The sequence below is a fragment of the Oncorhynchus kisutch genome, linkage group LG2 (assembly GCF_002021735.2).
Source record: "Oncorhynchus kisutch isolate 150728-3 linkage group LG2, Okis_V2, whole genome shotgun sequence".
Classification (NCBI taxonomy): Eukaryota; Metazoa; Chordata; class Actinopteri; order Salmoniformes; family Salmonidae; genus Oncorhynchus; species Oncorhynchus kisutch.
Window position 1 is genome coordinate 69,157,383 of NC_034175.2, and position 72,089 is coordinate 69,229,471.

The 72,089-nt window shown below is 43.4% G+C and overlaps 1 pseudogene; it reads right to left on the reverse strand.

Moving 5' to 3' along the window:
• Positions 1–15,791: 15,791 nt before the first annotated feature.
• On the reverse strand, positions 15,792–40,543 carry LOC116356538 (proline-rich extensin-like protein EPR1; annotated as a pseudogene).
• Between the last annotated feature and the right edge of the window lie 31,546 nt (positions 40,544–72,089).

A 72,089-nucleotide genomic window follows, 5' to 3' on the forward strand; every position in this document is an offset into this window, starting at 1 on the left:
AACCAAAGGCCAGGGTAACGCAACCAAATGCCAGGGTAACCCAACCAAAGGCCAGGGTAACGCAACCAAAGGCCAGGGTAACCCAACCAAAGGCCAGGGTAACCCAACCAAAGGCCAGGGTAACGCAACCAAAGGCCAGGGTAACGCAAGCAAAGGCCAGGGTAACGCAAGCAAAGGCCAGGGTAACGCAACCAAAGGCCAGGATAACCCAACCAAAGGCAAGGGTAATGCAACCAAAGGCCAGGGTAATGCAACCAAAGGCCAGGGTAATGCAACCAAAGGCCAGGGTAACGCAACCAAAGGCCAGGGTAATGCAACCAAAGGCCAGGGTAATGCAACCAAAGGCCAGGGTAACGCAACCAACATATGAAGTTCAGAGTGTGCAGTGACATTCTATTTCTTAATTTTGACTCATTTGGCTGAACAGCCGTTCGACCTCTGCTTTTGAGTGTGGCAAGGAGAGGGCAGTGAGTGTAGCTTTGCACAGTTCTTCAAATGGATTTGACCCAGAAGAGTCAGTGTAGTTATTGACTTCACTCCAAAACTCGACTGTATTTTCAGTTGAGTCCCACCTAAACAGATGGATGTTTCTCCATTGGGATTTTTTTTTCAATTGTTTGGGGCTGGTACTTCAGTAGCTCAGCTACTTTAATAATTTCAGTGGTGCCTTTATTGTGCTTCAGTGTTTCCTTAACACTGACCAAGGCCATGTTTCGCAAGGCTTCAAGGTTGTCTGGGAGCCTTGCTTGCAGCTCCTTGCTTAAAGCAACAATGCAGTTGATGCACCGTCTCTGAATTTCCTTTTTGTCCTCTGGCATAAGACTGAGGTGGTACACCGTGCTCTCGAAAAGGTACTCAAGGTATGGTGATGGACTGAGATGTCCATCAATGGCATCCTTCAGGACATAAATTTTTGCCATAGGGTTGACTACTCTGCAGCAAATTGATGTTAAGAGATGTACCAGATTGTCCAAAAGCTTGACAGGATCTGTTTTGCTCTCCCTCAAATGACTTCACTGCAACTTGTACATCGGACAGGATTGATTTCAAGAATGTCAGGTAGACATAGTTGGTCTTGTCCATGTACGTGGCGTGGAGCACATCCACCATGTAGCAATGCTCACTGGCCTTGGTCAACTCAAGGTGGAGTTTCAGTTCTTCCCACTGGCTCAATATACAAGTTATCGCAGGCTCAATCGATAGCCAATGTGTGGCACACACTTTGGTGATCTGCAGGGGTTTCTGGCCACAATTAATGGTGGCATACACTGCTTTGTACTCCTCGTACCGTTTTGGGGAAATCGAAAACCAGTTGTAGGTTTCCCTGATTAACCTTAACTCAACACTCATAGGGATGGTTTCTTTGGATGCTGCACTGACAGCCAATTGTAAAGAATGGCACACACAGAGGATGAATACCAAATTGGGCAATGCACATTCTTCCTTTAAAATCTTGTGCATGCTATTGTGCACCTCAGTCATCACAGACACATTGTCAGTGCCAATACCCTGAAGATGCTCTTTTTTAAGGTTACACTTCTCAAGAAACTCAACTACCGCCTTAGCTATTGATCTGGCACCCCCCCCTCCAATTCAACCAGACCAAGAAATGTGGACACAACGGTTAGTTTTTTAGCACTGAAATATCGAATCACCACATCCAGGTATTTTGAGACACTGACATCAGTGGACTCATCCAAAAGGAGACTGAACTTCACACCCCCCACATCTGATGTTAGTCTTTTGAGAAAATAAGGAGCCGGTACTCCCCTAATCATTTCTGTGCACTTGGTGCGGTGCATTTGGAAGTTTGTTGCTGCCACAGAATCTGAAAAGGCAGCTTTGCAAGCCATACGTAAATGGTCGCATGCTAGCAGCGAACAATGCTAGGCCGTAGTAGCTTCTGCTCTTTTGCAGTTATCCACTTTCGTAACCAACTGTGGTAATGTAGACTGTGGTAATGTAGACTGTGGTAATGTAGACTGTGGTAATGTAGACTGTGGTAATGTAGACTGTGGTAATGTAGACTGTGGTAATGTAGACTGTGGTAATGTAGACTGTGGTAATGTAGACTGGGTTGTAAGGTTTTGATTTATTTATATGCTTTGCTGTAAAAACAATGTTTTTTGATGTCATACATGTTTTAAAGTATGTCTGATTTGCAGTATGCACAGTATACCCAACAATCTTCCCCAATTTCTGGCTTCAGCCACCCTTTAAATTAGGTACAGACTCCCACTCTCAATTTTGATTGAGACATGTTGATTGATGTTGTAAGTTCTGTTCAAGATCAAACATTTGTGACCAACTATATTCATTTGGTTTGTCTTGTCGAACGCATACTACTGCTGCTGCAGTCAGCCAACAATGATTTGCAATTTGCTGAAATTGCTGCTGGCCTGCTGCTGCCTGTGCACGAGCTGAGCGCCTGCTGCTGACGTCACTCACAATGTACTTTTGCAGCCAGGCACGTGTGTTGTGACTGAGTGTGTGACAGAGAAAAATCGTTTTTGTTTCATTTGGAGGGAAAATGCATTTTAGCGTTTGAGTCACTTTTCAAAAGTTGCTAAATGTTCCAAATACATTTTTTAAAAGTAGCTAAATTTGTGCTATTTGAAAAATAAAAAACTGCTATTTGAAAATAAAGTTGTCAGGGTACTCTGAAAAGTTGCTAAAGCTAGCAACAAAATTGCTAAGTTGGCATCACTGACTGGGACTGGACTGTTACCAAGCACCACATATACATTTTCCTACAGACTAGCTTGCTACTTTGTGTAGGTCTGCATGTTACCATCCTCTCCTGACGACCATTCATAATTGAACTCATATGTTATTTGTGGAAATATGTTCATCTTTGCGGTGCGAAGTTTGTTGCAATCTAAGATAGATAACGATCGTTAATGTAATTAACGGTTATTAGAACACCTGTAAAGCAGAGTGATACATGTATAGTTAAAAGTCCCAGTGCTGTTATACTCTAATCCAATCAAATTACTTGGTCGTATTATAAATACGTGTCAACATCATTTTCGGTTCTTTCCGCCCTTTTCATCAAAAGCAGTGGGAACATTTTACTTGCCTTTGCTTTCAGTAACGTTCAAAATGCTTTGGCATCTGCTGAGGTTTTATGACTTTTTCATTGAAACTGTTATTGAGCCATATCAATATATTGAACAGTCGCAGCCCCGACTTCTGCTTGCTCTGTGGTATTGACCGATTCACTGAGGAATATAGAGTGTACAATTCCTTCTATCATCATGTGAAGAGAAGGCACCTTCAACACCTACTACGATACACGGACCAAAGTCATACTGTCCATAGGCTATTCGATCATTTTAGCTATAATGACTCTCATGGCTTAAGCTGGGTTAATGTGAAAACAATCAATGATAAATAGGAACAAAACACATAAATAGCTCTATTGGTGAAACTAAATAAAATTTGAATAATAATCTGTTTCTTTGATGTGTTGTAAACAGGACAACATTCAACCCGATCAGCTTCTAGCTAACTCCAGCATCACTGATCAGCAACTCCAAAGTCCAAAGTCATACTGTCCATAGGCTATTCGATCATTTTAGCTGTAATGACTCTCATGGCTTCGGATGGGCTCACAGAGGCATGGAAAGAACGAGCAGAAGTCATACTGGCTCACCTGGAAGAAGACAAGCAAGATGAGCTGAAGCAGCTGTTTGGCAAGTATCCGGCCCTCTTCAGTCAGAGACCAGGAAGAACCAAAGTCCTGGAACACGTCATTCGTTTGAAACCTGGCCAGAACCCTTTCCGCCAGCATCCTTACCGTGTGCCTGAGAGGCTGGTGGTAGCCCTCAAGGAAGAGGTCCACACCATGATAGAGATGGATGTTGTCGAGCCATCTTCAAGTGAATGGAGCAGCCCTATTGTCATTGTCCCAAAGAAGGATGGCTCTTTGCGCGTCTGCATGGACTTCCGTAAGGTGAATGCCATCTCCCAGTTTGATGCCTATCCCATGCCCCGCATTGATGACTTACTGGAGAGAATAGGTAGAGCTCATTACATCACCACATTGGATCTCTGCAAAGGGTACTGGCAGGTGCCCCTGGATGAACAATCCAAGGCCTACACTGCATTCCGGACGACAATGGGCCTGTTCCAGTTCAAGGTCATGCCGTTTGGCCTTCATGGGGCCCCTGCGACTTTCCAGAGGCTGATGGACAAGGTCCTCCAGGACTGTGACAATTACTGTGCTGCTTACTTGGACGACGTGGTGATCTACAGCCACTCCTGGGAGGAGCACATACAGCATCTTAGCAGCGTCCTGGGGAAGATCCATGAAGCAGGCCTCACGCTTAACCTCCTGAAGTGTGAGTGGGCGAAACAGGAGACAAAGTACCTGGGTTACCAGCTGGGTAAGGGTGAAGTTCGGCCTCAGGTGGAGAAAGTGGAGTCCATCAGGAATAGCCCTCAACCCAGAACCAAGACACAGGTGAAGTCCTTCCTAGGTCTGGCAGGGTGGTACCGGAGATTCATTCCACAGTTTTCGACCATCGCTGTCCCTCTGACCAACCTCACTTCGAAGGGGGCCAGCAACCCTGTGAAGTGGACTGAGGAGTGTGAGGAAGCCTTCATGACACTAAAAAAACGACTGTGCTCATTCCCTGTTCTCCAGACCCCTGATTTTAAGAAGAGATTTCTCGTGCAGGTGGACGCTTCGATTGTAGAATACCTGGTTTCCCTGGGCAACAGCTTCCGACTCAGGTACAGCACAGGAAGCTCTTCTCCTGGCTCCCCTTGGGCCAGTACAGCTCCAATTCCTACAGCCGAAGCGTCCACCTGCACGAGAAATCTCTTCTTAAAATCAGGGGTCTGGAGAACAGGGAATGAGCACAGTCGTTTTTTTAGTGTCATGAAGGCTTTCTCACACTCCTCAGTGTCACACAAGTCAGGCAGAGGTTGTAAAACAGCTTTGGCCTGGGCACGAGTGACAACTGAACATGCCATCTGAACATCAGACTGGCAAACTGACTGCTCATATAGCTGACCCCCCACACTTCCCAACAGATCAGAGAGTACAGGCACATCATCTCAAAAGGTAGCTTCTCCATTACCCCAACTTTGAGGAGGTATTTCTGACCCTGAATCTCAACTGTGAGCTCAGCTGTGGGCTGCTGTGACTGGTCACCATGGACACATTGGATCAGTGTCTGATGACCATAATCAATGTCATTAACAGGTACATTACCTTTTCTGATCAATGACAGGGAACTGCCGGTGTCAATCATTGCAGTAAGACTTTTACCATTCACTTTTACAGGTACCAAGCATGACCCTTCCCGAGTCTGTCTATTCTGAACACCATCCCCCTCTCTGGGTACATAACAGTAACCTGAGAGCTTGGATTTACGTAGCGGACACATTGAAGCTTTGTGCCCCTGCTGCCGGCAGTAAAAACAGGTCAGACCCCTCCCATCAGAGCGAACTGCATGATCCCTTACCTCCCTCCCAGACACATAACCCCCAGAGTTACCTCCACCATCTCTGGCGTTTCTGATGTCCCTTGTGTCTCTGAGACTCCTTGGAGCGGGTGCTGCAGGTTGTGGTGGTCCCCCTTTACGTGCATTAAGATACTGCAGTGCAAGCTTGGCCGCCATAAGCCCGTCCTTGGGCTCGTGCTCTCGGACCCAGGTTCGAATGTCGTGTGGTAGAACTTGTAGAAGTTGCTCGAGGATGATGACCTCCCCGATTTCGTCCTGTGTCTTCTCCCCCGGTCGAACCCATCGTCGGTAGAGACCCTTGAGGCGGTGGTACGTCTCTGTCGGCGACTCACCCGATGGCGTTGATGCAGCTCTGAAGCGTTGACGGTAGGTTTCCGGTGAGATGTCAAACTTCACCAGCAGCGCTTCCTTCAAGCCCTTGTAGACATTGGCCAGCCCCTCATCCATTGCTGTGTAAGCCTCTAAGGCCTTGCCCGTGAGCAATGGGACAAGCCTGCAGGCCCACTCTACCTCAGGCCACTGCCACGTCTTAGCCATGCGCTCAAACCTCAGCAGGTAGTTTTCAATGTCCTCCCCCTGCTGGTATGAGGGCATCTTTGGCTCCTTCCTCAGGAATGCTGGAAGATGGACGTTAACACTGCTGGACTGGTCTCCTGGTGCTGGCCTCATTACTGCTTGGGGTGCCTGCTGTGGAGTTGAAGTCCCTGCTGCATCGAGCCTTTGTCGTCCTGGTGTTGGAAGACCCAATCTTGGGCTCTCACTGACGAGTTCCGCCTGGTGGGGAGCTGTGAGGATAGATTGGTGTAGGCCACGTAACTCCTGCTTGAGGTCTTCGTCCCTCCTCTCAAGGCAGGTGAAAAGTTGCTGAAAAAGGGTTACCATGGTTGGGTGTGGTTCTGGTCCCCCAACTGCTCCTTCAGTCAGCAGCTCACCCAGTTCTGGTTGTCTTTGGCCCCGCGGTCGGGCTCCTAGTTTCTCATACTTGACCTCTTCTTCACCAGACGATTCCATGGTATTCCACCCCGGTTCAACTTCAGGTACCTTTTCTGACAGTTGATGCTGTTGCTGAGAACGCAATCCTGTACGCATTCCTTTACCTCTCTTGTTGGAATTCACTGATTTGCGGTACGCCATCCCACCACTGCCACCATATGTCACGTAGAGTAGGCCAGATGGCTAAACTGGATATCCTAACCTCTATAAAAATAAAAAGATGGCGGAACCGCAAAAGTTCTTCTGTGCAAAGGTGTTTATTTACAAGTGATTCCGGAACAGAACAAACAAACAATGCTCTCATCCACAACATTGATAAGTATAATAATTATTGTATCTCTCAAATATGAACATTGACAAGTGTGAAATGCATGCACCAAGACAGAAGTTAAATTGTGTGTCGACCCACATTGTTAACTTATGGTATAATGGCGCAGGGAGGAGTGATGAATATGTGTATATATAAGAACCAAATGCTGCCCGCGGCCAGTGACGGACTTCTACGTCACAGTCCCAGTGCTGTTATACTCTAATCCAATCAAATTACTTGGTCGTATTATAAATACGTGTCAACATCATTTTCGGTTCTTTCCGCCCTTTTCATCAAAAGCAGTGGGAACATTTTACTTGCCTTTGCTTTCAGTAACGTTCAAAATGCTTTGGCATCTGCTGAGGTTTTATGACTTTTTCATTGAAACTGTTATTGAGCCATATCAATATATTGAACAGTCGCAGCCCCGACTTCTGCTTGCTCTGTGGTATTGACCGATTCACTGAGGAATATAGAGTGTACAATTCCTTCTATCATCATGTGAAGAGAAGGCACCTTCAACACCTACTACGATACACGGACCAAAGTCATACTGTCCATAGGCTATTCGATCATTTTAGCTATAATGACTCTCATGGCTTAAGCTGGGTTAATGTGAAAACAATCAATGATAAATAGGAACAAAACACATAAATAGCTCTATTGGTGAAACTAAATCAAATTTGAATAATAATCTGTTTCTTTGATGTGTTGTAAACAGGACAACATTCAACCCGATCAGCTTCTAGCTAACTCCAGCATCACTGATCAGCAACTCCATACATCTGACTCAGATGAAGGGCAAAGGGGCATTGACCAACATGTAGCTGTCATAGCGCAACAAGTAAATGACTCGGTTGGTGGCAATCTTACCATATTTTCTTAAGTACTTGGATTTACAAATCGCATTCATAGCCAGTCTACGCAACCACTTCTCCTGTCACAAACATTATACTTGTCATGAATTGTAATGTCCAGCCTGCACATGTCAGGATACTACAGTCGTGGCCAAAAGTTTTGAGAATGACACAAATATTATTTTCTACAAAGTTTGCTGCTTCAGTGTCTTGTGTCAGATGTTACTATGGAATACTGAAGTATAATTACAAGCATTTCATAAGTGTCAAAGGCTTTATTGACAATTACATGAAGTTGATGCAAAGAGTCAATATTTGCAGTGCTGTCAATTAACTACTGGGCCACACTGATGGCAGCCCATTTTTGCATAATCAATGCTTGGAGTTTGTCAGAACTTGTGGGTTTTTGTTTGTCCATCTGCCTCTTGAGGCTTGACCACAAGTTCTCAATGGGATTTAGGTCTGGGGAGTTTCCTGGCCATGGACCCAAAATATCGATGTTTTGTTCCCCGAGCCACTTAGTTATCACTTTTGCCTTATGGAAAGGTGCTCCATCATGCTGGAAAAGTTATTGTGCATTACCAAACTGTTCCTGGATGGTTGGGAAAAGTTGCTATCGGAGGATGTGTTGGTACCATTCTTTATTCATAGCTGTGTTCTTAGGCAAAATTGTGTGAGCCCACTCCCTTGTCTATGAAGCAACCCCACATATGAATGGTCTCAGGATGCTTTACTGTTGCCATGACACAGGACTGATGGTAGCGCTCACCTTGTCTTCTCCAGACAAGCTTTTTTCCGGATGCCCCAAACAATCAGAAAGGGGATTCATCAGAGAAAATGACTTTACCCCAGTCCTCAGCAGTCCAATTCACAGAATATCAGTCTGTCCCCAATGTTTTTCCTGGAGAGAAGTGGCTTCTTGACACCAAGCCATCCTCCAAAAGTCTTCTCCTCACTGTGCGTGCAGCACTGCCTGCTGCCATTACTGAGCAAGTTCTGTACTGGTGGTGCCACGATCCCACAGCTGAATCAACATTAGGAGACGGTCCTGGCGCTTGCTGGACTTTCTTGGGCACCCTGAAGCCTTCTTCACAACAATTGAACCGCTCTCCTTGAAGTTCTTGATGATCCAATAAATGGTTGATTTAGGTGCAATCTTACTGGCAGCAATATCCTTGCCTGTGAAGCCCTTTTTGTGCAAAGCAATGATGATGGTACGTGTTTCCTTGCAGGTAACCATGATTGACAGAGGAAGAACAATGATTTCAAGCACCACCCTCCTTTTGAAGCTTCAGGTATGTTATTCAAACTCAATCAGCATGACAGAGTGATCGCCAGCCTTGTCCTCGTCAACACTCACACCTGTGTTAACGAGAGAATCACTGACATGGTGTCAGCTGGTCCTTTTGTGGCAGGGCTGAAATGCAGTGGAAATGTTTTGGGGGGATTCAGCTCATTTGCATGGCAAAGAGGGACTTTGCAATTAATCTGATCACTCTTCATAACATTCCGGAGTATATGCAAATCGGCATCATACAATATTGAGACAGCAGAATTTGTGAAAATGTATATTTGTGTCGTCCTCAAAACTTTTGGCCACGACTGTACATTCAATGTCAACTTTTCTTTAGGACAACACATGCCACTGCTTTGGTGATAAATGCCAGAGCCAAGTATTGTCTCTCACAGGTAAGATGCTTTTTCTGAACAGAGCACAGCATTTGGTTAATTTCATTATGCAGAGCATTTTGTGGTGCTTTAGTGATGGTTGAGTTCATTCTTAGTGCTACGTTGTCCACCTTACTATTGTTGAGCCCTTATGTCCTTATGTTAATGAATATGTCATAAGTAAAATCTGAATATCATAGGTATACATGATGGTGTGTTCCAACCTCCATGATTGATGACATTCCCACCTTTCTCTCGCTCTCTCGCTCTCTCGCTCTCTCTGTCATTTTCAGAAAGGCGTGAATGACATTGTTGCTGGGGTACAGCAACAATTGAACAACCTCAGGAAGCAGATGGAGACAGCATTCAGGAGGCACATCAGGTCATCTTGAAAAAGATGCAATGAATATCTTGGATACACTTTTGCTGGCGTTGCAACAACATTTAGACAGGACAGTGGTATTAAGATGCAGTTTAGCTGTTTGGACGCAGAGGAAATTCACATTGCTGGAACCATATGCAGGATGAACCATATGCAGGATGAACCATATGCAGGATGAACCATATGCAGGATGAACCATATGCAGGATGAACCGTATGCAGGATGAACCATATGCAGGATGAACCATATGCAGGATGAACCGTATGCAGGATGAACCGTATGCAGGATGAACCATATGCAGGATGAACCGTATGCAGGATGAACCATATGCAGGATGAACCATATGCAGGATGAACCGTATGCAGGATGAACCATATGCAGGATGAACCATATGCAGGATGAACCGTATGCAGGATGAACCGTATGCAGGATGAACCATATGCAGGATGAACCATATGCAGGATGAACCATATGCAGGATGAACCATATGCAGGATGAACCATATGCAGCATGAACTGTGGAGGATCAAATGTAATTTTCATCAAAGACAAATGATTTCATTACGTACCATTAGTCAAAAGTCTAGAACAGTTCTTATCCCACCCAATGATTTTGTGTATGGTTGAAAAAGGACCCCAGATGCGCAGGAATGTTTTTTTCATGACATTGTTGATGTTGCTCTTCTAAAATCACATCCCATATTTTCAGAGAAACCAAAGGCATTGCAGATTGTTCTGTACACGGATGAAATAGAGATCTGTCGTCCACTAGGATCCTTTGCATCAAAAGAAAAAGTTGTTAATGGTGTACTACACCCTAGGAAATATAAATCCGAAATACAGGTCTAAACTGGCTGCTATCAGGCTACTTGCCATGGCTAGATCAGCAGACCTCCGTCAATCTGGTGTAGATGTAATATTGAATAGAATCAAGGAAGATATGGATGCATTGTACAGTGGGGTTAAAATGCTAACTATTAACGGAGAGAAGACAATATATGGTGCTATGGTCTCTCTCTGCGGAGACACCCTTGCACAACATGAACTCCAGGGTTCAAAGAGGGTGTGGGCCTTTCCTACAGTAAGTGCAGACACTGTGAGTGTTCTTTTCAGGACATGCAGTCACACTTCAAGGAGGATGCATATACTAAAAGGACATTGGAGAAGCATGTCAGGCAGTGTTATGAAATAGAAAAGGCACAGACGGACTTGCTTCTCAACAGCCAGAGAACAACATAGAAGGAGCAAGTTAGCAAATTTAACCGCACAGTTGTTGGGATTTTATAATGTCTTGTGTTTTTCCTGCTATTTGTATAGCAGACCCTAATGCGAAATTGAGTCCAAAGCTTTTTTGAAATCAACAAAGCATGAGAAGACGTTACCCTTGTTTTGGTTTGTTTGTCAATTAGGGTGTGCAGGGTGAATACATGGTCTGTCATATGGTAATTTGGTAAAAAGCCAATTTGACATTTTCTCAGTACATTGTTTTCACTGAGGAAATGTTCAAGTCTACTGTTAATAATAATGCTGAGGATTTTCCCAAGGTTGCTGTTGACCCCAATTTTACCCCAGCGATAGTTATTGGGGGGAAATTTGTGTCCACTTTTGTGGATTGGGGTGATCAGTCCTTGGTTGCAAATACTGGGGAAGATGCCAGAGCTGAGGATGATGTTACAGAGTTTAAGTATAGCCAATTGGAATTTGTGCTCTGTATATTTTTATCATTTAATTTAAGATACCATCAACCAGACAGGACTTTTTGGGTTGGAGGGTTTGTATTTTGTCCTGTAGTTCATTCAATGTAATTGGAGAATCCAGTGGGTTCTGTTAATCTTTAATAGTTGATTCTAAGATTTGTATTTGATCATGTATATGATTTTGTTGTTTTCATTGTTATAAGGCCAAAAAGATTGGAGAAGTGGTTTACCCAGACATGGATAGATAACTCTTCGGGTTGTTGTTTTGTTTAGTGATTTACAAGTTTCCAAATCAAATCAAATGTATTGGTCACATACACATGGTTAGAAGATGTTCTGACAGTGCAGTAATATCTAACATGTAATCGAACAGTTCCACAACAACTACCTAATACACACAAATCTAAGTAAAGGGATGGAATAATAATATATACATAGAAATAAATATATGTTTGAGCAATGACACACCGGCATAGGCAAGATGCAATAGATGGTATAAAATACAGTTTATAGATATGAGATGAGTAATGCAAGATATGTAAACATTATTAAAGTTGCATTAGTAAAGTGACTAGTGATCCATTTTTTAAAGTGGCCAATGATTTCAAGTCTGTATGTTGGCAGCAGCCTTTTTGTTTGTCAGTCTCTCGATGCACCTGTACTGACCTCGCCTTCTGGAGGGTAGCTAGGTGAATAGGCTGTGGCTCGGGTGGTTGATATCCTTGATGATCTTTTTGGCCTTCCTGTGACATCGGGTGCTGTAGGTGTCCTTGAGGGCAATAGTTTGCCCCCGGTGATGTGTTGTGCAAACCGCACCACCCTTTGGAGAGCCCTGCGGTTGTGGGCGGTGCAATTTCCATACCAGGCGATGATGCAGCCCGACAGGATGCTCTCAATTGTGCATCTGTAAAAGTTTGCGAGAGTTTTAGGTGACATGGCACATATCGTCAGCCTCATGAGGTGGAAGAGACGCTGTTGAGCCTTCTTCACCACACTGTGTGGGTGGACCATTTCAGTTTGTCTGTTATGTGTACGCTGAGGAACTTAAAACTTTCCACCTTCTCCACTGCTCCATCGATGTGGATAGGGGGGCGCTCCCTCTGCTGTTTCCTGAAGTCACGATCATCTCCTTTGTTTTGTTGACTTTGAGTGAGAGGTTGTTTGGCTGACACCACACTCAGAGTACCCTCACCTCCTGCCTGTAGGCTGTCTCGTCGTTGTTGGTAATCAAGCCTGCTACTGTTGTATCGTCTGCAAACTTGATGATTGAGTTGGAGGTGTGCACGGCCCGAAGTGATTAGAGCCAGGACCCTGGGATTAAAAACTTCCCTCTGCAACTGGATCCTGGACTTCCTGATGGACCGCCCCCAGGTGGTAAGGGTAGGGAACAACACATCCACCACGCTGATCCTCAACACGGGGGCCCCTCAGAGGTGTGTGCTCATTCCCCTCCTGTACTCCCTGTTCACTCATGACTGCATGGCCATGCACGACTCCAACACCATCATCAAGTTTGAGGATGACACATCAGTGGTAGGCATTACAGAGGGTAGTGCGTATGGCCCAGTACATCACTGTGACCAAGTTTCCTGCCGCCCAAGTCCTCTATATCAGGCGGTGTCAGCCTCAGTGCTTCGGTAAGAGGTCTGGGGTGGGGTGGGTTGGGGTGGGGGGGTGGTTGGTATCTCCAGGCAGAGGAACAGTTATAGTGGTGAGTTGTATCTGCAGACAGAGGAACAGTTCTAGTGGTGAGTTGTATCTGCAGACAGAGGAATAGTAATAGTGGTGAGTTGTATCTCCAGACAGAGGAACAGTTATAGTGGTGAGTTGTATCTCCAGAGGAACAGTTATAGTGGTGAGTTGTATCTCCAGACAGAGGAACAGTTATTGTGGTGAGTTGTATCTCCAGAGGAACAGTTCTAGTGGTGAGTTGTATCTCCAGACAGAGGAACAGTTATTGTGGTGAGTTGTATCTCCAGAAAGAGGAACTGTAATAGTGGTGAGTTGTATCTCCAGACAGAGGAACAGTTCTAGTGGTGAGTTGTATCTCCAGAGGAACAGTTCTAGTGGTGAGTTGTATTTCCAGAGGAACAGTTATAGTAGTGAGTTGTATCTCCAGGCAGAGGAACAGTTCTAGTGGTGAGTTGTATCTCCAGACAGAGGAACAGTTCTAGTGGTGAGTTGTATCTGCAGACAGAGGAACAGTAATAGTGGTGAGTTGTATCTCCAGACAGAGGAACAGTTCTAGTGGTGAGTTGTATCTCCAGAGGAACAGTTCTAGTGGTGAGTTGTATCTCCAGAAGAACAGTTCTAGTGGTGAGTTGTATCTCCAGAGGAACAGTTCTAGTGGTGAGTTGTATCTCCAGAGGAACAGTTATAGTGGTGAGTTGTATCTCCAGAGGAACAGTTCTAGTGGTGAGTTGTATCTCCAGACAGAGGAACAGTTCTAGTGGTGAGTTCTATCTCCAGAGGAACAGTTCTAGTAGTGAGTTGTATCTCCAGGCAGAGGAACAGTTCTAGTGGTGAGTTGTATCTCCAGACAGAGGAACAGTTATTGTGGTGAGTTGTATCTCCAGACAGAGGAACAGTTCTAGTGGTGAGTTGTATCTCCAGACAGAGGAACAGTTCTAGTGGTGAGTTGTATCTGCAGACAGAGGAACAGTAATAGTGGTGAGTTGTATCTCCAGGCAGAGGAACAGTTCTAGTGGTGAGTTGTATCTCCAGAGGAACAGTTCTAGTGGTGAGTTGTATCTCCAGAGGAACAGTTATAGTAGTGAGTTGTATCTCCAGGCAGAGGAACAGTTATAGTGGTGAGTTGTATCTCCAGAGGAACAGTTCTAGTGGTGAGTTGTATCTCCAGAGGAACAGTTATAGTAGTGAGTTGTATCTCCAGGCAGAGGAACAGTTATAGTGGTGAGTTGTATCTCCAGACAGAGGAACAGTTCTAGTGGTGAGTTGTATCTCCAGGCAGAGGAACAGTTATAGTGGTGAGTTGTATCTCCAGACAGAGGAACAGTTCTAGTGGTGAGTTGTATCTCCAGGCAGAGGAACAGTTATAGTGGTGAGTTGTATCTCCAGACAGAGGAACAGTTCTAGTGGTGAGTTGTATCTCCAGGCAGAGGAACAGTTATAGTGGTGAGTTGTATCTCCAGAGGAACAGTTCTAGTGGTGAGTTGTATCTCCAGAGGAACAGTTATAGTAGTGAGTTGTATCTCCAGGCAGAGGAACAGTTATAGTGGTGAGTTGTATCTCCAGACAGAGGAACAGTTCTAGTGGTGAGTTGTATCTGCAGACAGAGGAACAGTAATAGTGGTGAGTTGTATCTCCAGACAGAGGAACAGTTCTAGTGGTGAGTTGTATCACCAGAGGAACAGTTATAGTGGTGAGTTGTATCTCCAGAGGAACAGTTCTAGTGGTGAGTTGTATCTCCAGAGGAACAGTTCTAGTGGTGAGTTGTATCTCCAGACAGAGGAACAGTTCTAGTGGTGAGTTCTATCTCCAGAGGAACAGTTATAGTAGTGAGTTGTATCTCCAGGCAGAGGAACAGTTATAGTCGTGAGTTGTATCTCCAGAGGAACAGTTCTAGTGGAGTGTTGTATCTCCAGATAGAGGAACAGTTATAGTGGTGAGTTGTATCTCCTGACAGAGGAACAGTTAAAGTGGTGAGTTGTATCTCTAGACAGAGGAACAGTTGCAGTGGTGAGTTGTATCTCCAGACAGAGGAACAGTTATAGTGGTGAGTTTTATCTCTCAAGCAGAGGAACAGTTCTAGTGGTGAGTTGTATCTCCAGAGGAACAGTTATAGTGGTGAGTTGTATCTCCAGACAGAGGAACAGTTCTAGTGGTGAGTTGTATCTCCAGACAGAGGAACAGTTCTAGTGGTGAGTTGTATCTCCAGACAGAGGAACAGTTCTAGTGGTGAGTTGTATCTCCAGACAGAGGAACAGTTCTAGTGGTGATTTGTATCTCCAGACAGAGGAACAGTTCTAGTGGTGAGTTGTATCTCCAGACAGAGGAACAGTTAAAGTGGTGAGTTGTATCTCTAGACAGAGGAACAGTTGCAGTGGTGAGTTGTATCTCCAGACAGAGGAACAGTTCTAATGGTGAGTTGTATCTCCTCTACATACTGTTTTTATTTTAAATAAACATGAGCTGTTTAAAAAAGAGGGGGAGGACCTTGTCTCGCCAGTCACTGGTACTGAAATGGTTGAGAAACGCTGTACTGTACTGCCAATGACATGTGTGTGTAGGATCATTGTGTGTAGGGTCAGGGTGTGAAGGGTCAAAGTGTGTAGGGTCAGGATGTTTAGTGTCAGGCTGTTTAGGATCAGGGTGTTTAGGGTCAGGCTGTTTAGGGTCAGGCTGTTTAGGGTCAGGGTGTTTAGGGTCAGGCTGTTTAGGGTCAGGGTGTTTAGGGTAAAGGCTGTTTAGGATCAGGGTGTTCAGGGCCAGGGTGTGAAGGGTCAAAGTGTGTAGGGTCAGGGTGTTTAGGGTCAGGCTGTTTAGGGTCAGGGTGTGAAGGGTCAAAGTGTGTAGGGTCAGGATGTTTAGGGTCAGGCTGTTTAGGGTCAGGGTGTTTAGGGTCAGGCTGTTTAGGATCAGGCTGTTTAGGGTCAGGCTGTTTAGGGTCAGGGTGTTTAGGGTCAGGCTGTTTAGGATCAGGCTGTTTAGGGTCAGGCTGTTTAGGGTCAGGGTGTTTAGGGTCAGGCTGTTTAGGGTCAGGCTGTTTAGGGTCAGGGTGTTTAGGGTCAGGCTGTTTAGGATCAGGGTGTTCAGGGTCAGGGTGTGAAGGGTCAAAGTATGTAGCGTCAGGGTGTTTAGGGTCAGGCTGTTTAGGGTCAGGCTGTTTAGGGTCAGGGTGTTTAGGGTCAGGGTGTTTAGGGTCAGGCTGTTTAGGATCAGGGTGTCAAGGGTCAGGGTGTGAAGGGTCAAAGTGTGTAGGGTCAGGGTGTTTAGGGTCAGGCTGTTTAGGATCAGGCTGTTTAGGGTCAGGCTGTTTAGGGTCAGGGTGTTTAGGGTCAGGCTGTTTAGGGTCAGGGTGTTTAGGGTCAGGCTGTTTAGGATCAGGGTGTGAAGGGTCAGGGTGTTTAGGGTCAGGGTGTTTAGGGTCAGGCTGTTTAGGATCAGGGTGTTCAGGGTCAGGGTGTGAAGGGTCAAAGTGTGTAGGGTCAGGGTGTTTAGGGTCAGGCTGTTTAGGATCAGGGTGTTCAGGGTCAGGGTGTGAAGGGTCAAAGTGTGTAGGGTCAGGGTGTTTAGGGTCAGGCTGTTTAGGGTCAGGGTGTGAAGGGTCAAAGTGTGTAGGGTCAGGATGTTTAGGGTCAGGCTGTTTAGGGTCAGGGTGTTTAGGGTCAGGCTGTTTAGGATCAGGCTGTTTAGGGTCAGGCTGTTTAGGGTCAGGGTGTTTAGGGTCAGGCTGTTTAGGGTCAGGCTGTTTAGGGTCAGGGTGTTTAGGGTCAGGCTGTTTAGGATCAGGGTGTTCAGGGTCAGGGTGTGAAGGGTCAAATTATGTAGCGTCAGGGTGTTTAGGGTCAGGCTGTTTAGGGTCAGGCTGTTTAGGGTCAGGGTGTTTAGGGTCAGGGTGTTTAGGGTCAGGCTGTTTAGGATCAGGGTGTTCAGGGTCAGGGTGTGAAGGGTCAAAGTGTGTAGGGTCAGGGTGTTTAGGGTCAGGCTGTTTAGGGTCAGGTTGTGAAGGGTCAAAGTGTGTAGGGTCAGGATGTTTAGGGTCAGGCTGTTTAGGGTCAGGGTGTTTAGGGTCAGGCTGTTTAGGATCAGGCTGTTTAGGGTCAGGGTGTTTAGGGTCAGGGTGTTTAGGGTCAGGCTGTTTAGGGTCAGGCTGTTTAGGGTCAGGGTGTTTAGGGTCAGGCTGTTTAGGATCAGGGTGTTCAGGGTCAGGGTGTGAAGGGTCAAAGTGTGTAGGGTCAGGGTGTTTAGGGTCAGGCTGTTTAGGGTCAGGCTGTTTAGGGTCAGGGTGTTTAGGGTCAGGGTGTTTAGGGTCAGGCTGTTTAGGATCAGGGTGTTCAGGGTCAGGGTGTGAAGGGTCAAAGTGTGTAGGGTCAGGGTGTTTAGGGTCAGGCTGTTTAGGGTCAGGTTGTGAAGGGTCAAAGTGTGTAGGGTCAGGATGTTTAGGGTCAGGCTGTTTAGGGTCAGGGTGTTTAGGGTCAGGCTGTTTAGGATCAGGCTGTTTAGGGTCAGGGTGTTTAGGGTCAGGGTGTTTAGGGTCAGGCTGTTTAGGGTCAGGCTGTTTAGGGTCAGGGTGTTTAGGGTCAGGCTGTTTAGGATCAGGGTGTTCAGGGTCAGGGTGTGAAGGGTCAAAGTGTGTAGGGTCAGGGTGTTTAGGGTCAGGCTGTTTAGGGTCAGGCTGTTTAGGGTCAGGGTGTTTAGGGTCAGGGTGTGAAGGGTCACGGTGTGTAGGGTCACGCTGTGAAGGGTCACGGAGTGTATGGTCACAGTGTGAAGGGTCAAGGTGTGTGTGTATGGCTATTGGCTGGTTGGAGGGGTTAGTTGGCTGGGTTATTTCTCTCCAAATGAAATCAAAAGTGTATTTGTCACGTGTGCCGAATAAACCAGGTGTATACCTTACAGTGAAATGCTTTCTTACAGGCTCTAACCAATAGTGCGGAGGAAAAAAGAATGTGTGTGTGTGTGTGTGTGTGTGTGTTTGTAGGTAAGTAAAGAAATAAAACAACAGTAAAAAGGCATTTGAAAAAAGAGTAGCAAGGCTATTTACAGACACCGGTTAGTCGGGCTGATTGAGGTAGTATGTACACGTGGGTATGCTTAAAGTGACTATGCATATATGATGAACAGAGAGTAGCAGTAGCGTAAAAAGAGGGGTTGGCGGGTGGTGGGACACAATGCAGATAGCCCGGTTAGCCAATGTGCGGGAGTACTGGATGGTTGGGCCAATTGAGGTAGTATGTACATGAATGTATAGTTAAAGTGACTATGCATATATGATAAACAGATAGCAGCAGCAGAGTAAAGTAGGGGTTGGGGGAGGCACACAATGCAAATTGTCCAGGTAACCATTTGGTTACCTGTTCAGGAGTCTTATGGCTTGGGGGTAAAATCTGTTGAGAAGCCTTTTTTTCCAAGACTTGGCACTCCTGTACCGCTTGCCATGCGGTAGTAGAGAGAACAGTCTATGGCTGGGGTGGCTGGGGTTTTTGACAATTTTCAGGGGCTTCCTCTGACACCTGGTGTAGAGGTCCTGGATGGCAGGCAGCTTTGCCCCAGTGATGTACTGGGCCGTACGCACTACCCTCTGAAGTGTCTTGCGGTCGGAGGTCGAGCAATTGCCATACCAGGCAGTGATGCAACCAATCAGGATGCTCTTGATGTTGCAGCTGTAGAATCTTTTGAGGATCTCAGGACCCATGCCAAATCTTTTTAGTTTCCTGAGGGGGAATAGGCTTGTCGTGCCCTCTTCACGACTGTCTTGGTGTGTTTGGACCATTCTAGTTTGTTGGTGATGTGGACACCAAGGAATTTGAAGCTCTCAACCTACTCCACTACAGCCTCGTCGATGAGAATGGGGACGTGCTCGGTGCTCCTTTTCCTGTAGTCCACAATCATCTCCTTAGTCTTGGTTACGTTGAGGGATAGTTTGTTATTCTGGCACCACCCGACCAGCTCTCTGACCTCCTTCCTATAGGCTGTCTTGTCGTCGTTGATCAGGCCTACCACTGTTGTGTCGTCAGCAAACTTAATGATGGTGTTGGAGTCGTGCCTGGCCATGCAGTCGTGGGTGAACAAGGAGCACAGGAGGGGACTGAGCACGCACCCCTGGGGAGCTCCAGTGTTGAGGATCAGCGTGGCAGATGTGTTGCTACCTACCCTCACCACCTGGGGGCGGCCCGCCAGGAAGTCCAGGATCCAGTTGCAGAGGGAGGTGTTTAGTCCCAGGTTCCTTATCTTAGTGATGAGCTTTGAGGGTACTATGGTGTTGAACGCTGCACTGTAGTCAATGAATAGCATTCTCATGTAGGTGTTCCTTTTGTCCAGGTGGGAAAGGGCAGTGTGGAGTGCAATAGAGAATTCATCATCTGTGGATCTGTTTGGGCGGTATGCAAATTGGAGTGGGTCTAGAGTTTCTGGAATAATGTTGTTGATGTGAGCCATTACCAGCCTTTCAAAGCACTTCATGGCTACAGACATGGAACAGTGATGTGGGCTGGTGTGGATAAAATGCCAGGGCCGAATTCTTTTCGCAGCCCGTCCCTGCTAACGAGATTAGTGAAGAGCCCACCCTTCTAAACAAAAACTCTCAGTCAGTTTCGGGCAAGTCTATGAGCCAAATGTACTCTCCCCTTCCGAAATTCAAAATCTTGATTTGTTCAAATGATCAATGACAAAAAATCTGCACACTGGAACTGAATTACTTGTTAGTCATCACATCCCACAGTCCACAGATGCTAAGAAGACCACCCCATCATCTCTGAAACTTGGAACCTTGGAAATGTGGAACTTTGGAACATTAACATCTTTAAACCTCAGAACCATGGAACCTTGGAGAGAGAGAGAGAGAGAGAGAGAGAGAGAGAGAGAGAGAGTGAGAGAGAGAGAGAGAGAGAGAGGGTGGGAAGAAAAAAGAAAGAGAAAGAGAGTAAGAGATAGAGACAGAAAGAGGCAGAGAGACAGAGAGAGAGAGAGAGACCGAAAGAGAGAGACAGAGAGAGAGAGAGAGAGAGAGAGAGAGAGAGAGAGAGAGGGGGGGGGGGAAGAAAAAAGAAAGAGACAGAGAGAGAGAGAATCCAGAATCGACCCAGTGTTCTGTTGTTGTGATATGTTGATGCCTGGAATGACAAAGGATCTGGAGCTTCAGCTTTCATCTGCTCCCATGTGTTTCTAGTCAGGATTGGAAAAATCTCAGCCTTCGGGGAATGTGTGTGTGTGTTTACAAGCCTTGGTATATGTACAGTATAAGTGTGCGTGTGTATCTGTGTGTGGGCGGTAGTATGTGGGGGCTCACTGTGGCTTTTTGACAGAGAATCCAGTAGGCTGTATTTGTTAATTTGTGAATATTTTGTTTCCCTATACTATTCAGTTCAGCATTAAGCCCAGTCACCCCAAGTACAACACTAGGACATTTGGTAACTTAACTGAAGAGAAACAAACAAACGTTGGGTTCATAAGAACTTCTATTCAAAGGACATTTCATTTCCTGTATCTGTTGATGGAAAATCGAAAAGACATTTTTACAATGATCATAAAAAAGGAATATTCACAATCATATAATTGCTTTAATTATCAGTTCATACCCTCAGCAATAATATTGGATAAACAAATATCTAGACAAAAACTTAAAAAACGGATTGCTTTTCACACCATTCCTTAGCAACAACATCTTAAACAACATCTTGCGATACAGTCCAAGGTTATAATATATACAGTCAATTTTCCCACATTTTGTAATGACATTTTTGCCAATTGATTAAAAAAAAACGATATTATGTGCTCTTGATTTGTCTAGTGTCATTTCTTTATTTAACTTGTTTATCTCGGTACTCAGTGTATATAGCCACATATATAAACACATTATCACTCAATCTGTATTTATTCTTCTTGTTATTAGGTTTCTATTCTTTTTATATTTTTCTCTCTGCATTGTTGGGCATTTCATTGTTAGTCCACACCTCTTGTTTAGAAAGCATGTAACAAATGCCATTTAATTTGATTAGATTTTTATTTGATTTCTTGTTGTGAAGCTGGGATCTGCTTGGTATGTGTCTCGTCAATACAGCCCATGACAATAAAGCTTCCGGGAATTGAATTGAAATGAATTGCAATGAATTGGGAGTAGGCAGAGATTACTGAATGAATCTTTGTGTAATGCAAATGTTGGTTGGGGGTATTCTGTGAATTATGTAAATGCTGGTTTGTGTAATCTCTGGAATTTTTTTCAATCGCATATGAGCTATTTTTGGATCTGTGTTGAAACCTATCTATAGTAGAACAGCAATGATCAAATGCTCAAATACATTTACAGAACTTCTGATCATTTTCTTGCCATAGTACCTGACTTGCAAATCTTAGACCACCTATTGCAAAACTTGAAATACTAAGGTCATCATCAAATATAAAATTCACTCTTACAATTAGTGTTCTGTTCAAACAATATAACACAATGTTTCCATCAGAATAAAAATGTGTTCGATTGTGTTCAGTGTTTCAGTCAATCGGTAAATCACCCCTTCAGTGTCATACTTCATCTTCAGTATATGGAAAATATGTAGGCAATGGGGACTGACCATTGACCAAACCAGGCTTTGTATTGCATAAATAAACATGTATTGTGATGATGCTGATGAATGAATCCTGCACAGAATGTGCTTCTTTTTGATCAAATGTTTATTTTTTTTAAATCAGGAAAAATATTTGATGTGTATGAAATTGTTTGGTAAACTATGTACAAGGGGAATTATGTCCCATAATGCCGCACCTTTTAGGTAGTTGTCATTCAGATCATTATGATTTAGTGACGGCAAAGAACATGTTTTTATTTTATTTGACCTTTATTTAACTAGGAAAGTCAGTTAAGAACAAATTCTTATTTTCAATGACGGCCTAGGAACAGTGGGTTAACTGCCTGTTCAGGGGCAGAACGACAGATTTGTACCTTGTCAGCTTGGGGGTTTAAAATTGCAACCTTCCGGTTACTATTTGAAAGTTCTAACCACTAGGCTACCCTGCCGCCCCAGTGATCTACTGGGATTTTTAAAACTTTCTTGTTTGTCTACATGGACTCAAGAGGTATATGTGGTTACGTTAATTTTTGTATGTTCTTTTGATGAATTTATTTACCATTTTGATTGTATAATAGCTTTGAGAAGGAAACTACACTTTGAAAACACATTTATTGTTCTATCTTGTGAACTTTGTTTTTACAAATCTGCAACTATGCCCCCCCCCCAAAAAAAATGCTTGTACACAATTGAGAATAACGGTGGTAGTGGTTGGTGTACTTTCTGGGGGTTAGCGTACTTGGGTAGTTTTGTGGGAAACTGGTGTGGGTGGGGAATTTGACATTTCCTGTCTTCCCGTCTGTCACACTGTGCTGTCTATCAGCTAGCTAATCATACTACCAAATATTCTACATATATAAAATGGGTCCTTGTCATCTTTCCTTTGCTGTTTTCAAATCATCCTGCAATTGTACATATACATATATAAGCAGTCACATATAGCTGCAATGTACTCATGCACACACACGTGATGGTCCTATCACATAAGATGAATGTTTACAGACCAAATGAGTAGAATCTACGGTAAGTGTACCTTACAATAACACTCAAAGGCAATGTTATTACATGTGCAACGACAGCACACATTGCACCTCATCAACGACAGCACACATTGCACCTCATCAATGACAGCACACATTGTGCCTAATCAATGACAGCACACATTGCACCTCATTAATGACAGCACACATTGTGCCTCATCAATGACAGCACACATTGCGCCCCATCAAGGACAGCACACATTGCGTCTCATCAAAGACAACACACATTGCACCTCATCAACGAAAGCACACATTGCGCCTCATCAACGACAGCACACATTGCACCTCATCAAGGACAGCACACATTGCGCCTCACCAAACGACAGCACACATTGCACCTCATCAACGAATGTTATTGCTTTTCATACAGATCATCTTGAATGAACCTACATGGTGGTTAACCAGAAGGCATGAGTGTGTACAACACATTGACCCCATGGAAAGAGATGTGGATAGGGGCATCATGCACTCATTGTTTTTACAGGGGGCACAAACTACTTGAGGATGGGGGGGTCAAGTTGGATAACAACAGTTCCCCCCCCCCCCCGCAATCTAGAGACATAATCATTAAGCCTAAAAAAACATGTATAATTTTGTTCATAGATTATCCTACCCATGCTAGATTACGAAGATATCATTTATAAATTGTCAGGTAAGGGTGCTCTCGAGCGGCTAGATGTACTTCAAATTTGCCATCAATGCTCCTTTTAAAGGACACATCACTGTACTCTGTACTCCTCTGTCATCTCTGTATACCCGTCGCAAGACCCACTGGTTGATGCTTATTTATAAAACCCTCTTAGGCCTCACTTCTCCCTATCTGAGATATCTACTGCAGCCCTCATCCTCCACATCCTCATCCTCGTTCTGCCACATTCTGCCAGTCACATTCTGTTAAAGGTCCCTAAAGCACATACATCCCTGGGTCGCTCGTCTTTTCAGTTTTCTGCAGCTAGCGACTGGAACGAGCTGCAACAAACACTCAAACTGGCCAATTTGATCTCAATCACTTAATTCAAAGACTCAATCATGGACACTCTTACTGACAGTTGTGGCTGCTTTGCATGATGTATTGTTGTCTCTACCTTCTTGCCCTTTTTGCTGTTGTCTGTGCCCAATAATGTTTGTACCATGTTTTGTGCTGCTACCATGATGTGTTGCTACCATGGTGTTGTCATGTTGTGTTGCTACCATGGTGTTGTCATGTTGTGTTGCTACCATGCTGTGTTGTCATGTGTTGCTGCCTTGCTATGTTGTCTTAGGTCTCTCTTTATGTAGTGTTGTGATGTCTCTCTTTTCGTGATGTGTGTTTTGTCCTATATTTACATATTTTTAAATGTTTTACATTTTTAATCCCAGCCCCCGTCCCCGCAGGAGGCCTATTGTCTTTTGGTAGGCTGTCATTGTAAATAAGAAATTGTTTTTAAATGACATGCCTAGTTAAATAAAGGTTACATTTGTTTTTGCTCTGACATGCACTTTCAACTGTGGGACCTGATATAGACAGGTGTGTGTAGACAGGTGTGTATAGACAGGTGTGTGCCTTTCCAAATCATGTCCACAGGTGGACTCCAATCAAGTTGTAGTAACATCTTAAGGGATGATCAATCTAAAAATGTGTTTGATTTGTCATTATGGGGTATTGTTTGTAGATTGATGAGGATTTTTTATTTATTTTTTAAATAAGGCTGTAACCTAACAAAATGTGATAATTATGATAATTATCAATAAACGTGAAGTTTGGTAATAAATGTAACATCTGAAGAAAAACAAACAGTAAAACTGGACAAATCTGAGGAGGTACGTGCCTTTTTGCCCCCAACTGGATGTAGAGTCAATGATGCATGGTGTCGTAATGAAGGGTTTTGTATCTCATTAGCTTTGGAGTTTTGGATAAAATAAAATAAATGTATAGCTTCAACAGAAGCACTAGCTCAGTACACAATGTAAGTATGTTGTAGAGAGGGAAGAGGAGAGAGAGGGGAGAGAGATGGAAGAGGAGAGAGAGAGGGGAGAGGAGAGAGAGGGGAGAGGAAAGAGGAGAGATGAAAGCGAGAGGAGGGAGAGGAGAGAGAGGGGAGAGGAAAGAGGAGAGATGAAAGCAAAAGGAGAGAGAGGGGAGAGGAGAGAGAGGGAAGAGTGAGAGGGAAGAGGAGAGAGAGGGAAGAGAAGAGCGAGAGGAGCAAGAGGAGAGAGAGTGAAGAGGAGAGAGAGGAAGAGGAGAGCGAGAGGAGAGAGGGAAGAGGAGAGTGAGGGGAGAGAGAGGGAAGAGGAGAGTGAGGGGAGAGAGAGGAAAAGGAGAGAGAGGGGAGAGAACAAGAGGGAGATAATGCAATAAAGAGAGAAAGAGAGAGAGGAAGAGAGGAAGAGAGAGAGAGAGAGAGAAAGAAAGAAACAGAGATAGAGAGAGAGAGATGCCATCAAAAGGAACATAACATTTGATATTCCAATCAGGATCTGGTTATAAAATACTTGAATCAGTAGTATAACCCGATGCCCTTGATGGTTGTGAGGTCTGGGGTCCGCTCACCAACCAGTAATGAACTAAATGGACAAACACCAAATTGAGACTCAGCATGCAGAATTCTGCAAAAACATCCCCAGGGTACAAAGTAAAACACCAAATAATGCATGCAGAGCCGAATTAGGCTGATATCCATTAATCCAGAAAATTATACAACCGCCTAAAAGGAAGCGATTACCAAACCTTGCACAACAAATCCATCAACCAATAGAGAGATTAATCAAGAGAAGAATCCCCTAAGCAAGCTGGTCCTGGGGCTCTATTCACAAACATAAACAGACCCCACAGAGCCCCATAACTCCCGAGTGGCGAAGTGGTCTAAGACATTGTACCTCATTATCTTTGGAATTTTGGACAAAATAAAATAAATGTATAGCTTTTTTATTTTTTATTTTATTTCACCTTTATTTAACCAGGTAGGCTAGTTGAGAACAAGTTCTCATTTGCAACTGCGACCTGGCCAAGATAAAGCATAGCAGTGTGAGCAGACAACAAAGAGTTACACATGGAGTAAACAATTAACAAGTCAATAACACAGTAGAAACCAAAGGGGGAGTCTATATACATTGTGTGCAAAAAGGCATGAGGAGGTAGGCGAATAATTACAATTTTGCAGATTAACACTGGGGTGATAAATTATCAGATGGTCATGTACAGGTAGAGATATTGGTGTGCAAAAGAGCAGAAAAGTAAATAAATAAAAACAGTATGGGGATGAGGTAGGTGAAAAAGGGTGGGCTATTTACCAATAGACTATGTACAGCTGCAGCGATCGGTTAGCTGCTCAGATAGCTGATGTTTGAAGTTGGTGAGGGAGATAAAAGTCTCCAACTTCAGCGATTTTTGCAATTCGTTCCAGTCACAGGCAGCAGAGTACTGGAACGAAAGGCGGCCAAATGAGGTGTTGGCTTTAGGGATGATCAGTGAGATACACCTGCTGGAGCGCGTGCTACGGATGGGTGTTGCCATCGTGACCAGTGAGCTGAGATAAGGCGGAGATTTACCTAGCATGGACTTGTAGATGACCTGGAGCCAGTGGGTCTGGCGACGAATATGTAGCGAGGGCCAGCCGACTAGAGCATACAAGTCGCAGTGGTGGGTGGTATAAGGTGCTTTAGTGACGAAACGGATGGCACTGTGATAGACTGCATCCAGTTTGCTGAGTAGAGTGTTGGAAGCCATTTTGTAGATGACATCACCGAAGTCGAGGATCGGTAGGATAGTCAGTTTTACTAGGGTAAGCTTGGCAGCGTGAGTGAAGGAGGCTTTGTTGCGGAATAGAAAGCCGACTCTTGATTTGATTTTCGATTGGAGATGTTTGATATGAGTCTGGAAGGAGAGTTTGCAGTCTAGCCAGACACCTAGGTACTTATAGACGTCCACATATTCTAGGTCGGAACCATCCAGGGTGGTGATGCTAGTCGGGCATGCGGGTGCAGGCAGCGACCGGTTGAAAAGCATGCATTTGGTTTTACTAGCGTTTAAGAGCAGTTGGAGGCCACGGAAGGAGTGTTGTATGGCATTGAAGCTTGTTTGGAGGTTAGATAGCACAGTGTCCAAAGACGGGCCGAAGGTATATAGAATGGTGTCGTCTGCGTAGAGGTGGATCAGGGAATCGCCCGCAGCAAGAGCAACATCATTGATATACACAGAGAAAAGAGTCGGCCCGAGAATTGAACCCTGTGGCACCCCCATAGAGACTGCCAGAGGACCGGACAGCATGCCCTCCGATTTGACGCACTGAACTCTGTCTGCAAAGTAATTGGTGAACCAGGCAAGGCAGTCATCTGAAAAACCGAGGCTCCTGAGTCTGCCGATAAGAATATGGTGATTGACAGAGTCGAAAGCCTTGGCAAGGTCGATGAAGACGGCTGCACAGTACTGTCTTTTATCGATGGCGGTTATGATATCGTTGAGTACCTTGAGTGTGGCTGAGGTGCACCCATGACCGGCTCGGAAACCAGATTGCACAGCGGAGAAGGTGCGGTGGGATTCGAGATGGTCAGTGACCTGTTTGTTGACTTGGCTTTCGAAGACCTTAGATAGGCAGGGCAGGATGGATATAGGTCTGTAACAGTTTGGGTCCAGGGTGTCTCCCCCTTTGAAGAGGGGGATGACTGCGGCAGCTTTCCAATCCTTGGGGATCTCAGACGATATGAAAGAGAGGTTGAACAGGCTGGTAATAGGGGTTGCGACAATGGTGGCAGATAGTTTCAGAAATAGAGGGTCCAGATTGTCAAGCCCAGCTGATTTGTACGGGTCCAGGTTTTGCAGCTCTTTCAGAACATCTGCTATCTGGATTTGGTTAAAGGAGAACCTGGAGAGGCTTGGGCGAGGAGCTGCGGGGCGGGCGGAGCTGTTGGCCGAGGTTGAAGTAGCCAGGCGGAAGGCATGGCCAGCCGTTGAGAAATGCTTATTGAAGTTTTCGATAATCATGGATTTATCAGTGGTGACCGTGTTACCTAGCCTCAGTGCAGTGGGCAGCTGGGAGGAGGTGCTCTTGTTCTCCATGGACTTCACGGTGTCCCAGAACTTTTTGGAGTTGGAGCTACAGGATGCAAACTTCTGCCTGAAGAAGCTGGCCTTAGCTTTCCTGACTGACTGCGTGTATTGGTTCCGGACTTCTCTGAACAGTTGCATATCACGGGGACTATTCGATGCTATTGCAGTCCGCCACAGGATGTTTTTGTGCTGGTCGAGGGCAGTCAGGTCTGGGGTGAACCAAGGGCTGTATCTGTTCTTAGTTCTGCATTTTTTTAACGGAGCATGCTTATCTAAAATGGTGAGGAAGTTACTTTTAAAGAATGACCAGGCATCCTCAACTGACGGGATGAGGTCAATGTCCTTCCAGGATACCCGGGCCAGGTCGATTAGAAAGGCCTGCTCACAGAAGTGTTTTAGGGAGTGTTTGACAGTGATGAGGGGTGGTCGTTTGACTGCGGCTCCGTAGCGGATACAGGCAATGAGGCAGTGATCGCTGAGATCCTGGTTGAAGACAGCGGAGGTGTATTTGGAGGGCCAGTTGGTCAGGATGACGTCTATGAGGGTGCCCTTGTTTACAGAGTTAGGGTTGTACCTGGTGGGTTCCTTGATGATTTGTGTGAGATTGAGGGCATCTAGCTTAGATTGTAGGACTGGCGAGGTGTTAAGCATATCCCAGTTTAGGTCACCTAACAGAACAAACTCTGAAGCTAGATGGGGGGCGATCAATTCACAAATGGTGTCCAGGGCACAGCTGGGAGCTGAGGGGGGTCGGTAGCAGGCGGCAACCGTGAGAGACTTATTTCTGGAGAGAGTAATTTTCAAAATTAGTAGTTCGAACTGTTTGGGTATGGACCTGGAAAGTATGACATTACTTTGCAGGCTATCTCTGCAGTAAACTGCAACTCCGCCCCCTTTGGCAGTTCTATCTTGACGGAAGATGTTATAGTTGGTATGGAAATCTCTGAATTTTTGGTGGCCTTCCTGAGCCAGGATTCAGACACAGCAAGGACATCAGGGTTAGCAGAGTGTGCTAAAGCAGTGAGTAAAACAAACTTAGGGAGGAGGCTTCTGATGTTGACATGCATGAAACCAAGGCTTTTTCGATCACAGAAATCAACAAATGAGGGTGCCTGGGGACATGCAGGGCCTGGGTTTACCTCCACATCACCCGCGGAACAGAGAAGGAGTAGTATGAGGGTGCGGCTAAAGGCTATCAAAACTGGTCGCCTAGAGCGTTGGGGACAGAGAATAAGAGGAGCAGGTTTCTGGGCATGGTAGAATATATTCAGGGCATAATGCGCAGACAGGGGTATGGTGGGGTGCGGGTACAGCGGAGGTAAGCCCAGGCACTGGGTGATGATGAGGGAGGTTGTATCTCTGGACATGCTGGTAGTAATGGGTGAGGTCACCGCATGTGTGGGAGGTGGGACAAAGGAGTTATCAGGGGCGTGAAGAGTGGAACTAGGGGCTCCATTGTGAACTAAAACAATGATAACTAACCTGAACAACAGTATACAAGGCATATTGACATTTGAGAGAGACATACAGCGAGGCATACAGTAATCACAGGTGTTGAATTGGGAAAGCTAGCTAAAACAGTAGGTGAGACAACAGCTAATCAGCTAGCACAACAACAGCAGGTAAAATGGCGTAGACTAGGCAACGGGGCCAACAGATAGAACAAACAAGCAGAATGGAGTACCGTGATTAATGGACAGTCCAGCGTGCATCAGCTATGTAGCCAAGAGATCAGTGTCCAGGGGGCAGCGGTGGATGGGGCAGGGAAGCTGGCCTGGCGAGTGTTATCCAGGTTTAAAAAAACTAACAATGACTAAATAGCTTGTAGCTAGTTAGCTGGTTAGCTTCGGTAGGTTCTTGAGTGTGTTCTAAAAATAAATAAATAAATAATAGCGATTCCGTATCACATTGGGTGAGGCAGGTTTCCGGAAGGTATAAACAAATTAAAAGTCAAAAGAGATAGAAAGTAAATATGGGTCCGGTGAGCGTTTGAGACGCGGCGATTCAGGCGGTTAGCAGGCCTGTGCTAACAAGCTAACAGTTTGTAGGCCCGGGCTAGACAAGGTAGCAGTTAGCGGGCCGGAGCTGGACAAGCTAGCAGTTAGCAGGCCGAATTAGCAAGCAGGGAGATAGCGAGGGCTAGAGAGTTAGCCTTTGGGGGACGTCGCGATGGGGTGAGTCTGTTTATTCCTCTTCATGCGATGACATCAGTAGACCGGTCGTGGGCCCGGGTATTGTAGCTCAGGAGTATGCTACGGTGGTAGCGCAGGTGCTACGGCCGGGCTAGCTTCAAGCTAAGTGGGTGGAAACGCTAGCCAGGAGTAATCCGAGGTTGCGGTTTAGCTAGATAGCTAGTTGCTGAAAAATCCAGCTGAAAGATGTTCCGTTTGCGGTGGGAATCCGGGGATGAAAAATAAATAGGTCCGTTGTGCTCTGGTTAAAGTCGCGTTGTACGAACAGGCGAGAGCTTTCCGAACTACAGGTTAGCTGATGACCGGTTAGCTGGAGACCGCTAGCATACCCGCTGGTTAGCTGGCTAGCTTCAGTTGAGGGGTCCCGAAGTAAATATAAATACTTTAGGAAAAATAGCTACATTGGGTGAGTCGGGTTGCAGGAGAGTATTTGGAAGCTTAGGGTTTAGCAAAATGTTTTCAAAGAGATATGTGGAGAAAATATGTAAAAAACGAAAAATAAACGATATATACAGGGACACGACAGGACAGGACGACCTACTGCTACGCCATCTTAGAATCGCTTCAACAGCAGCACTAGCTCAGTATACAATGTAAGTATGTTTGAGAGAGGGGAGAGAGATGGAAGAGAGAGGGATACGGAGCGAGAGAAGGAAGAGAAATTGCATCTCAGTGCAAGATGTCCCTGGTTCGAATCCAGGCTGCATCAAATCCGGCCGTGATTGGGAGTCCCATAGGGTGGTTCACAATTGGCCCAGTGTCGCCCGGATTTGACTGGGGTGGGCTGTTATTGTAAATAAGAATTTGTTCATAACTGACTTGCCTAGTTAAATGCAACAACACAATTAGACCCAACCATATCATGAGAAAACAAAATATAATTACTTGAGAAATAGGAAAGAATTGACCAAAAAACAGAGCATAGTGGAATGCTATTTGGCCCTAAACAGAGTACACAGTGGCAGAATGACTGACCCCAAAATTAAGGAAAGCTTTGACTATGTACAGAGTCATTGAGCATGGTGTTGTTATTGAGAGAGGCTGCTGTAGACAGATCTTGCTCTCAAGAGAAAACAGGCTATGTGCACACTGCCCACAAAATGAGGTGGAAACTGAGCTGCACTTCCTAACCTCCTGTCAAATGTGTGACCATATTAGAGACTCAGATTACACAGAACCACAAAGAATAAAAAAAACAAATCCAATTTGGATAAACTCCCATATCTACTCGGTGAAACACGACAGTGTGCCATCACAGCAGCAAGATTTGTAACCTGCTGCTACAAGAAAAGGGCAACCAGTGAAGAACAAACCCCATTGTAAATACAACCCATATTTATTTTGATTCATTTTCCTTTTGTACTTTAACTATTTGCACATAACATGTGTGTCTTTATGTTTTGTAACTTTTGTGAGTGTAATGTTTAATGTTAATTTTGATTGATTATTTCACTTTTGTTTGTTATCTCTCCTTCTGCCCCCTATCAGGTGGAACCTCTGTCAGGTTGAGCCTCGTATGAGGGGGAAGCCATTTAGTGACGGACATTACTGTGTCACCTGCTGATGTCAGTGAGCCGAATCCCCATCAGTTATTCATGAAGCGATCTGAGGGGCTGAGAGGGAGGGAGGGAGGGAGGGAGAGAGGGAACAAGGGAGGTTATGAGGGAGGGAGGGAGGGAGGGAGGGAGGGAGGGAGGGAGGGAGGGAGGGAGGGAGGGAGGGAGGGAGGGAGGGAGGGAGGGAGGGAGGGAGGGAGGGATGAAGGAAACACTGAGTGAGAGAGTGAAGGAGACAAAGACACAGAGATAAATGAGAAAGTGAGAAAGCAAGACAAGACAAGAAAAAAATAGAGACAAATAGAAAATGAGAGAGCGAGATACCTCCTGTTCCTTTCCTTTCCTATAGATTTAGAAACCCCTTGGTGATATAAGGTACCTGTGTGTGCTCATGCTTGTGTGTAATGTGTATTGCAGAGAAAACCTCCGACATCAAAGACAACAGGCTAATGCTTGAGCTCATCTCTTAGAAATGTGCAGAAAGCTGACATGCAGGGGGATGTTGGGTGAGAAAGGGGCAGAGGGGAGGGGGGATTAGCAAGATTTAAAGCAGGAGGGGGGTAATCAGTCCATGCATGAGGGGGCATGGCGGGGGCAGGGGTGAGAGATTGCCAATTGTTTCACAGTATGTCAGGTATGGTGTGAGGGGGAAAGGTCAACGTTCTCCAAAATATGCATACTTAGGGTATGTGTCAGGTGTGTGTCAGGTGTGTGTCAGGTGTGTGCGTGTCAAATCAAATCAAAGTTTATTTGTCATGTGCGCCGAATACAACAGTGAAATGCTTACTTACATGCTCTAATCAATAGTGCATAAAAGGTATTAGGTGAACAATAGGTAAGTAAAGAAATAAAACCAACAGTAAAAAGAGTGAGGTTATAAAGGTAGCGAGGCTACATACAGTAGAGAGGCTATATACAGTAGCGAGGCTACATACAAGCACCGGTTAGTCAGGCTGATTGAGGTAGTATGTACATGGTTAAAGGTTAAAGTGACTATGCATATATGATAAACAGAGAGTAGCAGTAGCATGAAGAGGGTGCGGCAGGGTAGCCTAGTGGTTAGAGTGTTGGACTAGTAACCGTAAGGTTGCAAGTTCAAACCCCTGAGCTGATAAGGTACAAATCTGTCATTCTGCCACTGAACAGGCAGTTAACCCACTGTTCCTAGGCTGTCATTGAAAATAAGAATGTGTTCTTTAACTGATTTTCCTTGTGAAATAAAAAAAAGAGGGGTGGTGGGACACAATGCAGATAGCCCGGTTAGCCAATGTTGGGGTTACTGGTTGGTCGGGCCAATTGAGGTAGTATGTACATGAATGTATAGTTAAATTGACTATGCATATATGATAAACAGCAGCAGCGTAAAAAGAGGTGCTCGGGAGCACACAATGCAAATAGTCCAGGTAGCCATTTGATTACCTGTTCAGGAGTCTTGGGGGTAAAAACTGTTGGGAATACTTTATGTCCTAGACTTTGCGCTCCGGTACCGCTTGCCATGCGGTAGCAGAGAGAACAGTCTATGGCTGGGGTGGCTGGGGTCTGACCATTTTTAGGGCCTTCCTATGATAACGCCTGGTGTAGAGGTCCTGGATGGCAGGCAGCTTAGCTACAGTGCTGTACTGGGCCGTACTCACTACCCTCTGCAGTGCCTTGCGGTCGGAGGTTGAGCAATTGCAATTGCCGTACCAGGCAGAGATGCAACCAGTCAATCAACGACGAGACAGCCTATAGGGAGGAGGTCAGAGACCTGGCCGGGTGGTGCCAAAATAACAACCTATCCCTCAACGTAACCAAGACTAAGGAGATGATTGTGGACTACAGGAAAAGGAGCACCGAGCACGTCGCCATTCTCATCGACGAGACTGTAGTGGAGCTAGTTGAGAGCTTCAAGATCCTTGGTGCCCACATCACCAACAAACTAGAATGGTCCAAACACACCAAGACAATCGTGAAGAGGGCACGACAAAGCCTATTCCCCCCCAGTAAACTAAAAAGATATGGCATGGGTCCTCAGATCCTCATAAGGTTATACAGTATGCTCTTGATGTTGCAGCTGTATAATCCCTATGAGGATCTGAGGACCCATGCCATATCTTTGCCCTCTTCACGATTGTCTTGGTGTGTTTGGACCATTCTAGTTTGTTGGTGATGTGGGCACCAAGGATCTTGAAGCTCTCAACTAGCTCCACTACAGTCTCGTCGATGAGAATGGCGACGTGCTCGGTGCTCCTTTTCATGTAGTCCACAATCATCTCCTTAGTCTTGGTTACGTTGAGGGATAGGTTGTTATTTTGGCACCACCCAGCCAGGTCTCTGACCTCCTCCCTATAGGCTGTCTCGTCGTTGATCAGGCCTACCACTGTCGTGTCGTCTGCAAACTTAATGATGGTGTTGGATTCGTACATGGCCATGCAGTCATAGGTGTGTGTGTGAGTGCGCGCGCCTGTGTGTGTGTGTGTGTGTGTGTGTGTGTGTGTGTGTGCATGCGTGCATGTGTGTGTGGTACATACTGGGGATTCTTGGGTTTGAGAGGGGCTTGCAGGAGCAGAGAACACCTGGTTGAGAGGTGAGTCACACAGGATGTTAATCATTCTGACATTTAGATATAATCAAACACTGCTTACACACACACACCTGTCACTTTGGCTTAATTCACTGACTCACCTATGAATGAGGAGAAAAAGAGACAAAAAAATTAACAAGGTGGCAGACATGACAGGACACTTTTAACGGAGGTGAAAACAGGCTGGAGAGGATACATGGCTGCAATCACTGGCGGCCACCAAGACAGAATGACATCACTTCTATGGAAAGACTTGTCATTTAAGACATGAAGAAACCGTTTCTGGTGAAAGCAACTCTCTGAGAATGAGTTTCAGTTATTGAAACTGTCTGAATTCAAATGACTGATTCGGAGTGTGAAAGCGAGTGAATGTCGACCGTTTGAATGGAGCTTCTGTGGTTTTCTTGATTGCTCTGAAAGTGTGTGTGCATGTGTGAAGTATACTTTATAAGGTCAGTGTTGATGTCACTATGATTCCCCCTAATGAAAGTTTGAAGTCTTCCTGAAACATTAATGTTATCATATTGCATCTCTCAGGGAAACAACCAAATTACATCCAAGTGCCTTCAGATAGTCTCCACACACCTTGACTATGTCACCTTATCATATTGTCATCTCTCAGGGAAACAACCAAATGACATCCAGGTGCCTTCAGATAGTCTCCACACACCTTGACTATGTCACCTTATCATATTGCATCTCTCAGGGAAACAACCAAATTACATCCAGGTGCCTTCAGATATTCTCCACACACCTTGACTATGTCACCTTATCATATTGCATCTCTCAGGGAAACAACCAAATGACATCCAGGTGCCTTCAGATAGTCTCCACACACCTTGACTATGTCACCTTATCATATTGCATCTCTCAGGGAAACAACCAAATGACATCCAAGTGCCTTCAGATAGTCTCCACACACCTTGACCTTTTCCACATTCTGAATTTAAAATGGAATTAAATTGAGATTACATTTTTTACAATTGCTTTGGCACTAATTTCAGAACCTTGTGGTTCGGTAATCACTTGTAACACAGGCTGTCCAATGTTCAAAACATTGCATTGTGCATTCATATCTTTAAAAAAACCTTGCACTTGCAGAATCATTGGTTCAAATAACTAATTTATCATGAATTACCATAGGAACATTAATTTAGATCTCCCCAAAACAAGATATCGATAGTTTCACTGTGTAGTTGTTCGTATAATCATTAAATATTATAGTACACAATGTGTGATACATGTTTTGTTATGGTACTACACGCAAATGCATCCCTGTAAAATAACAGACACAGTGGAATCATTGAACAACATATTGAAATGTATTGATGAAATACAATAAAATCAAAACATAGGTTTCTTTGAATCAAAGCAAACATAATTATCCTAAACATAATTAGCTAAGAATCTCCGGGCATGGCGAATCCAGGCCTGACACTGGTCTGCTGTGATGTTATTGCATGCGTCATCCATGGCCTGTAGAAGGGTGGCTTGTTCGTGAGGACGCCTCTCATATACCTTCCACCTCCATGTGGAGAAAAAAGCCCAACCAATTGTGCTGTTATGTGTTGTTTTTCTCGCATTATTTGTAACTTATTTTGTACATAATGTTTCTGCAACAATATCTTATGGAAAGAAATTGTTCCTGGATATCAGGACAGTGATCACTGACCTCGGATTAGACAAAAAAAAATCAACAAGCAAGACGCACAAGACATCCTCCAAACATCCGACAGGGCCAACATCCCCGTTATTTGCAAGAGGAAGCGACGCAGGTACAGCGGACAAAGAGCAAGATGCCTGGTCAGGACCCGGAAAAGGCGGATGGAAAAGCTGCCGTTACCGTCAATACTACTCGCCATTTGCGATTATTGGACAATAAACTAGACGAGGTACGATCACGAATATCCTACCAACGTGACATCAAAAACTGTAATATCCTATGTTTCACAGAATCGTGGCTGAATGACGACATGGATATTCAGCTAGTAGGATACACGCAGCACCGGCAGGATAGAACAGCACACAGATGAGGGGAGGGGGAGGGTCTGTGCATATTTGTTAACAACAGCTGGTGCACGAAATCTAAGGAAGTCTCTAGATTTTGCTCGCCTGAAATAGAGTATATTGTGATAAATTGCAGGCCACACTACTTGCCTAGAGTTTTCAGCTATACTTTTCGTGGCTGTTTATTTACCACCACAGACAGATGCTGGCACTAAGACCGCACTCAGTCAGCTGGATAAGGAAATAAGCAAACAGGAAACCATTCACCCAGAGGCGGCGCTCCTAGTGGCCGGAGACATTTATGCAGGGACATTTATTCAAACTTAAATCAGTTCTACCAAATTTCCATCAACATGTCAAATATGCAACCAAAGGGAAAACAATTCTAGATCACCTGTACTCCACACACAGAGATGCGTACCAAGCTCTCCCTCGCCCTCCATTTGGTAAATCCGACCACAACTCTCTCCTCCTGATTCCTGCTTACAAGCAAAAATTAAAGCAGGAAGCACCAATGACTCGGTCTATAAAAAAGTGGTCAGATGAAGCAGATGCTACAGGACTGTTTTGCTATCAGAGACTGGAACATGTTCCAGGATTCTTCTGATGGCATTGAGGAGTACACCACATCAGTCACTGGCTTTATCAATAAGTGCATCGAGGACGTCGTACCCACAGTGACTGTAAGTACACACCACAACCAGAAGCCATGGATTACAGGCAACATTCGCACTGAGCTAAAGGGTAGAGCTGCTGCTTTCAAGGTGCGGGACTCTAACCCGGAAGCTTACAAGAAATCCCGCTATGCCCTGCGACCAACCATCAAAGAGGCAAAGCTAGCTACTTCCAGACACAAATGAGACAGCTCTGACCATTTTACTCGCCCTAGCAGAGCTGGTAAGGAAGTTTTCGTGTTAACCAGAGCGTTGGTGTCTGTAACTGCGCTCCTGGAAACAATTTAATTCAGATTTTTTTTGCAGACGTTTACTGACACCTGCCATATTCAACGGGTGTTGAGCGCTTGCAAATTCATTATTCTGCTCTCTGGTACACTCAGATGAGAGTGCTCTGAAATCGGAGTAGATAGCCAGGGAGAATTTATGAAAGCACCCGAATGTCCATTGAGAACGCGCAATGACTATACCATTTAGCTAAGCTAAGAATGACAGGATAATCACGTCAATAAACATTGCGTAGTTAGATAGCCTATAGTTAATATACTGTCTAGTTTGATGTATAACTACTAACTTTGGGTAGATAGCTAACATACTGGTACATACTGCTGTAATGATATGCCTTGTGGTTCATAAGGACAGCATAGCTAACATTGTCAGCCAACATAACGTGTAAGGCAACTTATTTGAAAAGTCATTACTTTATTACATTGAGTAGCAAGATACTGCGAGGACGCACTCTATCGACTCTGTGGCTTGAACATGCTTTTGGATGGACTTCGGGCAAGAAGGATGATGGTTCAAAACCTGCTCCCTGCTTGTTTCATTTGAGGTCGTGCACAATTATCAGTTTATTATTTGGTTTAAATTGCCCATTCATTGTCAGTTAGAGACACAGTAGTGCACTGGGACCCAAAAGCATAAATCAGTGCTCTATCTCCCCCTTGGTCGTTAGGGCAAATCTGCTCTGTGATAGGAGTGTTTTCTTTCTCATGCATAGCTTGGCTATTAGACTATTCTTTAGTAAAGGTTGAAAAGCCTATTAGCACCCCTCCCCAATTTGCAACAAATTATTGTTACACCCATCTCGTTCCTCGCCCTCTTCTTACGCGTCATTCTCCACCTGAGTGGATCGCTTGTGGGTGTGCTGGTTTGTATGAAGGTCTGGCTATTCACAAGCAAATTGTTATATGCTAATGAGGTACATTTGTGTCTTTTTGTCAAGAGCAAAACTTTTCTTTTCAGTCAAAAATAATTGTTCTGAAAGCAAAAAACGAGGCTTCAAAGTAAAAAACAATCAAATATTTTGTGATAGAGCGCTAAACGTTATGCTTTATTATTATCACTGTCAATCACCCTCCATTTTGGCCATTTTTTGTGTCAGTTTGGCTGCAACCAATACTGTTCAACCTTTCTTTCCAACACAAAGGAAGTCATAGAGGACACTTACGAAGAAGGACTGTGTGATGATGGCATCTCAGGGTAAGCAGCACTGGGCGTTCTTCTGTCCAACTTCTACATAGCTAGAAGGTAGCTCCTACTATTCAGTGTCAGCTCATAACATTCTACTATATTACATACAGTTGAAGTTGGAAGTGTTTCACAACTCCTGACATTTAATCCTAGTAAAAATGATCTGTCTTAGGTCAGTTAGGATCACCACTTTATTTTTAAGAAAGTAAAATGTCAGAATCTTAGTAGAGAGAATGATTTATTTAAGCTTTTATTGATTTATTCACATTCCCAGTGGGTCAAACATTTACATGCACTCAATTAGTATTTGTTAGCATTGCCTTAAAATTGTTTAACTTGTGTCAAATGTTTCAGGTAGCCTTCCACAAGCTTCCCACAGTAAGTTGGGTGAATGTTGGCCCATTCCTCCTGACAGAGCTGGTTTAACTGAATCAGGTTTGTAGGCCTCCATGTTCACACATGCTTTTTCAGTTCTGCCCTGAGGTCAGGGCTTTGTGATGGCCACTCCAATACCATGCCTTTGTCGTCCTTAAGCCACTTTGCCACAACTTTGGAAGTATGCTTGGGGTCATTGGAAGACCCATTTGCGACCAATATTTAACTTCCTGACTGATGACTTGAGATGTTGCTTCAATATATCCACCAAATTTTCCTCCCTCATGATGCCATCTAATGGTGAAGTGCACCAGTCCCTCCTGCAGCAAAGCACACCCACAACATGATGCTGCCATGCCCGTGCTTCACGGTTGGGTTGGTGTTCTTCGGCTTGCAAGCCTCTCCCTTTTTCCTCTAAACATAACGATCGTCATTATGGCCATACAGTTCTATTTTTGTTTCACCAGACCAGAGGATATTTCTCCAAAAAGTATAATCTTTGTGCCCATGTGCAGTTGCAAACCGTAGTCTGGCGGTTTTATGGCGGTTTTGGAGCAGTGGCTTCTTCTATACTGAGCAGCCTTTCAGGTTATGTCGGTATAGGACTTGTTTTACTGTGGATATAGATACTTTTGTATCTGTCTCTTCTATAGCATCTTCACAAGGTCCTTTGCTGTTGTTCATCTTTAGGAGACAAAGCACATCTCCTTCCTGAGCGGTCTGATGACTGCGTGGTCCCATGGTGTTTATACTTGCATACATTTGTTTGTACAGATGAACGTGGTACCTTCAGGTGTTTGGGAATTGCTCTCAACGATGAACCAGACCTGTGGAGGTCTACAATTTTTTTTTCTGAGGTCTTGGCTGATTTCTTTTGATTTTCCCATGTCAAGCAAAGAGGGACTGAGTTTGAAGGAAGTCTTAAAATACATAGTTTGTTAACAAGACATTTTTGGAGTGGTTGAAAACAAGTTTTAATTATTCCAACATAAGTATATGGAAACTTCAGCCATATTTGCGGAAGACCGTCACCAGGCTCACGTCAAATGTGTCATTGGAACCACTCGATACTCCCCCTTGCGGTGGTCTGGAGCAATGAAGCTGTGACGCTGGGTAGTCCCGCGGTGTAACCTCTGAACTTTTATAGGAGGAACCACTGTACCTGAACATACTCAGTCCTCAGTTGCTTCACTCTGTCTGCATTTCTTTCTAAAGGCACACGGTATAGCTGATTTAGAGACACCTGGTGCCTTTTCAGCATGTGTGCAATAGTCGGCAAACTTATGGCTTCCACATTGTTGAAAATGTCGTCATAGTCCAGGATGTGCTGCCAAATTTCTACAAGGCAAATACAATTTCTGGCCCAAATCAAATTGACCACAGCCCGCTCTTGTTGGTCAGTCAGAATTTTGCCTCTGCCTCCCTTATTTGGCCTAGTCTCAATTCTGCAGGGAAAATTACAGTAAGAACACATTTAGTCACATCACCTACTCTGTGGTACACCTTGGCATGCAGTATACAGTCATTTGACAATTGAGAGTAGCCTAATGTTTAGTGCATGCTGAAGACTTACATTGTGGAAAGTTCTGATGATTGAGGCCACGGTTGAACTTGTGAGCTTTGGTTGAATCATTGTAGCTGCCTCAGTCATTGTCATGCCATGATTTACGACATGGTCTACAACCATTGCTCGGATTTCATTGGACACTCTTTGCTGTTGCTGCCACTGTCTTGGTCCGTGGCCTTGTCCTCTACTACGTTCCCCCACACCTCTCAAACGAGGCCCATGACCACCTCTCAGAAGGGGTGCTTGTCCTCTATCACGTTCCCCCACACCTCTCAAACGAGGCCCATGACCACCTCTCAGAAGGGGTGCTTGTCCCCTGCCATTCCTTTGACCACCACGTCTTCATCGTCTTCCTCCTCCCACTGCTTGGCCTCTAGTGTGACCTGGATCACCTGCAGGCTCCATGTTATCTCTGTGTTGTGACCTGAATCACCTGCCGGCTCCATGTTATCAATATGTTGTGACCTGGATCACCTGCAGGCTCCACGTTATCACTATATTGTGACCTGGATCACCTGCAGGCTCCACGTTATCACTATGTTGTGACCTGGATCACCTGCTGACTCCATGTTATCACTATGTTGTGACCTGGATCACCTGCAGGCTCCACGTTATCACTATGTTGTGACCTGGATCACCTGCTGACTCCATGTTATCACTATGTTGTGACCTGGATCACCTGCAGGCTCCACGTTATCACTATGTTGTGACCTGGATCACCTGCAGGCTCCACGTTATCACTATGTTGTGACCTGGATCACCTGCTGACTCCATGTTATCACTATGTTGTGACCTGGATCACCTGCAGGCTCCACGTTATCACTATGTTGTGACCTGGATCACCTGCAGGCTCCACGTTATCACTATGTTGTTGTAGGTGGATACCACTCAGTTCACTATACAGCTCCATGTTATCACTATGTTGTTGTAGGTGGATACCACTCAGTTCACTATACAGCTCCACGTTATCACTATGTTGTTGTAGGTAGATACCACTCAGTCCACTATACAGCTCCATGTTATCACTATGTTGTTGTAGGTGGATACCACTCATTTCACTATATACTCGTACCACAATGTGAAATCAATCATCAGTAACGAGTTGGCAGTATTGGAAAAGCAATTACAATGGCCTGTATACACTTTATTAGGTACACCTGCGTGTTAACGCAAATAGCCTGCCTCTTCGAACAGCGAATCATGTGGCTGCCTGCAACTCAATACATAGAGTGTAAAGGGTAGAGAGCTTTAGTTGTTGTTCGACCAAACATTAGAACGGGTAAGATGTGTAATCTAAGCAACTTTGACCATGGTATGATTGTTGGTGCCACACATGGTGATTCCAGCATATCAGAACAGCTGCCCTCCTGGGATTTTTACGGACTACAATCTCTAGAGTTTACAGAGAATGGTGCGATAAACAAAACACATTCAGTGAGCTGCAGTTCTGTGGGCAAAAACACCTTGTTAATGAGAGAGGTCAGAAGAGAATGTCCAGACTCATTCAAGCTAACAGAAAATCCACACATGTTGTGTAGAAGAGCATCTCTTAACGTACAACACCGTGAATAATTCAGGCTGTCGTGGAGGAAAAAGGGGTCCTACCCAGTACTAGATAGGTGTACCTAATATTTTATTTTTATTTTTTATTTCACCTTTATTTAACCAGGTAGGCTAGTTGAGAACAAGTTCTCATTTGCAACTGCGACCTGGCCAAGATAAAGCATAGCAGTGTGAGCAGACAACAAAGAGTTACACATGGAGTAAACAATTAACAAGTCAATAACACAGTAGAAACCAAAGGGGGAGTCTATATACAATGTGTGCAAAAGGCATGAGGAGGTAGGCAAATAATTACAATTTTGCAGATTAACACTGGAGTGATGAATGATCAGATGGTCATGTACAGGTAGAGATATTGGTGTGCAAAAGAGCAGAAAAGTAAATAAATAAAAACAGTATGGGGATGAGGTAGGTGAAAAAGGGTGGGCTATATAGTGGCCAGTGAGTGTACAGTAATGTCAAATCTGAAAACATGGTCTGGAAAAGTGGTACATGGAAATATAGAAACAATGTCTGATTAGGAATGATGATGAAATATTACATCCATAGATAATGTAGTCCAATTCGTTCATGTTCCACGGTAATTTATGTCAATGGATCTCGTTATCCTGAAATGTTCATGAACTAAACATTATTGTTAGTCAGTTTCCACAAAACTATGCATTAAGAGTAATGCAACAGTTACTTATCATTTTGAGCAGTTGTATCAATTGATAGTTCGATCATTGTAGTGAAATGAATAGCCAGTCAACTCAGATGTAATTTGTGAATTGTATTTTGAAATGGTAATACTTTGATGTTAAGTTGTGTCAATTTCAACAGGTGCTTTTCCTTCAATTAACAAATGATCTTAGCTTTATGTGAATTGTATCCAATATCCAAGCAATTGACATTTTGAACATTGGTTGTGAGTTTTGGGTCTAAGGGTTTTGAAAAAAGGTTCTGATATTAGTGCCAACGTGATTGTAAAAACCTGTAATGTCAAAGTGGAATTGTGTTTTTCGATATTTTTATAAAGTAATTAAAAATGAAAACTGAAATGTCTTAAATCAATAAGTACTCAACCCCTTTATTAGGGCAAGCCTGAGTAAGTTCAGGAGTAAAAAGGTGCTTAAAACTTATTTGGGATAGGGGGTGGTATTTTGACGTCCGGATGAAAAGAGTGCCCAAAGTAAACTGCCTGCTACTCAGGCCCAGAAGCTAGAAAAAACATATAATTAGTAGATTTGGATAGGAAAATACTCCAAAGTTTCTAAAACTGTTAAAATAATGTCTGTGAGAATAACATAACTAAAATGGCAGGCGAAACCCCAAGGACAAACCATATATATATATATTTTTTTATTCAGCATAGCACTGATTTCAATGGCTGGCACTTTTATAATAGGATGAAATTGTCCCTGATTGCAGTTCCTAGGGCTTCCACTAGATGTCAACAGTCTTTAGAAAGCATTTCAGGCTGGTTTTTGGAAAAATGAGGGAGAAGTTGTCGTTTTTACCATTTTACCAAGTGTCTACCATTTTGGCTGTAGTGATTCCAAGTGTTTCCAAGCGCATGGCCGAGAGAGTGCGTTCTTTTTGTTTATCTCCGGCAAATACAATAACGATTCTCCGTCTTAAATTGTATAGTTTATTTGCGTATTAGGGTACCTAAGGTTTGATTATAAACGTTGATTGACTTGTTTGGATAAGTTTATTGGTAACGTTTGGGATCCATATTGTAGGCATATTTTGGAGAAGTTGACTGACTTCTGTTCAATCTTGATTAATAAGAATAGCTCTGCAAAGGGTTTCAGTGTAACTTTGTTATTGTTTACTTTCTCTCTCAAAGGGTTGTGGACCTGCCACTGCCCACACAAGCATTCTGAGATTTAGCATATGTGATTTTTTTAAAATGTTTTTGATGCATTTCTAAAAAGGCTGTGTGGGTTTGGAACATTCAACCTTGGAATGTCTAGCTCCTTTGTTCTACTCTTCATTTCTCTTTTATTCTCTTCAGCATTTCTATGCTGATACATTTCTCAGTATGGGTAAATGGTCTGTGTGTGTGTGTGTGTGTGTGTGTGTGTGTGTGTGTGTGTGTGTGTGTGTGTACATGTGTGTGTGCGTTTACATGTGTATGTGTGTGTGTGTGTATACGTGTGTGTGTGTTTAAGCGCGCCTGTGTGTGTTCATGCGTGTGTGTGTATACACATCAATAGGGAGAGGAAATACCCTTGAAAGCATTGTTTGTTGCTGGTGTAACAGCTACTAGTGAAGGGAGGAGTGTTCCAAAGACAAAGATCCATAACACAGTTTGAGGTAGATGTCACCACTAACCACATATATAGGATCAGATTCCCCTATCACCAATCCTAACCTTTACCATTGGGGGTTGAATCAAATCTGACACATTATCAGTATAAAATGTACTTTTATGTACCCCTCTAGGACAGGCTTGTTTCCACTGAGCAGTGCCCCAAAATGGAGGCCTCTCCCTGGGATCACTCTCTCTCCTATAGAATCTCTCTCCTGACCTGAAGCTATCCATGGAAGTCTACACTATGCCCCAGTGCAGTTTTTTAAGTTAACTTCTTGGTGACAGGGGGCAGTATTTTCACGTCCGGATGAAATGCATGCCCAAATTCAACTGCCTGCTACTCATCCCCAGAAGATAAGATATGCATAGTATTAGCAGATTTGGATGGAAAACACTCTGACGTTTCTAAAACAGTTTGAATCATGTCTGTGGGTATAACAGAACATATTTAGCAGGCGAAATCCCGAGGACAAAACATTCTGATTTTTTGGTTTGTTGAGGTCACTCTCTTTTCAATGGGTTTCATTGGGAATCCAGATTTCTAAGGGACCTTCTTGTAGTTCCTATGGCTTCCACTGGATGTCAACAGTCTTTAGAAATTGGTTGAGGTTCTTTGTGTAATGGAAAAGTACGGCCATCTTGAACGAGGCTCACTTGAAGTGTACTGTTAGATAGAGGCGCGTGACCAGAAAGCTTGCTACAGTTTGTTTTCTTCCTGTATTGAACACAGATCATCCCGTCTTCAATTTTATCGATTGTTTACGTAAAAAAATACCTAACATTGTATTACAAAAGTAGTTTGAAATGTTTTGGCAAAGTTTACAGGTAACTTTTGAGATATTTTTGTAGTCACGTTGCGCAAGTTGGAACCGGTGTTTTTCTGGATCAAACGCGCCAAATAAATGGACATTTTGGATATATATATCGAAGGAATTAATCGAACAAAAGGACTATTTGTGATGTTTATGGGACATATTGGAGTGCCAACAAAAGAAGCTCGTCAAAGGTAAGGCATGAATTAAATGTAAATTTCTGCGTTTTGTGTCGCGCCTGCAGGGTTTAAATATTTTTGTTGACGGAGGTGCTATCCTCAGATAATAGCATCGTTTGCTTTCGCCGAAAATACTTTTTGAAATCTGACACGTTGGCTGGATTCACAACAAGTGTAGCTTTAATTTGCTATCTTGCATGTGTGATTTCATGAAAGTTTGATTTTTAAAGTAATTTTTTTATTTATTTGGCGCTCTGCATTTTCCCTGGCTTTTGGCCAGGTGGGCATCCCACATATCCCAGAGAGGTTAACCAAAAAAGCTACTTTTATGGTTGACTACATCTTATGTGGCATCTATAGTAGTCACACACTTGAATTCTAGTCCCGAAATTGACAAAACAAAGGTAAGCAGTATAACAGAACACACCCACATCAAACCACACCCCCATGACCCAAAATCAAAATGACATTTTCTTAATGAGTAGGAGGAAGAAAAAAAAAATTAAATGAGGAAAATCAAGCCTGAAATCAGTTCTTCAATTGAATAATGGGAGTCTTGTGAATGAAAACATCCGAAGATCATCAAAGGTAAACGATTCATTTGATTGCTTTTCTGATTTTCGTGACCAAGTTACCTGATGCTAAGTGTACTTATTGTTTTGTCAAACGATCGATAAACTTACACAAACGCTTGTATTGCTTTCGCTGTAAAGCATAATTTCAAAATCTGAGACGACAGGTGGATTAACAAAAGGCTAAGCTGTGTTTTGCAATATTGCACTTATGATTTCATGAATATGAATATTTCTAGTAATATTATTTGTCTGTGGCGCTATGCTATTCAGCGTTGCTGATGACAATTACCCGGATCCGGTATGGGTGGATCAGAGAGGTTAATCTGTGATTTGTGGTTTAGGTGAAAGTGGTTTAGGTGAAACCTATTATGGGGATGTGTTGGTGGTATGTGTGTGTTTGTGTATGTGGGTGTGTGTGCTTAGGAACCTGAGAAATGGAGCAAATGGAGCAACTGCACCCCCACTTTCAGAATAGGGATGCAAACGTCTGTTTTTGCACTCCCACTTTTTTTACAAGAAAAGTATCATGATCCATTTGGTAATTTGTCATTTTCAATGACTAGTAATGTTTTGAGCTAGTCTGTCTATTTTATAGATATGTTCATTTTATATATGAATTTAAAAAAGGTATGGGCCTAATAGTAAAGACATGAGGGTTGCCTTTTATGGAAGGCTCTCCAACATAATCCAGGTAGAACCAGGAATTCCCCAGGGCAGCTGTCTAGGCCCCTTACTTTTTTCAATATTCACTGATGACATGTCACTGGCCTTGAGTAAAGCCAGTGTGTCTATGTATGCGGATGACTCAACACTATACACATAAGCTACTACAGCGAGTGATATCACTGCAACACTTAATTTGTAACGGCTAGATGTTCCGCTAGCGGAACCCCTCGACAACATCGGATGAAATGGCAGAGCGCCAAATTCAAATTAAATTACTATAAATATTAAACTTTCATGAAATCACACATGCAATAGACCAAATTAAAGCTACACTTGTTGTTAATACAGCCAATGTGTCAGATTTCAAAAAGGCTTTACGGCGAAAGCAAACCATGCGATTGTCTGAGGACAGCACCCCACAAAACAAACACATGACATTCATATTTCAACCCACCAGGCACCTTACCTTTGAAGATCTTCTTTTGTTGGCACTCCAATATGTCCCATAAACATCACAAATGGTCCTTTTGTTCGATTAATTCCATCGTTATATCTCCAAAATGTCAATTTATTTAGCTCGTTTGATCCAGAAAAACACCGGTTCCAACCTGACTACAAAATATATAATAACTGACTACAAAATATATAATAAGTTACCTGTAAACTTGTTCCAAAAATGTCAAACAACTTTCCTAATACAACGTATTTTTTAATGTAAAGAATCAATCAAATTTAAGACGGGATAAACTGCGTTCAATAGCGGATAAAAACAAAGTGGAGTGTGCTTTCAGTTCACCAGCCTCTAACAAACAGTACACTTCACTCAACCCTTGTTCTGATCTGCCCTAATTCTTCATTTCTCAAAGGCTGCGTGTTCAGGGGAAAGGACACAAACGATCGGGTTACCAGGTGGTTCTTGTCCATTCAACGCCTCTCATTTTCTGTTGTGCACAGGTCAGGGGCGAAGCAGGGAAACACAGATGCCCTATCGAGAAGGGAAATATACGTCGCACTGACAACAGTCTCCTCCCCGACAGAGCTAAGGAGGGGTGTATGGCGTACAGCAGGTCAGCCACCAGGGGGAGACTCGTCGAGTATACATCACGAGGTGATGGCTCCATCTGCTGGACGTGCCAGGTCTCGACGGGCTCTCCACCCAGGACTAATTGGGGCTGATTGGGGAGTTGGTGAGTAATCAAGGGCTGATTGCTCACCAGCTGTAAAACTGCCAGAAGGGCAGCACACAGGAGAGGACAGGGGGAAGTAAGATGGCTGCCGTGTAGTTGGAGACGGTGCCCGAGCTAAAGACGAGGGAGTTGAGTTTGTGTGCCCAACAGGATACAGCAAGACCCGGAGCCCAGAAGACGGTATCCCGGAGAGGGTCTTATGGGAGAGACCTATCCTTTTCTTTTGATTTATTATTTAATAAACACCCTTGAAACCGAGCTAATCCTACTCTGTCAGCTTTGCACACTCTTAGCATTCTCTCAACCAGCTTCATGAGATAGTCACAATGTAGAAAATAGTAAAAAAAATAAGGAAAAACCCTTGAATGAGAAGGTGTGTCCAAACTTTTGACGTGTACTGTATCTATTTATGTTTCTGTGAAGTAGCTCTTATTAAAGAAAAGGTTGGAGACCCCTGCTCTAGCCCTAACCGTTCAAATATGAGTCATATTACCAGAGCTACATTTTATATATTTTTTTGCTGATTCAGGGCCTTAATTTATGGCTTTATAAAGCTGCCAAAATAACAAACTCAAATGTATCATGATAATTAATAACTATTAATAATTTGGATGCAATATTATTTTTATGTGAACATAATCTATGACCAAATGTCAATGCTTAACTCCAGTTCGCCTTTTTAAGTTGATAGTTGTTGTCCAATGCCCTACCAGATAACGCTGGCACAAAGATTGTTTTTCAAAGATTCTTCTAAATTCACATGTAATTGTACTACATTATTGGGATCGCATTATTTGTGATAAACTCAACATTAAGATTTAATTTTCTTTTTAACAATGCTTTGTCTTAACCTACCAAGTACACAATTCTAAATCAATTCAAACAATATTATTCCTCCCATTTTCGATTGTATTTCCTCACTGTCTTGCATTATCCAAATCTTATCAGTTTGGCCTGTCAATTGATCACTGTGGGTGGGGTTTTTAGGGAAGGAGGCGGGATGTAAGTGAGTCACAGAGGTGGTAGGGTTTCAGACCTGTCAATTAATTATCAGGGGTGGGATTTTCAGGGTAGGGAATAGATTAGTAATCTTGTCATTAAAACACTTTTGCAATATAATGTGGCAAAATATAAAAAATGGTTGTGTTTTGTTCTTCACATTGTTAAGAAACAGTGTAGAATTGCAAGCTTTTGCACCCCCACTTTCAGACAAAGTCAGACGCCCATGTGAATGTGTGTGTGGCTATGTGTCAGCGGAGAGAGTGTGTGTGTGTGGCTGTGTGCTGCATGTTGAGTGGGTTGCCATGCATTCTTCCAGCCTTATTCACCGTGCTAGCGTGGGCGGCTGATTCTGCATTCAGCAGGTTTACCTCAGGGGAAAATGTTTTTTTTAAACACTCCCTTTGAAATTGATGACTAATTGTTTTATTTTTCCTCTCTCTTCATCTCTCTCTCTCTCAATCTTCTCCCTCTCTTGCGTTCTCTTTCTCTGCCCATCTCTCTCTCTTTCCCCCTCTCTCTCCCTCTCTCTCTCCCCCTCTCTCTCACACACTCTCTCCCCCTCTCTCTCACACACTCTCTCCCCCTCTCTCTCTCACACTCTCTCCCTCTTGGCTATGCAGTGCAGGGATGGAGGGTATGAGAAAGGAAGAGTGAGAATGATCATGATTGAGAGATGTACAATCCCCAGTCACCTCTCAGTGATTTAATAAGTTTAACACAGTTTATTGCTATGGTATGAAAAGAGAGGAATCGATAGAGAAAGAGGGCTATATCCCATTCTATGAATGTCCCGTAATATGTTCTACACTGTCTCTACTGTATCTCTCCACATTACAGCACATAGTGCTGCATACTGATGAATCATAGCTTTTGTTACTTGAATAAGATAATAAACCATTTGTGATGTGTGACAAGCCATGAGTGTGTCAGGTAAACATTGACCAGAACTAAAGGAAATACTCTGTACCAAAACTCTAATATATAACAGTGAATATGAATCACAAGGAAACCGTTGCATTTTTGTGAATGAACGTGATTTCAGCAATGAACTTTGTGTGTTTGTGACTAAACCCGAAGTATTGCTGGTTAATGTAGCATAACCCAATCCAGTTCTTCACATACCTAAACCACCATAATGTCTTCACTCTACACACACCCACACACATGCACACTCATACAGTCCCATGCCAAACATACCAGGGAGACGTCCATTTAACAGCTTGACTCTGCAAGTACATGCATGTCGGTCTCTAGAGCAGAAATACCTCACGTCTAAATCATCATTTTGCTTTAAGGTCATATTTTCACATCACTTTGAATTGGATTTCCATTCTCTGCTTTCACTAACTTGTGCAGTGATTATTATTTTTTTTGACATTTATAAGGTTTACATAGAAAATAAATGTGACCATTGCAGACAGCAGTGTGTTTCCAATGAACTATATTGTGTCAATAAAAACAGCTGGACTTAATGACATCACAACTCATTTTAAAAAAGACACTTTTTCACAAAAACTAAAATAAATGTAGTGGATAAAGTGTTTCCATTTTCCGTTCAGGGAAATTGTGCATTAATAAATTGGCGACAGCCAATATGTCCTCCCACCTCTCATGTCTCAGGTAGCCAGTGAAAGCCTATATGTCCTCCTATCAAATGTATTTATAAAGCCCTTCTTACATCAGCTGATATCTCAAAGTGATGTACAGAAATCCAGTTTAAAACCGCAAACAGCAAGCAATGCAGGTGTAGAAGCACAGTGGCTAGAAAAACCCCAAAAGAAACCTAGAGAGGAACCAGGCTATGAGGGGTGGCCAGTCCTCTTCTGGCTGTGCTGGGTGGAGATTATAACAGAATATGGCCAAGATTTTCAAATGTTCATAAATGACCAGCATGGTCAAATAATAATAATCACAGTAGTTGTCGAGGGTGCAACAGGTCAGCACCTCAGGAGTAAATTTGGCTTTTCATAGCCAATCATTCAGAGTATCTCTGCGCCTTCCGCTGTCTCCAGAGAGTTGAAAACAGCAGGTCTGGGACAGGTAGCACGTCCAGTGAACAGGTCAGGGTTCCAAATCAAATCAAATGTATTTATATAGCCCTTCGTACATCAGCTGATATCTCAAAGTGCTGTACAGAAACCCAGCCTAAAACCCCAAACAGCAAGCAATGCAGGTGTAGAAGCACAGTCACAGGCAGAACAGCTGAAACTGGAGCAGCAGCACAGCCGGGTGGAACTGGGGAGAGCAAGGAGTCATCATGCCAGGTAGTCCTGAGGCATTGTCCTAGGGCTCAGGTCCTCCGAGAGAGAGAAAGAACGAGAGAAAGAGATTTAGAGAGAGCAAACTTATATTCACACAGGACTCCGGATAAGATAGGAGAAATACTCCAGATATAACAGACTGACCCTAGCCCCCCGACACAAACTACTGCAGCATAAATACTGGAGGCTGAGACAAGAGGGGTCAGGAGACACTGTGGCCCCATCTGATGATACCCCCGGACAGGGCCAAACAGGCAGCATATATAACCCCACCCACTTTGCCAAAGTACAGCCCCCACACCTCTAGAGGGATATCTTCAACCACCAACTTACCATCCTGAGACAAGGCCGAGTATAGCCCACAAAGATCTCCGCCACGGCACAACCCAAGGGGGGGGCGCCAACCCAGACAGGAAGACCACGTCAGTGACGCACCCCTCCTAGGGACGACATGGAAGAGCACCAGTAAGCCAGTGACTCAGCCCCTGTAATAGGCAGGGCATCCCAGTGGAGAGAGGGGAACCGGCCAGGCAGAGACAGCAAAGGCGGTTCGTTGCTCCAGAGCCTTTCCGTTCACCTTCACACTCCTGGGCCAGACTACACTCAATCATATGACCTACTGAAGAGATGAGTCTTCAATAAAGACTTGAAGGTTGAGACCGAGTCTGTGTCTCTCACATGGGTAGGCAGACCATTCCATAAAAATGGAGCTCTATAGGAGAAAGCCCTGCCTCCAGCTGTTTGCTTAGAAATTCTAGGGACAATTAGGAGGCTTGCGTCTTGTGACTGTAGGGTATGTGTAGGTATGTACGGCAGGACCAAATCGGAAAGATAGGTAGGAGCAAGCCCATGAAATGCTTTGTAGGTTAGCAGTAAAACCTTGAAATCAGCCCTTACCTTATCAGGAAGCAGTAGGGAGGCTCGCACTGGAATAATATGATACTTTTTTTTGGTTCTAGTCAGGTTTCTAGCAGCCGTATGTAGTACTATCTGAAGTTAATTTTGTGCTTTATCCGGGTAGCCGGAAAGTAGAGCATTGCAGTAGTCTAACATAGAATCAACAAAAGATTTCATGTCTCAGGTAGCCTACGGAAGCCAGCCTGGATGGAATGCAATAGTTAACTAATATTTGCAATATTCAAATAATTCTCATGCATCAACGTATCGTCGTGGTGAAACATGCTGTCCTGTAGATCTGAATAACAGGATGGTGAAACATGCTGTCCTGTAGATCTGAAATAACAGGATGGTGAAACATGCTGTCCTGTAGATCTGAAATAACAGGATGGTGAAACATGCTGTCCTGTAGATCTGAAATAACAGGATGGGGAAACATGCTGTCCTGTAGATCTGAAATAACAGGATGGTGAAACATGCTGTCCTGTAGATCTGAATAACAGGATGGTGAAACATGCTGTCCTGTAGATCTGAAATAACAGGATGGTGAAACATGCTGTCCTGTAGATCTGAAATAACAGGATGGTGAAACATGCTGTCCTGTAGATCTGAAATAACAGGATGGGGAAACATGCTGTCCTGTAGATCTGAAATAACAGGATGGTGAAACATGCTGTCCTGTAGATCTGAAATAACAGGATGGTGAAACATGCTGTCCTGTAGATCTGAATATCAGGATGGTGAAACTTGCTGTCCTGTAGATCTGAATAACAGGATGGTGAAACATGCTGTCCTGTAGATCTGAATAACAGGATGGTGAAACATGCTGTCCTGTAGATCTGAATAACAGGATGGTGAAACATGCTCTCCTGTAGATCTGAATAACAGGATGGTGAAACATGCTGTCCTGTAGATCTGAAATAAGATGATGGGGAAACATGCTGTCCTGTAGATCTGAATAACAGGATGGTGAAACATGCTGTCCTGTAGATCTGAATAACAGGATGGTGAAACATGCCAGCCAAACAGAAAAGCAAGGCGAAGTAATTCAAGGTATACTTGAAATTCAGGACAGTCCTGACTAGTTGAAACAAATTTGATTTTGCAAGCAGTAGACATTTAGAATTAATTGTAGAGTGAAGCTTTATAGTGACGTGATGTTATCACGTACCCCACATACCTTCGAAATGATTTGGCAATCATAATTTATTTAGAACAGTTTCTATCATGATGTGTAACAATAAAGAAACGTCTGACAAAAGAAAAATCCACCCCTGTCCAACAGATAATTACAGTGCATTACAGTGCATTAGTGCATTACACTGCATTCAAATAGTATTCAGACCACTTTACTTTATTCCCCCAATTGTTACCTTACCTCCTTATTCTAAAATGGATGAAATCGTTTTTTTCCTTCATCAATCTACACACAATACCTCACAGTTACACAATACCTCACAGTTGTTTTGCACATCTATAAAACATAAAACTATCACATTTATTGAAACACCTTTGGCAGTGATTACAGCCTTGAGTCTTACGTATGATGCTGTCACCACTGATCACTGTCACCACTGATAAATCCACCATAATTGAGAATTTCAATAAGCATTTTTCTACGGCTGGCCATGCTTTCCACCTGGCTACTCCTACCCCGGACAACAGCACTGCACCCCCAACAGCAACTCGCCCAAGCCTTCCCCATTTCTCCTTCTCCCAAATCCATTCAGCTGATGTTCTGAAAGAGCTGCAAAATCTGGACCCCTACAAATCAGCCGGGCTAGACAATCTGGACCCTTTCTTTCTAAAATTATCTGCCGAAATTGTTGCCACCCCTATTACTAGCCTGTTCAACCTCTCTTTCGTGTCGTCTGAGATTCCCAAAGATTGGAAAGCAGCTGCAGTCATCCCCCTCTTCAAAGGGGGGGACACTCTTGACCCAAACTGCTACAGACCTATATCTATCCTACCGTGCCTTTCTAAGGTCTTCGAAAGCCAAGTCAACAAACAGATTACCGACCATTTTGAATCTCACCATACCTTCTCTGCTATGCAATCTGGTTTCAGAGCTGGTCATGGGTGCACCTCAGCCACGCTCAAGGTCCTAAACGATATCTTAACCGCCATCGATAAGAAACATTACTGTGCAGCCGTATTCATTGATCTGGCCAAGGCTTTCAACTCTGTCAATCACCATATCCTCATCGGCAGACTCGACACTCTTGGTTTCTCAAATGATTGCCTCGCCTGGTTCACCAACTACTTCTCTGATAGAGTTCAGTGTGTCAAATCGGAGGGTCTGCTGTCTGGACCTCTGGCAGTCTCTATGGGGGTGCCACAGGGTTCAATTCTTGGACCGACTCTCTTCTCTGTATACATCAATGAGGTCGCTCTTGCTGCTGGTGAGTCCCTGATCCACCTCTACGCAGACGACACCATTCTGTATACTTCCGGCCCTTCTTTGGACACTGTGTTAACAACCCTCCAGGCAAGCTTCAATGCCATACAACTCTCCTTCCGTGGCCTCCAATTGCTCTTAAATACAAGTAAAACTAAATGCATGCTCTTCAACCGATCGCTACCTGCACCTACCCGCCTGTCCAACATCACTACTCTGGACGGCTCTGACTTAGAATACGTGGACAACTACAAATACTTAGGTGTCTGGTTAGATTGTAAACTCTCCTTCCAGACCCATATCAAACATCTCCAATCCAAAGTTAAATCTAGAATTGGCTTCCTATTTCGCAACAAAGCATCCTTCACTCATGCTGCCAAACATACCCTTGTAAAACTGACCATCCTACCAATCCTCGACTTTGGCGATGTCATTTACAAAATAGCCTCCAATACCCTACTCAACAAATTGGATGCAGTCTATCACAGTGCAATCCGTTTTATCACCAAAGCCCCATATACTACCCACCATTGCGACCTGTACGCTCTCGTTGGCTGGCCCTCGCTTCATACTCGTCGCCAAACCCACTGGCTCCATGTCATCTACAAGACCCTGCTAGGTAAAGTCCCCCCTTATCTCAGCTCGCTGGTCACCATAGCATCTCCCACCTGTAGCACACGCTCCAGCAGGTATATCTCTCTAGTCACCCCCAAAACCAATTCTTTCTTTGGCCGCCTCTCCTTCCAGTTCTCTGCTGCCAATGACTGGAACGAACTACAAAAATCTCTGAAACTGGAAACACTTATCTCCCTCACTAGCTTTAAGCACCAACTGTCAGATCAGCTCACAGATTACTGCACCTGTACATAGACCACCTATAATTTAGCCCAAACAACTACCTCTTTCCCAACTGTATTTAATTTTTATTTATTTATTTATTTTGCTCCTTTGCACCCCATTATTTTTATTTCTACTTTGCACATTCTTCCATTGCAAAACTACCATTCCAGTATTTTACTTGCTATATTGTATTTACTTTGCCATCATGGCCTTTTTTGCCTTTACCTCCCTTCTCACCTCATTTGCTCACATTGTATATAGACTTGTTTATACTGCATTATTGACTGTATGTTTGTTTTTACTCCATGTGTAACTCTGTGTCGTTTTATCTGTCGAACTGCTTTGCTTTATCTTGGCCAGGTCGCAATTGTAAATGAGAACTTGTTCTCAACTTGCCTACTTGGTTAAATAAAGGTAAAATAAAAAAATAAAAAAATAAAAATGCTACAAGCTTGACACACCTGTATTTGAGGAGTTTCTCCCATTGATCTCTGCAGATCCTCTCAAGCTCTGTCAGGTTGGATGGGGAGCGTCGCTACACAGCTATTTTCAAGTCTCTCCAGAGATTTTCGATCGGGTTCAAGTCCGGGCTACGGCTGGTCCACTCAAGGACATTGAGAGACTTGTCTCGAAGCCACTCGTGCCATCTTAGGGTCATTGTCCTGTTGGAAAGTGAATCTTCAAACCAGTCTGAGGTCCTGAGTGCTCTGGAGCAGGTTTTCATCAAGAAACTCTCTGTACTTCGCTCCTTTCATCTTTCCCTCAATCCGGACTATTCTCCTTGTCCCTGCCTCTGAAACACATCCCCACAGCATGATGCTGCCACCACCATGCTTCAATGTAGGGATGGTATTGGATAGGTGATGAGCGTTGCCTGGTTTCCTCCAGATGTGACGCTTGGCATTCAGAGTTCAATCTTGGTTTCATCAGACCAGAGAATCTTGTTTCTCAGAGTGACCATCGGGTTCTTGGTCCTCTCCCTGAACAAGGTCCTTCTACCCTGATTGCCTAATTTGGCCAGGTAGCCAGCTCTAGGAAGAGTCTTGGTAGTTCCAAACTTCTTCCATTTAAGAATGATGGAGGCCACTGTGATCTTGGGGACCTTCAATGCTGCAGACATTTGGTACACATCCCCAGATCTCTACCTCGACACAATCCTATCTCAGACCTCTACGGACAATTCCTTCGACCTCATGGCTTGGTTTTTGCTCTGATATCCACTTACAACTATGGGACCTTATATAGACAGGTGTGTGCCTTTCCAAATCTTGTCCAATTAATTGAATTTACCACAGGTGGATGCCAATCAAGTTGTAGAAACATCTCAGGCATGATTAATGGAAAGAGGATGCACCTGAGTTCAATTTCGAGTCTCATAGCAAAGAGTCTGAATAAGTATGTAAATAATGTACAGTATATATTTTATAAAAAAAATGTAAACCTGTTTTCGCTTTCGCTTTGTCATTATGGATTAGTGTGTAGATATATATATATATTTTAAATTAATTTAAAAATAAGACTAATGTAACAAAATGTGGAAAAAGTGGGGTCTGAATACGCTCCAAATGCACTGTACAGTATGTTGTCGATCTTTGGAAAATGTATCCTATGTCTGACGTTACCATAACACATGACACAATGGTTTAAAAAAAAATGTATATATAAATACTGTACCAGTCAAATGTTTGGACACAGGTATTAATTCCAGAGTTTTTCTTTATTTTTACTATTGTAGAATAATAATAGTGAGGACATCAAAACTAAGAAATAACACACACATAATCATGTAGTAACCAAAAAGTGTTTGATTTTTCAAAGTAGCCACCATTTGCCTTGATGGTGGCTCTCTCTCAACTAGCTTCACCTGGAATGCTTTCCCAACAGTCTTGAAGGAGTTCCCATATATGCTGAGCACTTGATGGCTGCTTTTCCTTCACTATGCGGTGCAACTCATCCCAAACCATCTCAATTGGGTTGACGTTGGGTGATTGTTGAGGCCAAGTCGTCTGAAGCAGCACTCCATCACTCTGCTTCTTGGTCAAATAGCCCTTACATAGCCTGGAGGTGTGTTGGGTCATTGTCCTGTTGAAAAACAAATTATTGTCAAACTAAGCACAAACCAGATGGGATGGCGTATTGCTGCAGAATGCTGTGGTAGCCATGATGGTTAGGTGTGCCATGAATTCTAAATAAATCACGACGGTGTTGGGGTGCTTTGCTGGTGACACTATCACACCTCCTTCTCCATGCTTCACGGTGGGAACCACACATGCAGATATGATCGTATTATTTCGAGCCCAGTGCCATCGGTTTATTTTGAGGAATTCATATATCGCCGTTCTCGGCCCCTTATGAAACATCTCAAATCGAAGATTGTTTCTGGTGAGCAGGCTGCTTTTTGCATCATTGCTTTGGTCGAATAAAGCTGAGTCAATGGAAACCTGCCTATTGTCACACTATATCCATCCACTGCCTGCCAGTGTCAGAGCAAGACGGCATGTGAAAAGCGGCTTCTGACTTCACACAATTGTTAGTTAATGGTAAAGAGAATGAATGGGTTTTGGAAACGCCATTAATGCAGTCATTTTCTCTCTTACTTTTTAAAAACTCTGCATTGTTGATTTAAGGGCTTGTAAGTAAGCATTTCACAGTAAGGTCTACACTTGTTGTGTTCGATGCATGTGACAAATAAAATGTGATTTGGTTTGAATTGAAAAAAAAAACTGTTGCCTTCTGTATTGTGCTCTTCTTTATGAAAACACACCAGAGGTCATGACTCCATAGATCAGTGTGCGTGGGATGGTCCATATTCCAGTCCCTGTTATCATCATAGGACTTTATGGCCAGGAACCTGTGTGAAGTAGGCCGCTCTGATAAGACCAGAAATGTTACTGCATGAGGGGGACCCGCGTGTTGTTTGGCCCCAACTGATGGGAATCGATCGGAACATCAAAGATTCAAGGCCGACCGGAGACATTGGAGCATCGGGAATGGCTTCCCAAACACGTGCTGCTATTGCTCTCTGGACTTTAGTTGCTGCTGAAGAATGTCAGACTCCAGGCTGGAAGTCTAACTGCCGAGTCACTGGCTTTGAGTAACAGGGTTGAGTAACCTAGTAGTCAATGTCACCATAGGGACATTGTAGAGTACACAGACCACAGCCTTTGGAACTGCCCCAACAGTCATGGCCTACTACTCCATTAACCTGGACACTGTGTTAGGACACTGTGTTAACCAGTAATGTCTACATACATGTCTTTATGGATGGCAGAAACACGGGCACTGCATGGGGTAGAAGACACAAAGGACATTTCAGAAGATCAAGCGTGGTTCCAACAGCTATATGGTGGAGCTGAAACCAGGACAGTCCAGCGCAGCTTTGCAGCTTGTCTCAGTTCAGCTCAGCTCAGCTCAGAAGCATCAAGGGTCGTTTTTTCCCCCCTTTAGTTCACCTTTATTGAGAACCAGGTCAGATCCTATTCCCCCACCACCTTGTAAAGCCCAGGATTAATGAAACTGGAAGAAGAATTCCGGAACCATGAACCTTCCTTTTGAAATAGAATCCATTTGTCTTTCTAGAATCCCATTAACTTTCTAGAATACATTTGTCTTTCTAGAATCCCATTAAGGAAGAAGAATTCCGGAACCATGAACTTTCCTTTTGAAATAGAATCCATTTGTCTTTCTAGAATCCCATTAACTTTCTAAAATACCATTGGCTTTCTAGGATCATAACACAGCACATCTTCATATTTCACCACGGTGCATTACAAGGGAAACCACTTGTATGGAACTTGATATCTGTGACGGAGAGTAAGCAATATGTTAGTGAGACGTTGTTTCCATTCTCAAGTCGTGTGCATCACAGAAGGTTGTTGAGGGGAAGACGGCTCATAATAATGGCCGGAACGGAGCAAATGGGATGAAGTCAAATCCAACTGTATTTGTCACGTGTGCCGAATTTGTCAGGTACACCTTACAGTGAAATGCTTACTTACAGGCTCTAACCAACAGTGCATTTTGTTTTGAAGTATTAGGTGAACAATTGGTAAGTAAAGAAATAAAAACAATAGTAAAAAGACTGTGAAAAATAACAGTAGCGAGGCTATATACAGTAGAGAGGCTATATACAGTAGAGAGGCTCTATACAGCAGTGAGGCTATATACAGCAGCGAGGCTATATACAGTAGAGAGGCTATATACAGTAGCAAGGCTATAACAGTAGCGAGGCAATATACAGTAGCGAGGCAATATACAGTAGCGAGGCTACATACAGTAGCGAGGCTATATACAGGCACCGGTTAGTTGAGCTGATTGAGGTAGTATGTACATGTAGATATGGTTAAAGTGACTATGCATATATGACAAACAGATAGCAGAAGCGTAAAAGACAGGGTGGTGGGTGGCGGGACACAATGCAGATATCCCGGTTAGCCAATGTGTGGGGACACTTGTTGGTCGGGCTAATTGAGGTAATATGTACATGAATGTATAGTTAAAGTGACTATGCATATACGATAAACAGAGAACAGCAGCATAAAAGAGGGTTTGGGGGAGGGACACAATGCAAATAGTCTGGGTAGACATTTGATTACCTGTTCAGGAGTCTTATGGCTTGGGGGTAAAAACTGTTGAGAAACCTTTTTATCCTAGACTTGGCACTCCGGTACCGCTTGAGAGAGCAGTCTATGACTGGGGTCTTTGACAATTTTTAGGGCCTTCCTCTGGCACCGCCTGGTGTAGAGGTCCTGGATGGCAGGCAGCTTAGCTACAGTGATGTACTGGGCCGTACGCATTACCCTCTGTAGTGCCTTGCGGTCGGAGGTCGAGCAATTGCCGTACCAGGCAGAGATGCAACCAGGCAGGATGCTCTTCATGTTGCAGCTGTAGAACCTTATGAGGATCTGAGGACCCATGCCATATCTTTTTAGTTTCCTGGGGGGGAATAGGCTTTGTCGTGCCCTCTTCACAACTGTCTTAGTGTGTTTGGACCATTCTAGTTTGTTGGTGATGTGGGCACCAAGGAACTTGAAGCTCTCAACCTGCTCCACTACAGTCTCGTCGATGAGAATGGGGGAGTGCTATGTCCTCCTTTTCCTGTAGTCCACAGTCATCTCCTTAGTCTTGGTTATGTTGAGGGATAGGTTGTTATTCTGGCACCACCCGACCAGGTCTCTGACCTCCTCCCTATAGGCTCTTGTTGTTGTCGGTGATCAGGCCTACCACTGTTGTATCGTCTGCAAACTTGATGATGGTGTTGGAGTCGTGCCTGGCCATGCAGTCGTGGGTGAACAGGGAGTACAGGAGGGGACTGAGCACGCACCCCTGAGAGGCTCCAATGTTGAGGATCAGCGTGGCAGATGTGTTGCTACCTACCCTCACCACCTGGGGGCGGACCGTCAGGAAGTCCAGGATCCAGTTGCAGAGGGAGGTGTTTAGTCCCAGGATCCTTAGCTTAGTGATGTGCTTTGAGGGCACTATGGTATTGAACGCTGGGCTGTAGTCAATGAATAGCATTCTCACGTAGGTGTTCCTTTTGTCCAGGTAGGAAAGGACAGTGTGGAGTGCAATAGAGATTGCATCATCTGTGGATCTGTTTGGGCGCTATGCAAATTGGAGTGGGTCTAGGGTTTCTGGGAACATGGTGTTGATTGATGTGAGCCCTTATCAGCCTTTCAAAGCACTTCATGGCTACGGACGTGAGTTCTACAGATCTGTAGTCATTTAGGCAGGTTGCCTTCGTGTTCTTGGACACAGTGACGATGGTGGTCTACTTGAAACATGTTGGTATTACAGACTCAATCACGTGGAAACCATGTGTTTGATGTGTTTCATAACATTTCACAGATTCTGCTCTAGTCATTACCACTAGCGCGTTCTCCCCTATGAAGGAGCCACCAACCTCCTGTGGTGTGAATAGCTAGGTCTGAAGAACTAGAGTCCAGTGCGTTATGGGAAGCTGGTGTAAGATTCACTGTTTAGTGAACGACATGTACATCAACCTCACATGTGAGTTATTGCCCTCTGGGAAATGTGATAGGGTGACCTGTGACCAGTGGCAGAGGATGTGTGTAACATGAGAATTTGTAACCTCATTCCTCAGCCTGAAATATCTCTACTCACGTTGCTGGAATGCTAGCTTTTCAGAGGCGCGACTGAGAATAACTTTTCTGGAGGGCGGTCCAGGTGTATTTTTGAGGTCCAGGGTTCTGGTCTCTGGTTCTGGTGTCGGGTTCTGGTCTCGGGTTCTGGTCTTGGGTTAGAGTATCGGGTTAGAGTATCGGGTTCTAGTATCGGGTTCTGGTCTCGGGTTGTAGTATCGGGTTAAAGTATCGGGTTAAAGTATCGGGTTAGAGTATCGGGTTAAAGTATCGGGTTAAAGTATCGGGTTAAAGTATCGGGTTCTGGTCTCGGGTTAGAGTATCGGGTTAGAGTATCGGGTTAAAGTATCGGGTTTTGGTCTCGGGTTGTAGTATCGGGTTAAAGTATCGGGTTCTGGTCTCGGGTTAGAGTATCGGGTTGTAGTATTGGGTTAAAGTATCGGGTTAAAGTATCGGGTTCTGGTCTCGGGTTAGAGTATCGGGTTAGAGTATCGGGTTAAAGTATCAGGTTCAGGTCTTGGGTTAGAGTATCGGGTTAGAGTATCGGGTTAAAGTATCAGGTTCTTGTATCGAGTTCTAGCGAAGTAGACAGGGACGAAGTGGTTTCCAGCTAATCAAGCACAGTGACGTACGCTACACATGCATGCATGTGTACGTGTGTGTGTACTTGTGTTTATATGTGTGTGTACATGTGTGTTTATGTGTGTGTTCATGTGTGTGTGTGTGTACTTGTGTTTATATGTGTGTGTACATGTGTGTGCACGTGTGTGTTTATGTGTGTGTTCATGTGTGTGTGTGTGTGTGTGCGCCCATGTGTGTGTGTGTGGGTGCTTATCTGTGTGTGTGTTCATGTGTGTACATGTGTGTGTGTCCAGAGTAGAGTTGATTCTGTTGGCCTTGTGGTTGACCAGATGACGTCTGCTTCTGTCTGAGTCACAACACCAGCCTGCGTAACTCCACTTTGTATGCGTGTGTCTGCGCTACAGTTCAGCCATGGCATGTGTGTATGTGTGTGTGTGTGTGTATCTAAACAGCCGTGGTCCATAATCATTCGGACCACACTAAGGTAAATAATAGTAGCCTGCTTTTCAGAGGTATGTCGTATGTCTCGTGATTCACACCAGATTAACGTGTGTGTGTGTGTGTGTGTGTGTGTGTGTGTGTGTGTGTGTGTGTGTGTGTGTATCACAATTGTGACAAATGTAGATCTGCTTTAATATTGCAGATATATTGTGTCTTCTATCAGTGTAATTGTCTACTTCATTTACAGTACCCCATATACATTTTTGTAGAAATATATATACTTTTTCAAATATAATTTCCTTTATAATTTCCCCTACCATCCCTCCCCTAATTGGAGTAAACTAATGGACACAATCACTCAGACTTCTATTTCCAGCTTATACATACTATGTATATTTTACAATAGTTATCTTTTGTTTGTTTTTAGTCCCAGTCTCAACCTCTCCCATCTATCTCTAAAGACCATCCAGTCCCAGCCTTCAGCTACCCTCAACTCCTCCCATTTACAGTATCTCTGAACAGCATCCAGTTTTGCCATATATTTTTCAACTGTTCTGTGACGTTTCACAAAAGTTCTGAACCTTACTATTCTCATTCTCTCGATTACTGTGCAGGTGGTAAAATAATCATTTTTTGCTAAGAGTATTATTATATTTTTGACCGATTGACTATGACTTTTCAAACCCCACAGCAGTGTTATTTGCAGTGTTAGCTCCACTTTAATGTTGCAATTCTTCAGCCATTCCTGAACCTGAGACCAAATACATGCCACATATAGACAGTGCAAAAACAAATTATACAATGATTCTGCCTCTTCGTACCAAATTTTGTAGGGCCGGGATGGTTGTATCCCCCATATATATAACATTCTATTGGTTGCAATCATTTTTCATAAAAATGTAATTGAAAAACACAAAGTTTTGAATCTGATGCTGTTTTGTGTATCAGTTCATTTATTTAACCTTTATTTAACTAGGCAAGTCATTAAGACCAAATTCTAACCCGGACGATGCTGGGCCAATTGTGCGCACCCCTATGGGACTCCAAATCACAGCCATTTGTGATACTGCCTGGAATCAAACCAGGGTATTTAGTGACACCTCTATCACTGAGATGCAGTGCCTTAGACCGCTGCACCACTCAGGAGCCCATTAACCATGTGCTATGGAGTTGTTACAATGGAAATCTCTTCCCAACTATTTTGCAACCTGTATGGCACAGATTTACATGGTTTAGTCCTTAAATTAAACTAGTATACGTTCTTATTTGTCGAAATGTTATCACAATTTTGACAAAGGCCCCTTGATTACTGTACTTGTTTCAGCCTTCTCTTAGTTAATTTAAAATAAAATAAATCACATGTCAAATCTATTTGGTCGTATTTGTTTTGTTATAGTTAATTATAACCAATGAAATTAGCAATAGTGTCCTGAGTCTGGGCTGTCTGAATTTAAACTGCAGAGGTCAGGGCCTACCCTAAGAGGACTTTCACACCAATAAAGTGGAACTCTCTGAATTGAGAGCCTGTTAAAAACTTCTTATGGCTTAGATCCCGCTAACGGGATCGATATGACAACAGCCAGTGAAAGTGCAGAGCGCCAAATTCAAAACTCCTCAAACATACAAGTATTCTACACCATTTTAAAGATACATTTGTTGTTAATCCCACCACAGTGTCCGATTTCAAAAAGGCTTCATGACGAAAGCACACCAAACGATTATGTTAGGTCTGCACCTAGTCACAGAAAAACACAGCCATTTTTTCAGCCAAAGAGAGGACTCACAAAAAGCAGAAAGAGAGAACATTAATCACTAACCTTTGATCTTCATCAGATGACACTCATAGGACCTCATGTTACACAATACATGTATGTTTTGTTTGATAAAGTTCATATTTATATCCAAAAATCTCAGTTTACATTGACGCCTTACATGCAGTAATGTTTTGCTTCCAAAACATCCGGTGATTTTGCAGAGAGCCACATCAATTTACAGAAATACTCATCATAAATGTTGATGAAAATACAAGTATTATGGATGGAACTTTAGATAAACTTCTCCTTAATTTTTCGATTCATTGAGTAACGTGATTGGCTCCCAGTTTTTCCCTGCCTGTCTATTACCCTTCTTTCCATTGTTTGAGGTGTCGCCGCCCAGGGGAAGAATATTATTATTTTTACAATTCACCTTTATTTAACTAGGTAGGCCATAACGTTGTATTTAAAGTCATTTTCTCACATTGCTCCAAGAACGTTAAGAAAACAGTAACCCTTTATTTGGATTGTCTATCTACAGACTATAGCGGGGATGGGAAACTGAAGGGCCCCCCTTTTAAAGGCCCTCAGATTAAAAAAAAGTGTTTATATTTATTTATTTAATTATATAAATATATATATATATATATATATTTAAACTCAATTGAGGTCTCAACTTACTCTTGCAAATTAGAATAGCAGAATACACTTTGCCATTTCGAAATCTGGTTGTGCATCAACAGTTTTTCTCCTATGTCACTCACTGATAGTCACTCAATTAGACAATGTCAGATATCATTTTTTTGGATTGGTAAATTAGTCTAGCGGCCAGCTATCTAAACATAGTAATTATGGTTGAATTACAAGCCGGGGGGGGATTTTGTTAGTCAGTCTCACATTAAAAACTGCAAACATTTCTCTCCACCTTATGGTTAAATGTATAGAATTGCATAATCTTCTGTCCTCCATACATTAAAATGTACTTTAAAACTCCCATCAAAGTTCCCCAACCCTGCTCTACAAACAAACTATTTACTAACCCTTAGCAAGCAGTTTCTTATCAACAGATGGTTTGTTGATATTACAGTATGACCTTCTACAGATTGAATTTCCAAATAAAGTGTGACAAAGAAATGTCATAAAAACCACAAGAAAACTTAAATAATGTTCAGAGAACATTCAAGGAATGTTATTTAAAAACCTATTCATTCAATTCTCAGCATCGTTTTTTTTCATCAAAATGTGTTTTTTTGTTGCCATGTGAACTTTCTTGTGTCTTAATAACAAAACTGGTATGCCATCTGTAAATATGAATACAATTGTTAAATTACGAGACTAGTTGGTTATAGCCACAGAGAAGCCAGCAACCTTCCTACTTGCCATGATTGACTGACACAATGAGTGGGCTGGACATGCAGAGAGAGGAGTTCGGATTGGTCTGCCATATAGAGTGTTTCTGTCTATTTGAGCCGGTCAGTCTGTGTTGCTAATCGTGTGGAACGCAGCTTTAATTTAATCTATTGTGTAGTGAAGCTGCATAAGTGTTGTTCTCCACTTTCTGGAGGATCACGTTTTGAAATCAGTGGAATTAAAATATGATAGCTAATAGAAAACTTTATTGTCCATCCAGGATAAACATTTCTCTTTGGCATCACCATCCATTCAAATAATCACATACACGTACATTCTCACATCATACACATTTAAACCAGTCAGTCCATCATGTTGTACACTAACAACATAGAGGACATTGATACATTCACTCAAAACAGACCGCTGTCCCAACTGCCCTAGATAGATCAGTATATATACAGACACAACTGACTTAGCATTTAGTAGTCCAACAGCGGAACGAGGAACAAATGAATGTTTGAACACATTCTACTTGGCTATGGGCATTCTGAAGTGCCGGCCAGAGGGAAGACTCTCCAACTGATGGTATAGAGGGTGGGAAGGGTCTCCAACTGAGGGTGTAGAGGGTGGGAAGGGTCTCCAACTGAGGGTGTAGAGGGTGGGAAGACTCTCCAACTGATGTTGTAGTGGGTGGGAAGACTCTCCAACTGATGGTATAGAGGGTGGGAAGACTCTCCACCTGATGGTGTAGAGGGTGGGAAGGGTCTCCAACTGAGGGTGTAGAGGGTGGGAAGGGTCTCCAACTGAGGGTGTAGAGGGTGGGAAGGGTCTCCACCTGAGGGTGTAGAGGGTGGGAAGGGTCTCCACCTGAGGGTGTAGAGGGTGAGAAGGGTCTCCACCTGATGGTGTAGAGGGTGGGAAGGGTCTCCACCTGAGGGTGTAGAGGCTGAGAAGGGTCTCCACCTGAGGGTGTAGAGGGTGAGAAGGGTCTCCACCTGAGGGTGTAGATGGTGAGAAGGGTCTCCACCTGAGGGTGTAGAGGGTGAGAAGGGTCTCCACCTGAGGGTGTAGAGGGTGAGAAGGGTCTCCACCTGAGGGTGTAGAGGGTGAGAAGGGTCTCCACCTGAGGGTGTAGAGGGTGAGAAGGGTCTCCACCTGAGGGTGTAGAGGGTGGGAAGGGTCTCCAACGACAGCCAGTGTCTTCTTTTTGGTTGCCTTGTGGAATAGAATGCTCAAATGTGCCTGTGGTCGACCAATTACTTTGCTGGCTGTGTTTACTATTCTGGTCAGTTTACTTTTGCTCCTCATAGTCAGATTACCATAACAGACTGTCATATTGAATGTGAGGATGCTCTCCAACAAGCTGCTGTACACCCTCTCCAGAACATCCTTGCTGACCCCAAACCCCTTTAATTTCCTGATTAAGAACAGGCATTGGCTAGCTTAAAAAAAAATAGTCTGCATTCTCTGAAAAACTCAGCGTGTTATCAATTAGTTTAGTATTAGTATTTAAAACACTCAACCACCTCCACTGGTTGGTCGTTCAGGAAGAGTGGTTGGGACATTGGTAAGTTGGTGCCATTGATGATCAGCTCCTTTGTCTTTTCCACATTGATGTGTAGGGTACTTAAAACGTGTTTTGCGGATCGCTAGTGTCCCAATTCGACAACTTCCGGTGAAATGGCAGAGCGCCAAATTTAAATTAAATGACTATAAATATTAGACTTTCATGAAATCACAAGTGCATCAAAATAAAGCTTAACTTGTCTTTAATCCAGCCGTCATGTCAGATTTCAAAAAGGCTTTACGGCGGAAGCAAACCATGCAATTATCTGAGGACAACGCCCAGCACAAAAATGCATAACAAATCATTTTCAACCAAGGAGTTGCGACACGAAAGTCAGAAATAGTCATATAATATATGCCTTACCTTTGAAGATCTTCTTCTGTTGGCACTACAAAAGGTCCCAGTTACATTACAAATGGTCCTTTTGTTTCGATAAAGCCCTTCTTTATATCCATAAAAACTCAGTTTAGCTGGCGCGCTTCAGTCAATAATCCACTCGGTTTCCTTCAAAATGTCTACAATACAAACGTTACCAATAAGCTTATCCAAACAAGTCAATCAACGTTTATAATCGAACCTTAGGTACCCTAATATGCAAATAAACTATCTATTTTAAGACGGAGAATCGTTATTGTCCTTGCCAGAGAAAAATACCAAAGAACACGCTCTCATTCACACGCTTGGAAAGACTACAGCCAAAATGGGAGCCACCTAGAAAAACTATAATTTCTGGCTCATTTATCCAAAAACCATTCTGAAACTCTTTCTAGAGACTGTTGACATCTAGTGGAACCCCTAGGAACTGCAACCCGGGCCAAATTTCACCCTATTATAAAAGTGGCAGGATGAATATTTTTTTGGGCGGGGTGGTTTGTCCTTGGTGTTTCGCCTGCCATTTCAGTTCTGTTATATTCACAGACATTATTGTAACAGTTTTAGAAACTTTATAGTGTTTTCTATCCAAATCTACCAATTTATATGCGTATCCTAGCTTCTGGGCCTGAGTAGCAGGCAGTTTACATTGGGCATGCTTTTCATCCAGATGTCAAAATACCGCCCCCTATCCCAAAGAAGTTACCCGGCACCATTCTTGGAGGTAGTTGGTCTGTTAAAAATAGCTCTTCCCATCTGAGGTAGCATCTTTAAAAAAATTGTCCTACTAGAGCCATGTCATCCACGTACTTAAAACGGCTCAAATTGTTTTCTTGGATCTTCATCTCATTAGTGTAGAAAGAGAACAACAAAGGTGAAAGGACACACCCCTGGGGCGCCCCTATGTTCAGGGTCAGTTCATCAGAGAGGGCCCCATTCATGAGGACCATGTGGGTGATCAGTTAAAATGTCCTTGATCCAACCTGCGAGGCCTCCATTGACGTTCAGGTCCAGTAGTCATTTCAGCAGTGTGTGTATTTGCATTTTATTGAAAGCTGAACTAAAATCTAAAAATAAATAGTGTGCATATGATTTTGCATGTTGAAGGTGACTAGCCACCTTGTTCACCAAGGTCAGGGTAGCATCCTCAGTCCCCCTCTGTGCCTTATAGGCAACTGTAACGGGTCCAGCTGATCTGCTATGGACAGGGTAAGGTGCTTACTAGCAACCCTTTCCATGAATTTGGCCAAAAGAGGCGTGAGGGCCACAGGTCGAAAGTCTTATGGTGAATTGGCCCCTGACTTCTTAGGCACCGGTACTATGGTCGACACCTTCCAGGATTTTGGCACCATACATGTGATCAGTAGGAGTCGAAACAGTCGTGTCTCCTGAGCTGGTCGTCGCAGACCTTCAGTACTTTGCCCCATAGTCCATCTGGGCCTGGTGCTTTGTGTGGCTTAATATTTAACAAGCATGAGGCCACCTCGTTCTCTGTTATCTGGACAGGATTTGAGGATATTCACACATATTTGTTTACATTCATCTTTAAAACCGATGGTATCAAATCTTCCATAAAAAAAAAACGTTTGAACAGTCTGTCATATTATTGTTCTCTCTTTTCCTTTCTCTTCCCATCATTAAAAGCCCTTCACATGCTTGGACTTGGCCTGTACAGAACCTCTGCTCAACTTTATCCTTGAAGTTCTTTCTTTGCTTTCCATATTTATCCTTTACAGCATCAGCTTCTCCTTTCAGGAATGCAAACTTTCTTTCATTGAGGCACATTTTCAAGTCCTTAGACACCCAGGGCTTGTTGTTGGGAAATAATCGGACAGTTTTTGTGTTATTGACAGTATCCTCACAGAATTGGATGTATGATGCAATGCTGTCTGTCAACTCATGGGGATCCCTGCACAAGTCAAAGAACAGCTCCCAGTCTGTGACGTCAAAGCAATCCTTGAGCTCCTCCCTACTCTCCTCTGTCCATATCTGAATGGATTTCTCTGCATGATTCACCTGCTGCCTGTATTTACCTGCTGCCTGTGTCTTGGTAGGGGATGGTTAAGGTTATGGTCTGATTTCCCGATGGGTGCTCTGCACACCGCCTTGTATGCATCCTCTACATTGCCTTAACACAGATCCAGGATGCGAGTTGAGCGAGTTGGACAGGTGACATACAGTACAGTTGCAGAGTGGGGAGGTGCACGGAGATCCTCAAGCACAAGCAAATTCTGGCTGGTCAGTTGATCGTGAAAGCACAGCATTGACACAGTCTGTAATCCTGTCAGCAGCTACCTTATTGTTAGGTCCAGGTAAATAGACCAGAATAATGATCATTTGTCCAAACTCGCGTGGTTGATAGAATAGCCTGAATTATACAACGAGAATCTCATAGTCTCTGGTGCACACTTGTTCAATCATATCATGCTGCGTGGCCCAAGTATGATCTACAAAGATACATAGCTCCAAGCTTATTGATTTATGTGATGTTGTTTTGTCTGGATCTGCTCTAATGACAGTGTATCCATCAATGTTTACATCAATATTGTCCTGCTTGATCCACGTTTCTGTAAAGTATATTAAATTATTTATCCTAAAGTCCTCTTCAAATTTAACTTATCCAGTTTGGTATTTAATGACCGCACAATTGACAGGGTGATCACCGGGAGCGGGTGATGGCTACCCCGCCTCCATAAACTGTTCCTGATACCACCTCTTGAGCCTCGCTTCTTCTTAATTCTTCTTTTTTACTTTGTAGAACAACCATCAGGCAATGCAATGCTGTTTTGGAGAGTTTGAGCTTTATCTCGGAAAGAGAGCAGGAACTAATAGGAGTAGGTGGTGGTGGTTGATTTAGTCACTGAATCTACACAACCATCGGTAGTGATTGGAAAGTGTTCTGCACATTAGGATTAAGGTCATCACACAAACAATACACTTTTAAACTTGCAACGCACTTAGATTTAGACAAAACAAAATGTAATGATATAACTATAAACAAACAATTCACGCAGGTGAGCTCAGGGTCTGGCCCCTTAAAGAGATGACGAAAACACCCGTCTCTGGATTAAATCTTCAAACTAAGGGCAAACGTGGCATAGCATTCATGACATGGGGGATGACTCCATCATGCATGATTATGTATACAGGTAAGATAGTCTAGCATTAGCTACAGTAGCTACATTTTAGACGTTTCTAATTTTGACAGAAAGTGGTTTAATTTCAAGATAAAGTGTACTGTTAGCTAGCTAGCTAACGTTAGCTGGCTGGCTCCCTGGCTGACATTACTATTCGTATCCCAGAGCCGTTTGCTTTTCTAGTCAAAGACTAATGTAACCTAGCTAACATTGAACCTGGTTGGTTGGCTCCCAGCATATTCATGCAGGGTTGTAATGGCATGATTTGGCACTGTGTTCACTGTTGTTTAACTAGCTAATATTAGCTGGCTCGCTCGTTAGCTAACTTTGTGACGTGTGTGATTTTACACGTTGTTTACCTAGCTAGGTTAATTTTTTACCTAGCTACCTATTTACATGTTTTAAGCTAAAGTCTACAACACCCGTTGAATATGGCCGGTATCAGCAAACGTCTTTAAAAAAAAATTGTTGCCAGCAGAGCTGGATAGGCTATTTTCATGATATCCATAGTTAAACAAATAGTTGGAGATCGTCAAGTGTGCTCTCTGAACGTTCCGAGATGAGTGGGGCTAAAACTTCAGAACAATACTGAATGGGTGTAGACTAGAAGAGCACTTCACTACAGTTCCTTGCAAAAGTATTCATCCCTCTTGGTGTTTATCCTATTTTGTTGCATTACAACCTGTAATTTAAATAGATTTTTATTTGGATTTAATGTAATCGACATACACAAAATAGTCCAAATTGGTGAAGTGAAAAAATTACTTGTTTAAAAAACAAAAGTAAATTGTAAAACCGAAAAGTGGTGCGGTGTGTGCATATTTATTCACCCCTTTTGCTATGAAGGCCCGAAATAAGATCTGGTGCAACCAATTACCTTCAGAAGTCGCATAATTAGTTAAATAAAGTCCACCTGTGTGCAATTTAAGTGTCACATGGTCTCAATATATATACAGTTGAAGTCGGAAGTTTACATACACCTTGGTGAAATACATTTAAATTCAGTTTTTCACAATTCCTGACATTTAATCCTTGTAAAAAATCTTTGTCTTAGGTCAGTTAGGATCACCACTTTATTTAAAGACTGTGAAATGTCAGAATAATAGTAAGGAGAATGATTTATTTCAGCTATTATTTATTTCATCACATTCCCAGTGGATCAGGTGTTTGCATACACTGAATTAATATTTGTTAGCGTTGCCTTGAAGTTGCTTAACTTGGGTCAAATTTTTCAGGTAGCCTTCCACAAGCTCCCCACAATAGGTTGGGTGAATTTTGATCCATTCCTCCTGACAGAGCTGATGTAACTGAGTCAGGTTTGTAGGCCTCCTTGCTCGAACACGCTTTTTCAATTCTGCCCACAAATTTTCTTTAGGATTTGAGGTCAGGGCTTTGTGATGGCCACTCCAATACCTTGACTTTGTTGTCTTTAAACCATTTTCCCACAACTTTGGAAGTAACACCCATGGTGTTTATACTTGTGTACTATTGTTTGAACAGATGAACATGGTACCTTCAGGCGTTTGGAAATGGCTTGGAAGGATGAACCAGACTTGTGGAGATCTACATTTTTTTCTGAGGATTTGGCTGATATCTTTTGATTTTCCCATGATATCAAGCAAAGAGGCCCTGAGTTTGAAGGTAGGCCTTGAAATACATCCACAGGTACACCTCCAATTGACTCAAATGATGTCAATTAGCTTATTCGAAGCTGTGTATAGCCATTAGATCATTTTCTGGAATTTTTCAAGATGTTTAAAGGCACAGTAAACTTAGTGTATGTAAATTTCTGATCCACTGGATTTGTGATATACTGAATAATACGTGAAATAATCTGTCTGTAAACAATTCTTGGAAAATGTTCTTGTGTCATGCACAAAGTAAGTGACCTAACCAACTTGCCAAAACTATAGTTTGTTAACCTCTAGCGACGAGCAATCCCGTATCCGGGAGCATAATCATAGCCTCAAGCGCATTACCATAACGCAACTTTTCCTATTCATGAA